General features: G+C 39.8%; 5 protein-coding genes across 6 annotated transcripts; 3 read left to right on the top strand and 2 right to left on the bottom strand.

Annotated features, from left to right (window-relative positions):
• Window positions 1–5,045: 5,045 nt before the first annotated feature.
• LOC127366919 (nucleolar protein 9) lies at window positions 5,046–13,839 on the bottom strand. The gene is made up of 12 exons (XM_051406373.1): window positions 13,763–13,839; window positions 12,828–13,129; window positions 11,003–11,239; window positions 10,677–10,877; window positions 9,435–9,542; window positions 7,924–8,065; window positions 7,634–7,826; window positions 7,391–7,531; window positions 7,091–7,210; window positions 6,724–6,936; window positions 5,391–5,496; window positions 5,046–5,284 (listed from the first exon to the last, which is right to left on the bottom strand). The coding sequence occupies exons 2-12, from the start codon at window positions 13,054–13,056 to the stop codon at window positions 5,130–5,132; spliced, it is 1,845 nt and encodes a 614-aa protein (XP_051262333.1). The 5' UTR covers window positions 13,057–13,129; window positions 13,763–13,839; the 3' UTR covers window positions 5,046–5,129.
• Window positions 13,840–21,192: 7,353 nt separating this feature from the next.
• Window positions 21,193–41,351, top strand: tgm1l1 (transglutaminase 1 like 1). Its single transcript, XM_051400102.1, has 14 exons — window positions 21,193–21,429; window positions 25,296–25,588; window positions 25,707–25,898; window positions 28,099–28,350; window positions 31,344–31,462; window positions 32,350–32,457; window positions 32,865–33,042; window positions 33,627–33,765; window positions 34,716–34,908; window positions 35,077–35,230; window positions 35,525–35,809; window positions 39,562–39,722; window positions 39,852–39,988; window positions 40,074–41,351. The coding sequence occupies exons 2-14, from the start codon at window positions 25,297–25,299 to the stop codon at window positions 40,216–40,218; spliced, it is 2,355 nt and encodes a 784-aa protein (XP_051256062.1). The 5' UTR covers window positions 21,193–21,429; window position 25,296; the 3' UTR covers window positions 40,219–41,351.
• Window positions 41,352–42,275: 924 nt separating this feature from the next.
• Window positions 42,276–47,298, bottom strand: abhd4 (abhydrolase domain containing 4, N-acyl phospholipase B). Its single transcript, XM_051400118.1, has 8 exons — window positions 46,845–47,298; window positions 45,673–45,758; window positions 45,337–45,441; window positions 44,946–45,234; window positions 43,664–43,851; window positions 43,466–43,577; window positions 43,155–43,341; window positions 42,276–43,009 (listed from the first exon to the last, which is right to left on the bottom strand). The coding sequence occupies exons 1-8, from the start codon at window positions 46,895–46,897 to the stop codon at window positions 42,920–42,922; spliced, it is 1,110 nt and encodes a 369-aa protein (XP_051256078.1). The 5' UTR covers window positions 46,898–47,298; the 3' UTR covers window positions 42,276–42,919.
• A 119-nt stretch (window positions 47,299–47,417) lies between these two features.
• Window positions 47,418–50,822, top strand: dad1 (defender against cell death 1). The gene is made up of 3 exons (XM_051400126.1): window positions 47,418–47,742; window positions 48,902–49,071; window positions 50,572–50,822. Exons 1-2 carry the CDS (start codon window positions 47,532–47,534, stop codon window positions 49,030–49,032), a joined length of 342 nt encoding a protein of 113 aa, XP_051256086.1. The 5' UTR covers window positions 47,418–47,531; the 3' UTR covers window positions 49,033–49,071; window positions 50,572–50,822.
• A 3,432-nt stretch (window positions 50,823–54,254) lies between these two features.
• On the top strand, window positions 54,255–61,337 carry pigr (polymeric immunoglobulin receptor). Of its 2 annotated transcripts, none has more exons than XM_051396817.1 (8): window positions 54,255–54,405; window positions 55,035–55,379; window positions 55,479–55,560; window positions 56,217–56,443; window positions 57,704–57,797; window positions 58,239–58,327; window positions 58,464–58,528; window positions 58,646–61,337. In XM_051396817.1, exons 1-8 carry the CDS (start codon window positions 54,357–54,359, stop codon window positions 58,718–58,720), a joined length of 1,026 nt encoding a protein of 341 aa, XP_051252777.1. In that variant the 5' UTR covers window positions 54,255–54,356; the 3' UTR covers window positions 58,721–61,337. The 2 variants fall into 2 exon arrangements, with proteins under 2 accessions (XP_051252777.1, XP_051252768.1); XM_051396808.1 differs by having other exon boundaries at window positions 57,701–57,797.
• Window positions 61,338–71,136: the final 9,799 nt, after the last annotated feature.

Below are 71,136 nucleotides of genomic sequence, written 5' to 3'. Positions count from 1 at the left end.
ATGTGGATAACGCTATATGATAGAAGGAACCACAAATGAAGACATTTCTAAAAGTGATATCTAAAAACTAGACTTAGACTTCTCTTTATTGATCCTTTTAGGATGACTCCCGCAAGGAAACTGAATTTCCAGCAGCTTACAAAACAGTGTAGAAAAATACAGTATATGTGTGTGCATGGTATCAAGTATCACAAGAGGTCCAGGAATTTCTGTGTTCTGACCTTATAATCTTGCACTTCTAAAGCTAAATGAAAGCGACCATAGTCTCACTGAATGTCGCAGTTTGATAAAGTTGTCATATTTGCCATGCAGTCTGGTCTAAGAACAAAACACGGTATTACTTTCCCTCCCTCCAAAGGAAGTTGGGGGGGGGGCATAGGGGACTGTCTACTGCTAAAAATAACTATGCAGTTGCTGGTTACCTGAAATAGTTCCAAAAATAAGGTTAGCTGCGTCAGTAAGATGGATGATTTATGGATCGACAGTCCTTAAAACAACACTTTTGAATGAAGTAGGATTCAAAAATACTAAAATCTAGTCCCTTTTGGATCACCTACTATTCCCCGTCACTAAACAGTAAACTTCTCTAATACTATTCCTTTTACACAACGCACTAAAAAGGGATTTTAGTTCACTGGTTGGTAGTCTCCAAAAAACAGTGACACAAATAACTATGAAAACATCTCTCAGCCCCCCACTTCGTTCTGCTCCACCCTAGTTTCAGCAGGTGTAGAGATGTGCCTCAGGCTAAAAAGCAAGAGCCCCGTTTTCTACAGCCGATCACATGAGATCACATCACATAGCTTTCAGCCTGCGATGCTGGTACAGTAACTATCTGGAGTGGTTAAATGGGAGGACTCTTGAGAGGAAGGCAAACTGGCAAAGAGGCAGAGGGGTTGAGGAGAGAGAGTCAGAGAGAGGGAGAGAGAGACGGGGTTGGAGAAATGCTTTGAGGAGTAATGGTTGCTTGGAGACTGTTGTCAAGGAGACGATGAGTCCTAGAGTCCTTTGGCATCTCAAATGTCCTATATTTATGTTGATTTTGAGAAAGAAGAGGGTTTTTTTGGTTTGTTTTGCTTTTCTTCCCCAGTAGGTGAATAAGAGACAGACGGCGATAAGCACACAAATCAGGGGAACTCTTCAGAGAGCAGGGGATTTAAACAATGTGTCTCGCAGAACGGACATATAAAGCATTTTATCACAGTTAAACAGGTCAGATAACTGTCAGATAATAGCATGCATATGACAGCTCCGCAGAAGCCTGCAGGAAATAGAGAGGAAAACGAGCACAATATGATACGATTTCTTTTTGTGACACCCTATCAGTCTCTCAAATCGTGACAGAAATACTCCCTCTCTCTGTCTTCCTGTCGCTGACTCATTCTGTGGGCATTTACTGTGATTTTCGGGCAAAAAAGAATACTTCTCGAGAGCAGGGAAGACAGAGGGAGCTTAAAAGACCAAAAACCACCTACTGTGTGCCAGAGAAAGCCTGTCGAACTTACTCCTCACTTTGCACCAAAGAAAGACTATTTTCAGTGAGCACAGTGCATAACTAATGAGATGCATATTTTCCTGAAGTGTGGGTGTAGTCATGTAAGCTAGAAGGTACGATTGGAAATGGTCTGTGCGGTGTATCTGGGGATAGACAAGGGCACGTTGAGGCTGCGGTGATTGCCAGACTCTGGTGTGGCCAGACACTGAGTGGCATTGAAGTAAGCATTGCTGAATCCCTTGGGAATCCATGTGATTTGTTTTCAAGAAGCAATGGTTCATTGTACCCCAAAGGTCATTGTTCCTCTGCTTTGTCTCCCGACTGCACAGAGCTGATTATACATGCACAGAGCTATAATAACCAAACAGCAAAAGGGAGCCAGTAGGAGCCAGACCAGTCTGGCTTCAATATCACACACGTGTAATTAAAAACTGGTTTGGTGAAAGCAAGAAGCTCACAGTGAAACATCAGGCCAAGTGATTGTAATAGTGGGTTGAAGGCACCAATCAACCTCATTATGGGCTGAATGCCTTATGCAGTGCTCCCATCGTTTCCAGCAGTGTGGGTTAATCACAGGTCATAAGGGTGAGAGCAAACCATGTGCTCTGCAAAATACGGTAAACTATAACGAGATGCCGTTATTAGATTAGCTTCGATCTCGATGTTGGTTCGCATGGATGTAATAGGAAATGTGTGCAATGCATCAAGTAAAACTAGTGTCTTAGAGCAGTGATTCCCATGCTGGGGGTCGGGACCCACACTAGGGGCTGCCAAAGTCTTATAGGGGGTCGCGAGGCCTTCTTGAAATTAAGTGTAAATGTAAGGAAATGTAAAGTATATACACAGTAGGCCTATATGTCAGCATATTGTTTATTTCTGTGAAAAAAACTGAAATATATTTTTAAAGTTTAGATTATTTAAAATATAAACTTTGAAGATTTGAACACAAGCTATATTCACAGAGCCTTTACTCTCTGATAAACAGCCTCGTCCTGCATCAGAAAAGTTCAATCAACCAAAGAGCAGAGAGAACAATGGGCGAGCATCAGAGAGAGTATGAAACTGAATTTGTCAGAGGCCTATTAAGTAGTCACAATTGTTGAAAATAAAAAAGACATAAAACAGACTGAATTGTATGAAAAGTTCAAACTCTTCTCTGGTGTAATACTCGCAGGAAATAATCTGCTCAGAATTCATCTCAATTGCTCATTTTACATAAACATCCTGCAGTTATTGTGTTCACTATTTGGGTTCATTGTACAGCTTATCGGTTGTTTTGTACTGTTTTTGTTATGCATTGAATATAATATGAAATCTCGATTAAACAGAGAAACAGTCAGGGGTTGTCAGTTTACTCAATGACAAAAAAAAGAGTCCCTTGAGGAAAAAGGTTGGTAACCACTGTAAAAATATGCCTGCACCTCACAAACACTTAAGTTAAAGGTCCAGTTTGTAACATCTTGGAGGATCTATTGGCAGAAATAGAATATTCATAGGTATGTTTCCATCAGCGTATAATCACCTGAACATAAGAATATTTTTGTTACCTTAGAATAAGATAAGATGTTGCTTCTTTGATCCCTGTGGGAGAAATTCAAGACAATAAATGAGACGTTTATATATACAGATGGCACATGTCGCCTTCTGTGGAGGCGCCATGTTTAACCTCTCATGTTTCTACAGTAGCCCAGAATGGACAAACCAAACAATGGCTCTAGAGGGCGCCATTTGTGTTTTTTGTGCATTTTGCGGTCACCCTAGTTTCTACCTTGTGCTTGGAAAGGAAGGGTGAAGCAAGTGAGTTGCAATCTGCTACTACTAAACCCTACACACTGGACCGTTAAGGAACAGTAACTAATATCTACTAATATCACACTGTAAAACTACTACTACATATTGCACCACATTGACTGACACACCATTTTATCTGAATGCACTGAATTTAGAGCATGAAAGCTGTGTAATATATAGTGTCCTCAAAAATCCCCACAACGCAACAAAAAGGTGTCCGTGGCAGGCTTTATATTCTGCAAGAGTTGTCCTTCGGTAGATACCCATGGTCTACCATCTGTCAGTCATCCTGAGTAACCAGTACAGTGCTCAGAACAGACACTTTGATGTTGAGTTTTCAAAAGTAATAAGGTTTACTGGCTTTGATCACTGCAAACTAAATCCTATTCAGATTAATTGTATTGGGGTGTTCAAAGCCTTACTACAAAAACCCAAACTATCTTCATAGTTCAATACTACTTAGGCTAAGAGAGAAAACCTTTTTTGCCCCTGATTTTAATAAATGAATGACACATGCTGTTTCAATCTGCTCTCTAGTTTCTGCCATGCTTTGTGGTGTGCAGACATATTCCTAAACACTCTCTGGCCAGAAAAATGGAAACGCTTTTAGGATGTAATCCATCTTTCATCAATCTTACTTTTTACACATAATTCACATATATGGAAGGGAAATATTTAGAAACATCCTACAATAAATAAAACATGGCAACACCACACAACCCAGACCCTCAAAATGACCATACAGTTGAATCAGCACCTCTCTGTTGAATGAACATAATGACAAGTTTTTACAAAGGTATTTATTACTACTGAGTTCAATAGAATTACAGTGTTAAATGTTTTTTTTTCTGTTACATGTGTTAGCCCTTAATATTTTGCCTTACAATCTCAGAATAAGAATGAATGTCTTTGTTATAATGGCTTAAAAGGCACTAGAATCTGAGCCCTGGAGGCTTTCTATAAGGTGGTCTATACCTGACATACAGGGAAACTGTCAATACAGTATTGTCCAGTATGGAAACCTGCATGACTGTGAGCAAATCAAACTGTGAATGAATTGCCAGTGTATTTATGGTCTAGGGGTATGGTGGCCTTTGTTGTCGTTTTCACACTAATAACACGTGCTGACTTGCAGCGTGGCTTCTTGGCCCTGTACATCTTCCAATCGATATGTAATCAATGTTTTGCTCTGTGACTAATCCAGTGCCTCTCCGACAAGACTGCGACAAAAGGAGCTCACTGCTGAGGGACAGAACGATTTCTGACAGCTTGTATTTGTTTGTGTTTCCATTACCAAATTATGAGGAAACGTGACATTCAGAGGAACACGAGAGAATCAGAGCATCAAAGGTTTTCTGATTATTATCACACCCACTTCAGACTGACATTTCTTTCCCGAATGTCTGAAATATATTAATCTGCTTTAAACATATTTAACATATGTCTGTATACATGCATACTGTATTAGTTGTGTTACGGTCAGTCTTAATCAGCAGTACTAACGGAAAAATGTATGTATTGTCAGCTTTATGTCTTTTTATCAGTTTTTTGTGACTTCTTGTTCACACATTTGAGCTATTGAGCTACAGCGGTGTTCGTTTGACAATCTGGACCACTGGGCAAACAAGACTAAAGAATTAACATTACACTAGCACCTCCCAGTGGCCATGTTGCTCCTTACATCAAATACCACAAATGTGCATTGCCATTCTTTGGGATCCCAGCTCTTGTTGAGGAGTTTAAAAAAATCCAACACAAATGAAGAATATTTTCTTCTTTATTATTATTTTTTTATTCAATTACAAAGTAAAAAATACTAACAGATAATTCAAGTAAGTATTTTTCACTCAAGAATGTCACTGAAGAGCTTCCGTTTCTTAGACTCGCCAGTCTGTATTTCCTGCCAGTGGGCTTTTCTTCGGATGAAGTGGGAGAGGGCAAATTTGGCCCATACATGACGAGCAAACTGATCTGACCTCAGCTGGCTTTCACTCCCCACTGGAAGGGAAGGAGAGATGGGGAAGGAAGTCATTAGTGGGGATGTGAACTACAGGCAATGTGTAAAACAAACAAACCAAAAAGGATTTGTGCAATGATATATTACCTAGGTCCTGTGCGATGCTCTGCCTGTGACTGACTGAAGCGCTGTTCCAAATGGCTTCCAACACCCGGCTGCCAGACCTGGAGCAGGCCATGTGCACATACTGACCCTGGGAGGGAAAAAAGATGGAGAAAGAGCGATGATACATGCAAAAATATGATCTGTCTAACATGAGACTTAACAAGTACACAGCCACAAATAGTGAGATTTTCATAATTTTCGAACAGAAATATAACAGAAATCTTCATTTCCTTGCATACTATCACACATAGAGGACTTAAGTACAGGGGAACACAATTACAATGCCATGAGAGTAATTTCATTTTTACACTTTAAACCTTGACAACAAGAGGTCAGAATCAAGATTTTGAAATTTAGAAAAATCTTGTAAACTAAAAATAAAACAGCTTCTGCAGTTTCTTGTTGATAGCTGTCCATAGTGTTGACAAGAACAAAAATGTGTGCTGATGTATGTGAACGAAAAGAAGAAAGAGATCATGTAAACGAGTGGAGACTTCCTGGTGAAATATGCTTTTAATAATTTTTGTTATATACAATATTGCAATGTTTCCTTTTATGTGACTTCCAACTACCAGGTGAGCTATCCAGGTATTTGGGATATTTTTGATACATCTGATGCATTACTGTCTCTCTTCTTCTATTTATTTCTATATTATATTTATGCATGAGTTTTCATTGTGTACTGGTGTTAAGTGTTGTGAGATGTTTATCACTCTGGGTGAAAATTCATAAATATTGAATAAATATCAAATACTGATATTAGATCGTTTTTCAAAAACCTACTGTCCTTATGTAAACATTTAAAGAGAGCCACAGGACATACTGTTGAGAAATATTATGTTTGAAGGCTGTATATTATTTATTAGCAGTGTTACAAATGTCAGAGGGATTTTGAAGGGGGCTTTTCTTACTCTTGGATCAGAAGCCCAAGACTTGGGCTCTCTTTTAACTGAAATTTCACGTTTACCATCTCCTCCGGGGACTACAATCTACATACACAAGAGCAGCAGCTACATTATGTCCCTTGACAGTGCAGTTACTGGTAGTGCTCGACATTCCCTGATGAAATGAAGCAATGGCATGGCCTAACATGTCTTAATGGATAAGGCTGTTGATATTTTATATTTTTGTTGCAGTCAACAAAGCCCATTAAAAGACCAAAACCAACTATATCCTAGTTTGTCTCTCAGTACTTTCCAACCTCCCCAGCCTGTCTGCCTGTCTCCAGGCCAATTTGTTCCCACTGAGGATATAAAAAAAAAAAACACTCACAAAAGTCCATTTCATTTAAAAAAAAAACAACAACAACTCGTACCTCCAGTCTCTTGAGGATCTTGCCTCTTCCCTTGTCGCTGGATGTGGTGATGAGGGCCTGGAGGACGTGGCTGCCTGCAGGGTCAGATGCCAGCGTCAGGAGGTCAGCGGGGGTCAGAGTACGCAGGCTGCTGAGAAGGAGTGAGCGTTCCTTGAACCTGGCCAGCGCCTGGACCAGCCGGGAGCCGTGGTAACAGATGGAGGACAGCGGGACCTACAAATGATCAGGAAGACCACAGCTGTACCTCATTGAGTCTGCAAATCAATGTTCAGTTCTCAACGGGCTGCTTGTAATTAAAACTGAAATGTAAAGACTACAATTAAATCCAGCTACAAATGATTTGATTGGACTTCTCTCAGTTGTTTACCTCCGTCTGTGTGTTGCCCTCTGCTGTGTCAGAGTGGTAATACACCTCATAGGTGATCAGGGACATGAAGAGAGGGAGGCAGTTAACGTGTCGAGAGCCAGGCTCAGCACAGTGGAACGCCTGGGAGGCAACACATCAACAGGGTTTCCATTAGCCACAAATCAAACAGTAAGTAGTTTCATCGTGGTGTTATGTACTTTTGATTTCAGTCATAAAGAAGGAGAAATAAATAGAAACAAGGGTGTTGTTCTGTTGATTTATGACCCATGTGGACTGTTCTCAACACTCTTTGGCGCTTACATGGAGGAGGCACTTCATCAGCTCTTCTTGTCTTTCCTCGCCTTCTGCACAGCTCTCCGCCAGCTGGACAATCACACCCATGTGACCTGCGGCCAAGATGGCCTCCACGCCTTGGATCAGCTCATCAAACAACCTCAGGAACTGCAGAGAAATAAAGAGAGAGAGAATGGAGTCATCCTTGCGATGACAAACAATTCTGACTTTTATCCTGCACCGTGTGCACACGCTGACATTATGACCAACCATTTTGTATTTGGCTGAGGCTGCAGTCAGCCTCTGTACGGGGAAATTGGCGATGGGGTGGAGGGCCAAGTCCACCAGCTGGCCCATGAGGTGGTTCTTGTAGAGGTCACGGAGAAGGGACTTGTGGGACAGCTGTATGATGGTTTCAATGAGGCGGCTGGAAGCCTGGTCCTTGAGAAAGACCAGAAGTGGACTAAAAGGAATGCAAAAAACAAAAGCAGCAGTTACATAACATTTCATGGCGACTCAATCCTGGACAAAAAGAAAACAACACGAGAGTCGTATCTGACCTAACTCCTGGAGCGGCACTGCGACTTGTCAGGTACTCCATGATGCGTTTGAGGAGCTGTTTGCAGAGCTTTGGTCGTTTTCTGTGACACACAGTCAACATGGTTTGGAAGACTGCACTGGCAGCAGCATCTGTCACACTTACTATAAAGGAAAGAGACACAATGGGAGATTAAATGCTCTTCAAACTTTCGGCCAATATAAAGGTGTCCTGTGGCAAACAAATGATATGACATTCAGCGTTTCTCACCATCTGTAAGGCCTAATAAACATGTTGAATGAATGTATTTCCTTCTAGAGCTTCTAAAACCAATAAATCTACCATGCATATATTACCGTATTGCAGGAATCAGAGTGTATATGTTGGTAGATAAGTATCAAGAATGTGCAGTACAGAAATGTCACTTAACTACTGTATGTGAATTGTCCCACTCAGTATGTATCAAACCAATGAAAGGGATCTGTAGCAAGCGTGTTTATGTTATGTGTTTACATTACAAATAATAGTATTAGATTATATAGAATAGACAGATGATTTATTTCAGACTAGTAATTTCTGATAATTACTAACCAAAAGCAGAAAGCACCAACGGCCCTAGTTTACCTCCATACTCAGAATGCATTTAGTGTCACATTTGAACAGAATTTACTTGATGGTGGTTGTATAACTTTATTGGTCTATTTAGTTGCTCCGGCTGTGCCAGCCTCCATCACTTCTAAGGCAGACTGGAGGAGCTGCATCTCAGACGCACAGGTTCTCCCTCTCTAGTTATTCAGACACTTCTGTTGACTAGACACTGTTCTGTTCAGTGTGTTCAAAAATGAGTTTGTGACTGTGCGCAGCAGAGCTCTGTTATAAGCCACTTAGGTTTCCATGCAGTGTGTGCACTTGTCCCTAGGTTATTCATTGACTATTTAACTTTGTTTTGATCTTAAACCCACAAGGTTGGAGAGATCATATAAATTCTAAACACAATCTCGACAGCGTTCTATTCAGAAAAGCTGCCCTTGAGCACCTCCACTTTGACACTCCTGAGAGTCCTCACTTGCATTTAACGGGCTTTAATGTTTTTCTGATTACAAGAAAAATGTCAGAGCAGTCAGTAGACTACAAGAGGAGGGAGACAGCACTGCTGACAGCGTTTGTCTGGCACATTATTTGAAATACTCTTACAAAAAGATCATGGGGCATGCATTTCAAACCACAGCTAAAACTAAACAAAAAAGGGTTTCTGAAACTGGTAACAATTATTTAAATAAATATGGAAAAACTAAACCAAAAATGAAAGCCTGATACAGTCAATTTAAGACAGAAAATGTGATATTTTAGGATATTTACTGTTTACACCCCAGAACAAATTAGATGTATATACAGGTATTAAAGTTAAAAAAATAAAATAAAGACAATACCCTTTGCTTTGCAATATTAGCATTTTCCCTCTGTGATAAAATGTATTTTAGCAACAACTATAACAAAAATACGTGTGCTTGTGAATGAAGAGAGATGTCTCACAATTCACGTTGTCCATCAAGGTCTCCGTAAGGTTTTTCAGCTCGTACCAAAAAGACGTGGGAATCTCAAAATCTGTCAGCTGGGGGACAACGTTGCGTTCTTTTGCACCTAGAAACAAACAAGAATAACAAAAGATGACATAAATACAAGCTAAAAGCAACAAAATTCAGTGTGTAGAAGTCCTGACACACTGGCCCGGCCTCAAAGAACTCACAGTGACGGGAAGAAAAATAAAGCTTTTGATCTGCTGGCTTTCATGTGGTGAAGAAGCACACAGAGTGGGTGAAATCACTTATTTTCTAGCAGCTCAGACAGCTCTCTCTCGGTCTGCTAAGGGCTGACTAGTGCCAACGTTGCCAGACACTGGGCAATGTAGGGTCACAGACATTCAACAACAACAACAACAGCTTGACGTGTGATATTGCGGGGAGGTCGTGGAGGGAGAGACGTGAGGCAAAGAAGCTGCATTAGGTGGAAGTAAAAGGTGCATGTCAGTGTTCTGAAAACAAAAGGAAGTTATTAAAAAGGTATATAAAAGGTTTTGTAGCTTGGCTGCTGGGTTTGGCCACTTATCAACACAGGCAGCAGTTGGAGCTGCAGCAACAACTGTGAGTCAGAACTCTGAAAACTGAACACACAGATATGATGCAAATATTTATAGATTCAGTGTGACTTATACTTTCCAAGAATATATTATCTCCGATGTCCATCAAAAATAATTGCCCATAAATCTGCACAGATATCAGAGAAAAAATACGCTCCGTATAACTCCGGAACTTGCCTGAGAATCAGCACATTTTTATGTTTTCTTCAGTATCAGTGATCCAGTGACAGTCCACATGTACACTGCAAACAGGACGTGCTAATAACTAATTCAGCATACTTTCTATGATGCCAATTTGTTGATGCCAAATATAAACAACAAAAAACAGAGCTCAAGTTGTAGCCCAAAGCTAACCGACTAAACCCATTTTCTGGTTACATCCCCCAAAGCCATCAAATTATTGGAACCGTAGGATTATCTACCAAATAGAAGTGAGACAAACAACAAGAACGAGTGACTAAATCTGTTCATATTTTAACTGAAGCTCAGAAGTTACAAGTTCCCATAAACATAGGGGGCTTTGGCTGGAGGCGCAGTTGTCCAACTTTGAAAATCCCTGTGTGTGTGTGTGTGTGTGTGTGTGTGTGTGTGTGTGTGTGTGTGTGTGTGTGTGTGTGTGTGTGTGTGTGTGTGTGTACCTGGACGGGTTTCAGTGCGGGGCGGTCCAACACAGCCTGCCAGCACATGCAAGAGTGTGCGGACTACGTGTGAGCCATGAACATGTTGGATGAACTCTGCGCTGTTGTCTCTCACCACATGACTTAAAGACAACACCTGGGCCTCCAACACCCCACAACTCTCTTCCTCTTCTTCTGCGGGCGCCTCCTTCTGTGACGACTCTAAACATGAATGGATACAGAAGAGTTATTACTGTTGTTATTGTGTGATTTTATCCATTCACAACAAGGCACATTCATACACTGATGAGCAGTCTACCACTCAGAAATGAAACATGCAGTCTTACCCATCAACTTGGACATCTGTCTGACGGCGCTTTCCACCACATGGCCGCCGCACCGGTCGCAAGAAACCGTCTTAAACTCGGCCCCCGATTCTCCTCCCAGTTCAGCCAGCACCTCGCCCACCTGGTCAGGACTGGACAGTGGGAGCAGCCGCTGCAGAGTAATGCTTCCAGTCCGGTCCATCGCAACCAGGGTCGCTTTACCTTTAACTTCTGTGAGGACATTCTCCACAAACATCTCTACATGAGAGGGAACACAGTAAGAAGAGATTATGCACAGTTAGAAATGGTGCATTTGATATTTAATGACAAATATTAATTAGAAAAAATAGAGATGAGAAAGTTTGACAGTGGTTAGAGTGAACAAAACTCTAACAATAATGGATTTGGACAGATGGAGGCAGCATAGCTGGCTTGTTATATTTGAGGTAAAATGATGCAATGAAGCTGCAATAGCAGGATAATGTTAAACCAATTAGAATCCTCTAGCTCAAGCTCAAGCTCAGAAACTTCAATAACAGATTATCTGGCCAAACAATGGATCAACTCAATATGCTGTGCAAGTTCAGACAGAAGTAGGGCACTGTTTAAGGTGGAGCTGAAACAATTAGTCAGTTAAAGGAAAATCAACCGTCAACTACTTTGGAAAATCGATTAGTCAGTAATTTTTCAAGCAAATATGGCTTCCTCATTCTCTGGTTCTTGCTTCACAAATGTGAGGATTTAAAGTTCTGCTTTGTCGCATTTGATAGTAAACTGAAACCCCATTTTGGAAAAATGTATTGATTATATTTGAAAATAATCAGCTAATTAATATATAATGAAAGTAATTGTTAGCTGTTTAGTGTTGTTGTAGTGTTGATTACAGTGTAGGTACCTGAGTTTTGAGACTGACAGAAAACCTACTGATGCTCACTGATAACTTACTTTGAGGAATTTCAGCATGTTTTTCTGTTAAGCCATTCGTTCACTGAACAAAAGAAGCCAAGCTTCTCAAAGGTTAAATGTCTAAACACAGGCAGCTGTGCCAAAATAAAACACAGTCCAAAGTCACTCAAAGAATGCGGATGTCTGATTAAAGTAAAGACTGTGAATGTGACTGGACGTTTCAGAACTTGACAGTATTTAATTCACATTTCAGCCTGTAACAAAAGAATTTTCAGCATGTTTAATTCCCAGCTCTAGTAGTAAGGGTAAGAAGACGCCGCTACATCATGCAATTCATGCACCGTGCGCCTGGATAATATATTCTTACTTATTGCTTCTGCCTTGTAATAAAATCAGATTTTTTAAGTATGAAAGAATCCTGCTTTACTGTTATATTAAACAATGATTCAATTATGAAATTACAATGTCTGATTTCATTTAATTTTGGATTTAAATGAGAGCACGATTGTTTTTTATCATAGGTTTTTTTTTTTTGTCCAACCAGTTCCCCAGAGATCTTTAATGAACTGTTCTGTGAGACAAAGAAAAGCAAGAAATCCCTTTTATGAAACTGAACCCATAAATATTACGAATTTTACTTGAAATATAACTAAAACGATCAGTCAGTCATGAAAATGGTTGCCCATTAATTATTGGTTTAAACTTCGCCCAGACGAACTGGCAGGGGATTTTCCATACCCCAACAGACATCACAATGCTAATATCAGAAGATGGCTTTATCATTTTCTTTTCCCCATATAATGCAGTTTAAAAGCACAGATTTTATTCTAATATGATGGTGTACTAGTGTAATGCGCCTTTTCACGGCTGCACATTCCCAACTTTAATCATCTTCCATTCCTCTGCTTGCTCAGATCTCCAGAAAAATAATCCCTCTCACCTCTCTCCTCATTATCTTCAAAGCCTTCGCTGAGTCGCTCCCCGACTCTGCGGAAATAGCCCACACTCAAGGCGTCCAGACGCTGCCTTCCGCCGCCTGCCTGACCCTTTTCTCCTTCTTCTTCTCCTCCCCTCCTCTTCCTCTCTCCTCCTTCTCCATCTTCACCAGGGTGTCTCCTCTTATTTCCTCCCCCTTTCAGTGGCTTCCTCTCCTCTGCTTTTGCCAGCATAGCTCAGACCTTCCAGCATGCAGGTTACAAGCAGAATGACTTCTTAAAGAGGAGGCTCAGTTTGATCTTCAGGCTGAAATAGGGAACAGGTTAGAGAGATTAGTAGTGTTAGGTGTTAATAAAATACTGGGATGTGATGCAAATACAAGTCTTTTATTTATAATTGTATTCATAATTATGAATTGGTATTTGATAAAAAAAAATCACACAAAACAAACTTTGAAATGAAAGTACACTAACTAAAACTGCCAAATGTGGAAAAACTGGCATTACATTAGAGGAAGCCCTTCTAAATAATACATTTTAGGTCAAAATGAATAAATAAATTGTGTTTTCTGTTGCTGTTGGGTATGGCAGTACTAACTGATCTAGCAATCCTTCGGTGTGGAGAAATCCTATGTAAACAAATGGATATATATATTTGCTAGGTAACAGCAATGTGTGCCGAATTCAACTCTGGCTACTAATGATTCAGAAAATGTCAAAAGTCATCTTATACGAGGCCACTGTAGAGGCCGATCAGCTGTGACGCGTTAAATTGACATATAGTGGAAATGGACTTTGGCTAAAAGACCGTGTCCATGCTAACTCCCTGCACGAGAGCTGTAACACAAACTATAGCTCGACACATTCAGCTCAATGTGTACAAAATATTAACTGAAACAAAAATCATTTATTGACGGTAAGAAAATGCAGTTTAACTCACGTGTGAGCAGAGGCGGTGTGTTGTGGACGCGGACTGATGACGTGGTAGTGGGCGGCGCCTACTGACTACCGGGCAAGTTTTTCTGGAGGCCTGAAACTTAACGTTACCTTTGTTATTTTGGAAATACTTTTCATGTAGTTCTTTATTTTTAATAAAAAAATACATATATACTGAATCACTTATTACTTTACCCCCATTCCCCACAAACAAAGAAATACCACCCTAATGTTCCCTTAACCAGATTACATTATCATGCCCTTAGAAATGACACACTAGTTATAGTTCTAAACTTACCCATAAAAAACTAAACTAGGATTTTAGATGTGCGACTATAGCAGCTATAGGGTCCTTTTTCTTGGACATATTAAGGCTGCAGCAGTGGCTGTGTTCCTTCTCTTGTGACTGTAGTATAAAATTTAGTGTAGGTTGGTGCATATTATAAGTTATTAATCAATTAATCACACACTAATCACAGAAAAGTTTTCTTATGCACTATGGTTTGTTCACACAGATAACTGGAAATCAAGTAGAGAGCACTATGTTTTAAGTAATGATGATTTTGAGTGTTAAGTAGAATAGATTTATATAAGCTCACAAGGATGTTAATGAAGGCATTATGTTTTAAGTTTATATGATTTCATGATAAGCACAAATACAAATACTGTTGATGAAGTAGTAAGCACCATGGTTATTTAGTAAAAGTTTGATTTAATGTGTGGAACATATAGAATGTGTGGTTGTAACACAAGTTTTCTTATCATATTATAAACTTTATAAAGTTTTTTAAAAATACAGTAAAAGACATCTGTGACATAATGGTGTAAGGAAAAGGTAATAAATGTTTTTTATAAAAAATAGAAGTACAGTAAACTAGATTCTAATGGTGTAATCCTGATGAAAGGAGAGCAAAAAGAAAATGTCATGGCCTACTGCTGTAGGCCATGAAGCCTGTGGGTTCTGTGATAAGAACATAGGCCTGACGGTGCAGGATAATTAGGCGAGTAAGACACCAGTAGGATGGAGCATGGGCAAAACAAAGGCAGGATAATTGGACTGATAAGACAATCAGTAGGATGGCGCGTGGGCAAAACAAGGGCAAAATAATTGGGACCCACATACTGGTGAAGATTTAGGGTCTTTCCAGAGTAGAATTTACACCATTATGTCGTGGACGGAAAAGGTAGAAGGTGGGCAGGACTTGTGACAGAGGGCAAAAGTATATAAGGAGAAGCTTTGTGAGGATGAATTCAGTCTTTCCATGGATGGCTCGGGCTTTGTTTGTCTGTCAAGATAATAAAGCTCTATTCTACTGCCAACTTTGATGAATCCTGGTTGTTATTTTTCCACCTGAAGGAGAATAACTTTAGACCTAATTTGGACTTAGAAAATCGTATGTTGGACACAATCTTCTGATCAAAAAGAGAACTCATTCTGACCAAGACCCAACATGACCTACACACACATATCTGCAATGTACCTCTTGAAAAAAATGACTGTTGCCTATTACTTCTGAATTATTTACATCTCTGCTGCTGTAGTGGACAGTCTGCAGAATTACACCAAATACACTGAACTCTAATTACACTGCACACTGCTTAAACATGCATGTGATTATGTAATAAACAGAAAATAGTACAAATAAATGTGTTTGTTGTTTTATGCTAATTATTTGGTGGTAATTAAGGTATATATAAAATATGACGTGTTTTTCTGCCTAAGATAATAGGGCTTTTTTTTAAGGGCTTTTACCAATACAAAGTAGTGATATCAGTATTGATTTTGCTTATGCTGACCCTGGTATTATTTTGTGATATCACCTCTATTGATCATTGCTGTGCTGTTATAAAGTGCACTGAGCTTTGGTTGTAACCACCGGAGGGCAGCATGGTTACTTCAGGAAAATAACCATGCTGCCCTGCCCTTCGGAAGGAAGGAAGCAATAACCACCTCACCTCCTTCAAAGAAAATCAGTGTATGTGTTAACAATCAGAGGTGTGGACTTGAGCCCAAGGCATGTAACTCAATCAAAAAAAGTACTGAAAGTAATAGTACTAGTGATTCGTGACTTTCTCAGGGCCTTTCAGGTGAAAGACCTTCCCCAAGCACAAAGCAGAAAACCTTGGTGTGCCAGCTGTATATTCCTTGGGAAATAAACAGCCATTTTTCAGTTTATATGCATACTCGAATGCCACCAGCATGTGTTTTTTATGAACTTTTTAATGAATGATTATACAATTGTGGTAGGATTTAATTTAAGTGACAGAAAAAAGAGAGGTAACAGAATGAGAGTCTGTGCTGGTACCCTCACTGAATGAAGACATTTCATTTCATGGTTAATAGAATTGCCAGCAAGTGCAAGAAGAATTTGGTCCAAAAATCAATTAGAGTGCTCTATTGATTCTGTTCATTCAGTTAGAATAGTTACATGCTCCCCATCTCCTTCTCTTCATCTTTGGTTTAGCTCTGTTGTTATTTTTGCCTGTACAATCATTTTACAAGGCAGTACTCCCCCTCATGTTATCACAACCTGATGGCTTTATTGTTAAAGTCAGTGGCACACACTTTGTTTAATTCTAAAAACAGACTACATTTTCTTTCATGTAGAGTTTTAGACACCAGACCAACACATTTCTCTCATTTTATTTACGACTAAATAATGGTATGTATCTGCTCTGTTGCTATTTACATCTGAAAACCTATTTAAAATTAGGTTGAAGACACACAATCTTAAGTGCAGGATTTTGCACCTGTGATTTGCTTTTGACTTGCGAAATAACGTCCCCTCTGTAACAATAATGACAGCATTATATGAGATGTGACATACCCCTGGTTACAGTCAATGCTTGGGTGTGTAGTTAAATGAATCATTGGTGAGGTAAGTTGAGATGTTATCATTTCTGATCAGAGTGGAAACAGGGGACATGTAATACTTTCCACAAGCTGCAAGAGGAGAAGAAAGTGGAATATCTTATATACTGAATATGCAACACTTTTTAAACACTCTCTCCAATGTACACTAAGGCTATAGGGATTCATTAGATCTACACTGATTACAAAGAAGGAGATAAATAGGAGTAGGGGATTTTAGTTGGTCTGTTGGTCCACACTGAAGTATCTCAACAACTATTGAACGGATTCCCACTGAATTTGATACAGATATGCATGTTCCCTTCAGGGTGACTTGTAAAAACTTTGGTGATTATAGATGAAATTTTCAACAATAATCTGGTCAAAGTTTACTTTGTCCATTACTGTGTTTTATGACTAAATATGTGTGCTAATTAGCACATGTTAGCATGCTAAAATCCTGAATTAAGATCGTAAACGTTGTGTAACATCAGCATGTTAGCATTGTCATTATGAGCATGTTAGGCTGCTGACATTAGCGTATGGGTTATGGTTGGGGAATATCCTTTAGACAACATAAGTGTCATGATCCGTTCCTGGCTTTCCGTCCTACTGCCAGTTCTGCCAGTACTTTTCCTGTTCACCTGCCTGCCACTCTCACCTCATCAGTGCAACCACCTTCACCTGTGTTCCCTCACCTGGTTTAAACCCACTCTGTTCACTCAGTCTCTGCCAGATTGTCTTAGCATAATGCAATGCTGTGGCTAAATACAACCTAATAAAGCTGCAAGCATGATTGTAGACTCTTAGTCTGGTTAAACACCGCTGGAATGCAGTATAAGAAAACTCTAATGCTTTGCACAGACAATATGGAGAGAGAACAAAGCTGGGAATAAAATGTACAGTATTAAAAAAAATGCCTATAATAAATGAATAAATCTTTTAGTAAATACTTTTCAGGAAAGAACATATTATCCTACCTAAATGTGTTCAGAAAACCCATTGCTTTGTCTTTCATACACAGAGGAGAAACTCAATCTTACATGCTCAAGATTTTTTTGAATAGTGAGGATGGGGGGGTTCAGTGAGCAGAGGCAGAGCAACAGATAAATCATTTGTTCAGCAGCAGAGCTCCCGTTGGCTTTGTCTGTTGTTGTTCATCTCCAGAGCAACTGCAGCGCATGAATCAGCCCCTGCAGCAAACTGTGAGTGAACACTGCAATTGATTAAGACTTTAAGAGTCACATAGGCGTACGCAGACACATTTCATCACACCGTTGCTCTTGATGTCACAGACTGAACCTTGTTATGAATCACACAAATCTGAGCATCAGCAGTGGCAAAATAATTACACTGAAAGAATTCCTCAGAATAGTAATCCATGACATTCTCTAATCGGTCTCTGGTTTGGCTGCCTGTAAAGATATAATCTTTTGTTGGGTCATAACAGTCATGGAAACATTATCGCAAATGCTTTGATCTTTTGACATTTCATTTACTGCCCTTAATAACAAAAAGTTTACATCAGATCAGAAATTGAAAAGCTGGTGTTAAATAAACACATTGGGAAATAATTAGCTGTTTTGAGAGTTAGAGGAAGAAGATTGGAACCACGTTCACGTCTGTCTAATACATATAAAGCTACAGCAAGGAGAGCATTAGCTTTAGGTCAGGCTTATTAACATGTTGTATCGTGTGTTTAATTTGTATAAAAAAAAAACAAAGTATTTTGGTTTTACGGGAGGTTATGTGCTGGACTATTTTAGGTTATTTCTAGTTGTTTCCCCTTGTTCCCAGTCTTTACGTTAAGCTTGGCTATTTCAATTGTTCACTAAGAGTTAGCCTGACTGTCTGTTAAATATGAAGCTACAGCCCAGGAGGCTGTTAGCTCACCTTATAGACTGCAGACAGCTAGAAATAGCCACAAGTTTTTTTATTTTTCATTGTTTTCGTACCAATTAAACAAACAAAATACGTGTTAATTAGTGCGCTTTAAAGGTGCTGATAGGCAGAGCGCATTGAATGGTTACACCACAATGTCACATCGCCTTTGTTGCATGCGATACCCCTCTCTCTTCCCCGTCAATAAGGGCAAAAAAGCCCCGAAAATAGTAAAAAAAAAAAAAGAAGTGCTGATGTGAGATGTGTGTTTATCTTCAGACTGAGGAACACAAACTGTTTCCTCCTGCAACCAGTCTTTATGTTAAGCTATGATAACCGGTTAATGGCTGGTACTTCATATTAAACATACAGACATTAAAATTGTATGCATTTTCTCATCTAACTCCCATCAAGAAAGCAAATAATTAATAATTAAATTATTGATCATATTAATAATAATAAAAAAAATTTGCAAACTTTTCCTTTACACTGCATGGACATTTAGTTTGTGCTGTTTCCATCCATTGCATTCCAAACAGATCATTTCATTGTGTGTGTTGTGCCTCTGTGTGCCTTTTTGATCGTTATTAGTGACAGTAAAGGTCAGAGGAACTTGGTTATTATTTAACAGAGACGTGTCAATACAACACATACCAGAAATATTCTCACTGACACTCCTTGACACAGGGGCAAAGATTGGTGCTCCTATTTCGACCACATACAACGAACAGCAGCAATTAATCCCTTTATTGTATTCTCCACTTATTCTCAGTGAAATTTTATACAACACAAAGGGCACATTTCTTTTCCCCACACCTAATCTCTATCCCAAAGTCAGGAAGTTTCCTTTGGCCGCTGGCTGTGTGGTTTCCCACGTACAGTGTGAGCTCGAGGACCCAGTCCCATCTGTTATGCTCAGATACTCAGCGAACCAGAGTCACCTTTATGTTTCCTCTCACGGCCACTGGTCTGCAGGAGCTGCGAATGTTGTCCATGTCATTTATCACACCAGTGTCAAACCAGGAGGATGAGCAATAAGACCGGTAAATGGTCTTCTTTTTTTCAAAACACAAATAGTTATGACAAAAATGTAATGTGTGGCTCTAAGCTACAATTCTCATAGAAAAATCATTTTTACAAATAATGCGGTGGCAAATTGACCAATATATTCCTTAAGGTTACAGTATTGAAGGGGTTTCATTTCATGAAGGTGTTATGTTCCATTTAAACGCCCCAGTAAGCCATAGTGAGCACCATACACAACACATAAACCCCGGGAACTGGCACACCTGAAAGGAATCATTATTATTATTAATTACACCTGTGCTTTTCCTGTTAACTGACATGAAAAAGGGGATCATTATCATTTACCACCACAACTACTCTTAGACAATGACTGATTACATCAGTTTTAAATGAATATACTGTAATAATAGTTACATACATTTGCATCTGACTAAATTTTTTTTCTAAAAGTCCTTTTTATATTCAGCATATATTTAATAAATGTACATTAGTGGTGTCCTTGTTGTTGGTGCTCTGTTTATTCTGTTGCATTTTGTTTAATACCACCTTTCCTATGTTGTCTAAAGGATATTCCCCAACCATAACCCACACTGTTTAAATCCATCAACAAAGTGAACCAAAGTTTCTTCCCTCAGGTTGCCAGACTGGCTGAATAATCCACCACCCGGCACTCAAAACACATACAGTACAAATACAGTCAACTCCAACCATTATATTGCTATTTAGTATGTATATGCATGTTATATACTACCGGGCTTGTAGCCACACTAGCAGCATGGCTCCATGGACTCCCCTTGAAGCCTTGGCGACCACCTTGGAAACCACTGCTCTAGCTAATGCCACTAGTTATATATTTTTACACAATTTGATATGTATCAATAGCTATATAGCTATATACTACATCAATAGCTATATACAAAGTTTTAACCAAACATACATGTATTTACATCTTATGTAAATTCATGTAAAATGTAATGTAAAACTGAAATACAAACAAAAAAGGATTTGCAATTGGATATATTTCCAAGATATTGCTGTTGATACTGCAATGATGTAACCATTTAATGCTGACTGGCAGGAGAAGGCAGGTTTAGACAGTATCAAGGCATCAGTTTTCTTAAGTAATCATAACCAGTGATCAGAGATTACCTCATTATGATCTCCTGCCAAACCACAAAGTTTCTGATGCACTCATTCACACTGTCTGCTTGCAGAGAACGTTTTGTTTTTGCTTGGGCTTGTGGTCACATGGTTTAAATTTAGGATGGGAGTTTATCTGATCTGGTCAGATTGGGTTTATCCTCTGAGGTTTTATGTAAATTTACCAACAGAGGAGAACTGAAAGTGAAGAGGAAGTTGAACGTTTTCTACAGTGAGAATATTTAAGGGGCGATTCCTATATAAGAGGTTCAACCTTAAATCCCCCCCTTTTAATTTAATTAGATTGAATTTTCCTTCCCTCCACTGACGGATATCTGCTCCCACTCCCTTCCTGTATTGGAAAAGTAGCACTGAACATTGCGTAGTGCGTAAAAAACTTTATCTCCTTATTATTCCCTCTGTGTGTGTGTGTGCGTGTGTGTGTGCTTCTCGTCGTGTAGTCGCAGTACCGTACGTGCGCTCGGATCGCACAGATCGCGCTCGAAGCAACCTCCTGGTGGGAGTGGGAAAACTCCAGCCCATACAGGGTGGTGCAGGGGTGGGCTGAGCTGCGAGGAAGAGGGGTGTGTATGTGTGTGTGTGTGTCAGCTTAAAGTACCGTGCACTACATTCCAGGGCAGGCATATAAGTATTCAGATCCAAGAACGAAGAACGAAGAAGAAAACTTTCCAAAAGTTTGACGCTGAGGGATAATTACTCAGAACGAAGCAGAGGGTTCATCGCTGATCCAGAGGAGAATCCACACAAATAAAGTAAGACTTTTATCACGCCTACTCTGTTTCTTTTCTTATGGGGGTGATGTTGAGTGAAGGGTAAGGAAGCGGTACGCACATGACCTAACGGTTTCTTCTTATAGACAAGAGAAAGTCTCTGGTACACTTAGTTAAAGGTTTATTGAATGATCCTCCGCAGAGAGCGAGGCTCACATCTCATAAAGAAGAAGATACATTGTAACAAAGTGGCTTTTGTTCAAGGACAGACTATATCTAAATATATCTCAATGTGACATCTGGATTTACTCCATACATAAAGTGTTTTATGCCTTTATCTATCTCATGGCCTTGCAGTCCTGAGTTTAGGTTTGAACTTGCTGAACCTTTGTTGGATCAAAACTCCACTTATCAGCTCCCCAGATTGCTTCCAGCAGTTGACAATAAGGAGCCCCCCTTCCTAACTTTAAGAAGCTGGTTTGCTGTTATACTGGCTTTTTTTGTAGCATTTTCCATGTTCAATAAGAACACAGTCCATTAGTTAAGGTATTTTCATGCCCTGCCCCTCAGCTTTGTTGGTTGGTGGCCAACCAGCTGCAGCCCTGCTGCCCCCCTTTTCTTTCTTCAGAGATCTTAAAGGATGTGCAGTGCATACAATTTACTTTTCTTCCGTATGTGATGGCATTCTAGGCTTTTACTTTGCTGTGACATTTAATGTTTTTTTTCTATTTTTTATTTAAGAAATTAATTCATCTTAAATGGGACCAATCTCACCAGACAAACAAGCCCAGCCATTTAAATCTGGTGTTGTTGTTCAGGAACAGTGACTTGAATTTGAAGAGCTTTATCTGAGGGGCCAGTGGGCGTACCAGGGGTGCCGGCATGCCAACACAAACTGACTGAAGAGAAGTGCTGAGATGCAGGGAGAGGGTACAGCATAATGGAAGAAGTGATACGTTTGCTAGTGATAGGCAAAGGGGAAGGAAAGATGAAGTGACACTTGTTTTCAAGCTCGGCTGATGGTTGTATTAGAAAGCCATTAAAGTTTGTGCATTAAAGTGTGAGAGAAGAGCAGCGCTGCCAAAAAAATTAGTCTTGTGGAATTGCTTTTCAAGGTTTTAGAGGGTTGAGTGGGTGACTCTAATTGGGCAATTTTAGGCCACCTAAGGTGCAATAGTGAGATAACATGGCCTTTTTAAAGCCTGTGAAGACACAAATTACTAACAAAACTTGGCTGAAAAACTTTTGTACAGTTTTTTGTGTACAGTTACGTTTCAAAATAATCAATTTTTAGCCAATTATAATTGTATCTTGCTTTTTATCACCTCAGATATCTAGTCACTCATTGTCTGTGAGTGAGTAGAAAGAGAGATGGAAGCTTCCTTCTACATAACTGACATAAATTCATTGCCTTTTAAGCAAAATGTGTGAACCCTGGCATGCTTTTCTCTTCTTGTCAATCTACATGTTGGTTCCTTTTTTTTTTACTAAAATTAAAGGTGGTGTGGCAATAGTGTGACTTTTGGGTGGAGATCATGTTTCAATAAACACAGCTGACTTGATCTGTTGTGCCTGTCACAATGATTATGAATGTCTTTGCCAAATATTTAGAGGATTTGGCAACAGTTGAAGGAAGGGCAACACCATCTGACCGGCAGACGAACTCAGGAAGTTAAGGAGTTGAAAAATCAGAACTGAACAATAATGTCATTCACACACGGAGATAGCTCACACACACAGACACGCACACTCTCTACTGTGAAAGGTGCCCCTCCCTACCACCTCTTCCTCAGCTGTTGTTTGCCCTTTGAACTGGACCACATACCTTCACTACCACTGCCTTTTCCCCCAAACCAGAGTGCTCAGCCTGTCTGATACAAATACTCAACAAGGAAATCAATAGAATAGCAGCAGCCCTTTATCAATGCTCTCACTGCTGCTTATCTGAAATAAGTGTAGTAACTTTCCTTATGGCCCCTCACATCACTAGATAAATCATTACATTTTAGCTGCTGAAATTTAACAAAGACAACATAAGGAGACACCTTGATATGCACACAGCTGAAAACATGTGCACAGATACTATCCGACCATTTTCTGAACCTCTCGCCCAAACAGTGATTGTCACCACCAACTACCAATGGCAGCTATAGTAGTAACCTAGCTTTACCTCCAAGGTCAAGTAGCACTTTGGTCAACTCTGGTTGTGTTAAATGTGCTATATAAATAAACTTCATTTGATTTGATATTAGCTAACTACAGTTTACGTAGAACATCCTATGAGTTCACACTCCAGCAACTCAAACCTTGTTACCCAAGATAGTTATACATGTGCCAAACTCATTGGTTAATCATCCTCTAATTCTAATTTCTGTTTATCCAGGTAGGCTTTTCTATGGCAACACACAAACAGGGTTATTTTAGCAGAAAATAACATTTGTATACATACATTTATAAACTATTGACTGTGGATTTTGAGTGGTAAATCTGCCGCCATTATCATCGTAAACTTGTATAGGTATCACGTTAGAGCATGAAGAATGAGAATGTCAGCCTATAAACCAAACATCTCCTATATAGGTTTACACAACACCACAGTTCTCTTGAATATGTGCATTACTTCAGCTCATTACAGTTTATTGGCATTTTACAAGAGCTAACAAAACTCTAAAATAACCACATAATATGACGTTAGGATGGAGACGTTGCAGATGGTGAGAAAATGGAGGGAAAGAAGGGGAGGAGAGGGAAAGTCCTTTTTGTTTCAACTTTCCTAATGTTGACATTCTGTGTATGACATTTGACCCTGATTTTAGGATTTAAGATGGGAAGGAAAGACAGGCTTATCTTCAGTGTGACAAATGATCTAATTCCGTTGTGATTATTAGTGCACTGTATGAGGGTGGGGATCTGACAGTGTGATAAATGTTTATATGATCTACAGTACTGGACACCTACACCCTCAGTGTATGGGAACGCACAGACACATACACACAAACTGCATTATTTCGCAACAGCTGGGGTGAGGCAGATGGAATCCAGCTGCTTGTAGGAGATTGCTCAGGGAGTGCGGCAGACAAGGACGAAAGGCTAAATACCCCAGAATGCTTTGGGAAAGCCTGGTGGCCGAGGAGAGTGCATTGGCTGTTGCATAATGGACAGATGGCTGAAAAGGGAGAAGAATGAAAGAAGAATGTTTGTTAATCAAGTTGTTATGAATACAAAGTCTCAGTGGAATGAAATGTACTGCAGCACACTGTCAGATGCCATTTGGTATATCATATGCATCTCCTTTCTAGGTGTCGCTGAAAGGTTTGGTTTCATTTGTCCCTCTTTTCTGCCCTCACCCCAAAACAATAGAAATGAAAGGATTTTGGTTTGTGGTGCTCACAACCTTAAAAAAGTCAATTAGAAGTTCTACAGAAACAATGTATCCATAACTGTAGATAAACCATAATCCAGTCACCAGTTTTCATATGAGGACTTTCTTTTGTAGAGAGCAGTTCCAATAAAAACTGTTTACATCAAGGTCTGGGGATTGTTCAGAGGGAAATATTTCAGTGTAGTGGGTGAAAGAGATAAAAGTGTAGTGTACTTAATGGCTTAGGATAGCATACAGTAGCAAACAGTAGCAAGAAATAAAAGCTGATTAGACAAGAGCTCCAAATTCCAGCAACACTTGTATAAAGAACAATTTATTGTCAAACCAACATGTTCTGGCTTGTGGCCTTCATCGGGATCATCATATAACACGTTATAAAGAACATTTAACCTGCATCTTAATTTTGGGATTAGTGTTTTTTTGTGTAACATAACCAAATAATGACTTTACAAATGAATAAAAATTAAGATTTGTATCTACAATTTTATTCCTGAAAGTGAAATAGTAATTTTCTAATGTTTCCTAGAATGCCAGGTGAGCGGTTGACAGTAAGAGGAACATCAGAGGTGGGGCGTTTCCCTGGAGGAGCCCCACCCACCAGGGTGGAGCTGACCATTCAGAAAGAGGGCGATAAGAAACAGGAGGAGGGAGGCTGTCGCCGCTGGTTCAGGAAGATGTGTCCGTGCTGCTGTAAGCGCCAGAACAGCACCTCCTATGATGTTACAGACAAGGTGGAATTGGTCAAACCACCGGCTCCAGTCCCTGCACCGGAGCCCGCCAAGCCCAAGCCTGAGAATGGAGAAGCAAAGGAAATGGAAGGTAATGTCACAGACTTTGTTAGGTTTAGTTCAACTCTCTCTACAGAATATATAAAATATCCATAGCAGCAGTGATATAGAGACATATACTTAAATTGTGTTAAACCTCACTCTCTCAGAAATAAAGTTGTCGGTGCGTTCTGTGGACCTGCTGAGCTCCAAGACAGGTCAGAACAGACAGGAACACCACACCGAATTGTATCACGGGGAGGAGCTGATCATCCGCAGAGGACAGACCTTCCAGATAGAGCTGGAGCTCAACAGGCCCTTCAACGCTGACACTGATAAGCTGCATCTGGACCTGAAAACAGGTACGGAACAGATGGACAGTGTCTGCCTGTGTGTCATCATACCTGCCAACAAAATCTATGATGATAAAGAAATATCTAGTATGATCTTTAGCAGCTGAAGTGTTAGGTACACCATTTAGGTGAGTAGCAGCCGGGGGGTGCATATCTTAGCATATCATACTGGGTTGCATCAAATTGCCTAATGCACAAAAATGAACTCAGATTGCCCAAAGACACATCCTGCACCTGCAGACCTAAGAAAACCGGTGCGGTGCCCTACTGAGGGTTAAACCTTTGGACTGCAGTGGCATGAAAACAAAGATAATAAGAAAAGCAAAACAATAAAGCTATAGTTAAGACTGTCTCTGCCTCGAAAGTGCCAACTTTCTGTCAGAAATTTGAAGGCCCAAGCCCAATGCAGATATTATTATTTCAGAATTGTGAAAGCTCATCTAGATCAGTGATTCCCAGCCAGGGTACTTGGTGCCCAGGGTGTACTTCAGCAGTCGCCAGGGGTACAGAGAAAGACTGTAGAGTACCTCAGCTAGTTTGAAAAAAAAACTGGATGTTTTGATTAGAAATATATCCACATATTGAGTCGGCAAGTGAGCACACAGGTATAAACCATGGTAAAAGTAACAGGTAAATAGTTAAATTAGTTGAATGTATCGGGTGAATGGTTGCAATAGAACACATTTGGTGTCGATGAAGGGGTGCGACTACTCTGACAGGGTTGTGGAGGTACCTCATACAAAACAATATTCGGAACCACTGCTGTAGAGCCACAGAAGACCTGACGCAACTGTTTCCACAGGTTGAATATCTGTGATCTTAATGTGTAGTGCACTTTTAACCAGTATTTGCTGCAAGCCCGTGTGAAACGCAGAGGAACACCTAAATCAGAACAAGCATGGGAAATGTGGTCAAACATGCCACGCATAGCTAGCACATTTAAATCGAGCAGCAGTTCAACCATAGCTACGCCACAAGTTCTGGATTCCATTCACCATCCCAAACAGTTTCCAGACCTCAGGACACCGGACACCTCGCTCTGGTATTTACAGGCCTCATACTACAACAATCCACTACTCACTTAGGAATAAATGGCCATTACATCACTGCAGAGAAGTCATTTGCTGTCACCTGCTGTTAAGATAGTTACATGGGAAGAGAAAAAGAATTGACACAGACAACTAGCTGAGCCACCCACATTGGACAGGCTCTCTCATTAGCTTCGCTTTCACAATATCATTTGCTGTGAAAAGGTTTGAAGTGTTGCACTAAAATCACTGCTTTGTGTCATTGTAGCTGCCCAAGCTGTTATTTTGTTCAACTAGGAAGCCGAATGAAGATTCCAAGTCAATTTTGTGTGTGTGTTCAAGCAGAAAAAACTGTGTTTTACATTGATTTCCTTTTGAACGAGTACTCAGACGTGAGAGAGGAAGTAGCTGCAGTCAGGTGGAGAACAATGGTTGTTTGATAATGTCCATATTCGCTTCAGTAAATGGCAGCTAAAGCCTAGCAGCGTGCCACAGAGCAAATAGTTTAGAAGAAAGCATCCAATAAGTCTTAATCCAGCTAATAGGTTAAAAATAAAGTTTGTAAAAAGTTGTTTTTAGTTTTTCGTAGTTTGTTAGCCTTTAGTTAAGTTAAAGGGAACATCCAAGTTGAATGTGCTTGGCTTTCTGCAGGGATGTGTGTGTATGTGCAGTGTGGGAGGTTTTGCAGCCCCAAAATTTTGTTTACTCAGACAAACCATGCACAGCCGGGGAAGGGCAGTGATGCATATGTGGTTTATAGTTTGCTATGGCTGTGTCATCAATTGTGGGAACACACTAACAATTACTGTGATGTGATAATCGAGTTTACTCCGTTCTCAACTTCAATGTTCTCAACGGGCGCTTGTGCAGGTATATAACTTTATTTGTTATGTATATGTTTACACAAAGTGTAGTTTATGTGCATATACACACATATATTCACTTCCTTTGAGTTTCACTAATGAGTGTTTTTCATCTTGTTCTTGTACTCTTTTAATTGGTAGACATTTGCACATAAATTCAGAGATCATATTATGTAGTATATTCTAAAAGCACAACATGAAATGCATTGTACATCAGGCTTTTGTTGATGAAAATTCTATTACAGCTTTTCCTTTCTATTTCTTCTTTATTGGAGCATTCTGGTACAACATGACTCAAATATAACCTGTGTGCTGTAGGTCCCCTGCCCATGGTGTCCAAAGGCACCCATGTCATCATTCCACTGGTGGATCACCTGGAGGATGAGCGCTGGGAAGCCAAGATTGTAGAGCAGAATGGCAACAAGATCAAGCTGTCCGTCAACTCACCAGCCAGTGCTGTGTGTGGCCTGTATGGGCTCACGGTGGCATGTAACTCCTCAAAGGGCGAGGCAGCGACTACTCACAGCTCCAGCAAGAACATTGTCATGCTCTTCAACCCTTGGTGTGAAGGTAAGATTGGCAGTGGGTGTGAACGTGGCAGAGCGTTTACATAGATCGAGGACAGGAATGTGGAACAGAGGAAGGGGAGAAGACGAGTCTTAGGTGATAAGAAGAGAAAAATGAAGGAAAAATAGACAGACAGCGTTGCATAACATGTCTGGAATGAATTACATACTATCTGGCTTGCTGTTAAATTTGAGGCAGAATATCTTCAAAAAGTCTGTATTTTTCTTGCAGAACTGTCAGATACAGCCAAATTGCCAGGGAGAAGTGTTCCCAGAACATAGCTGCTGTATTACAAATAGCATCATCATTCTGATAGCAAATACTGGTACAAAGCCATTTAATCTCTGAGAGGAATCCTGATATAATGTTACACATGGGTGAGAAAGTCCAGCCCAATCCATGAGTGTGTTGCTGTCCATCAAATAGCTACAACGTGACCCTGTGTGAAACTATGGGAGTTATGGGAGTAACTATACTGGGTATGATTCAAGACTGCTGGCACACTTATGTATGCCACTTATGCAACACGCTGAACTATATTTGTGACCCAAACAGTTTGTGTGTAAGATCAAATAGACCTCCAGTGGCCTCATTTGTAATGTCTATGCATACAGATGTGATTTTTAACCTTTGCTTATGCATAAATCACTTTGTGGGGTTTATCGCTAGTTACTTTCAAAATATTCATAGATAAATAAAAGAGGTCTGTCTTGTTTTTTTAATCAAGCATACTTTTTTCCTCTTGGTTAGTTAACCCTACACTAACAACGCTGGTGGAAACAAGCTGTAAACACAACTGACATAGTATCAGCTTTAAAGTTAATATGGCTAATGTGTTAGCAGATGGTTGCCTACTTACACATGCAGAGCGACATTAACATTTATTTAGTGGAGGTTCTGGTGACCCTTTCATTGACACCACCCACCATGTCCCACACCCCTCCTCCAGGCCTGCTTGGTTTTGCTCAACTCCTGATTGCTATGGGATCATGATTATGTTATATGATCCCATAGACCCTCAACAAATGAGCCAAAACACCCTTATATTGCTGTTTGACATAACTTCAGTCTACACCAAATACATAATAATGGCCTGTCTTATGGCAGTTATTAGTTTCTGACTCTGGGAAAGTGACAGAAACAGTGAAATGTATCTCTGAACTATCTCGTCACACACATTTAGGTTAATTTGTGTGATCTCGTAATATTTTTTCACCCCCCCCTGGGGAGGCCCGCCTCCCACTCAGACAACCTCTGGTCTAGTTCTGGGCCATCTTAAGAAGGAGTAATTTCCCAGATGACCAAGCAACTGCGAGTTACAAGGATATTTTACCATGAAAATTCAGCAAAGAGTATAGAGTACAATTTTAATATTGTACAGTAAGAGTACAATGAAGCGGATGAAAACGATGATGATGTCCTCACTACTGTATATTCCCATAACTGTGTATGATAACTCTTGAAATGAAGCTGTTGAGAGCCATGAAACTGAACAAGCACAGTAAAGGTTTGGGCTGTATGTTTGTACAGTCAGTTTGTACTTCAATCAGTATTTTCTTATTTCCAAAATGTCTGCATTTAAAGAAAAAAAAGGTCAGTCTTGTTTGTTTTTATTTTATTGGGCATACTTATTATTCTCTTATTCAGTTGATAAAACATTAGGAAATGAGGTCCATTGTTTATTCTGCTGAGTTTCTGTCAGTTTGCTGAGCATTGCAAACTATCTGCACAGGATATTTGACAGAAAGACGTGTATTTGCAACACAGCAAAATAAAAAACTGTGGACCTGGATTTGATAAAAAGAAATTCTGTCTTTCATTATGGGGTTGCTGCTTTTGGCAGCAAGCCCAATCTCCTCTTCCCTCTTTCAATCTCTTCTTCCCGAGACCAATCTCTCCCTCACGCTCATAAAAGTCAAAATCCTACAATTACTGTATAAAAACGCCATGGGGCGAGCTCAGAGTAATCCTGCAGCTGGTGACAACCTGTCCTCTCCCTCGCTTTTACTGCCTCCATGTGCATTTCCTGCCTTTATATGCCTCTCCCACCCAGCCTTGCTCCCTTCTTGCTATCTGTTGACCTGATCCTCACTCCATCTCCCCATTGCTCTGTTTTCTGGCCTCCTCCTCCTTCATATCTTCCAGTGTGTGTCTGCTTCTCCCTAAATTGCAGAAATATTCTGTAAGAAGTGAAAACCACAATTATCACAGCTGACAGATTCTGTCAGCCTCACCTCCCTCTACTTTCTCCTGTAAAATCACAAGACACTCTGTTATGCTCCACTCTCCCTCCACCCATTCCCTCCCAAGCATAACTTCCCCTCTTTCTCTCATTCGTCCCACAGGACTTTGTTGAACCTCTTCCTTCCACTTGCTTTTTCTCATGTCCATCTTGAATACTCTGATACTTTTACTGCTTTCCCTTTCTTTCTTTTTGTCACGTTCCTTTTCTCCCCACCCACCAGTAATCACGGTGGTAACAGCGAGAGATAAAAGAGATGGAAAAACACAGAGACACAGATTTGTGTCAGGGGGTGCACGCCCAAGTCTGTAGTGCTGATGTCACTCAAAACAGACTGTTTCCCATAAAAGAACGTGGGCCCCACCACAAGGTCTATGGACTCATTGTGTTCCTTAACCATTTCCTGGCCTTGGGGACTCTTTCACATAATTTGTGAAAAGAAATCACATTCTTAAGTCATTTGTTAAGAGTTGAAAAAAGCAGCGATTCTGGCTCACTTTCACAGAAAAGGAGGAAGCCACAAGTTTGACTAATGAGTGTATATCATTAAAATAAATCCTACAGTTCAACAGAACATGTATTTCCTGTCAATGTTGGTTTAATAGCATCAACATTGAAGATAACTGCATGTATTTGAACGTAGGGAAAACAGAAGTGGGTACAATGTAGGATGAAAAACTGCAATCTCAATGCTATATTGTCAGTATTATAACAGATTACGGTATATAGATATAAAGTTGTCATATCTTTCCAGAGGACACGGTGTTCCTGGATGATGAAGACGAGAGGAAGGAGTATGTTCTGAACGACATCGGGAGGATTTACTATGGCACAGAGAAGCAAATAGGCGCCCGCACATGGAACTTTGGGCAGGTACGGACTATTGAGACAAGATGTGACACGAAAATGGTTACTGAATTATCAGTACAATAGTGTGGCACACCACCCTTTCCTACTGAAGCGCTAAATCTTTAAAACAGGATCACAAATATATATATTTTTTACTGCTAAGTAGTTTTCTGAAATGTCTGAGCACTGTTGTTGTTGTTAAATGTTACTCAGAGAGGATTAAACAGCGTATTTGTTGGGACTATTTTCAGTCGTAGATTAATACACATTTGGTGCACTAGTGAGTATTTCCTGCAGCAGGACTGTGAATGTGACACAAATAAACAACAGTGCCAATGCAACATCTATGTGTTTTTAATAGTTTTTGGACAATGGAATTCGTATTGTATGGCACAGAAGTATACGATTTATCAGGTGTCAGCTACACACACAATACTTGTTAGTAGAATCAATTCATTGCTGGTTTTGGTCTTTCCCTGGGATTTGTTGACAATAAGAAAAATATAGGAAATCACCAGAAACACATTTTGTTGTCTGGCTGTCATATGGCTGGAGGTACCAGTCCATTCCCACAGAAAAGCCTAGCTTCTTCAAGTTTTTTCTTTGGCTTTATAAATAATCGTGACACATGCTTTGAGTTACGTTTCAGTAGCCTTCCACCACCTGCCATTGTGAACTTTAGCCCCATTTGTGCTGAAAGAGCAGCGTCATGTTTCTGTTTTGTGCCATAAAGCACAAATACTGTAAATCAAACAGGCTAAACCTGCAAATCTCTTAGTTTATTTACAATACGTTTAGATATTTCTCAGTTATTGCCATTGTTTATTAATGTTTCAATAGTAAGACGTGTCTTTAAATTTTACAGTATTCTGTAACCCCAAGATATGAAAAAAAAAAATGTTTTGTTGTAGTTTCATGAGGGAATCCTGGAAGCGTGTCTGTTTATCCTGGAGAAGAGCGATATGCCTGCATCTGGTCGAGCGGATCCTGTCAATGTGGTTAGAGTCATATCTGCCATGGTGAGTTTAAATTCATATTACATCCCACTATCTCCTTGGGGTTAGCCAGGATTTTAGAAAATACTGCTCATATGCTTTTATTTCATTTGGTCAGTGAGCCTTTCAGTTATATTTTTGTAAAGTTTGTTTCCCCACATGAAATGCTGTTTCAAAGCCACACATCCAGGAGTAACATTCTGGTGAGAAAATACTGTAGACAATATCTATATATTCAGGAAAGCCTAACAAATACCCTCCATGTCTTTTTAATGGTAAATTGTACCCTAAATTGACAGCAAACCTGACATGACCTCAGTGTCTTTGTTAGAGGCTACGGCCCTGATCATCTCTCAGGTTCTGCTTGATGAATGATCATTTTCATTTGTCAGTGAGACCAGTTGTAATTGACAGTGTCGCCATCTTTTCAGATAAACGCTCAGGATGACTTTGGGGTTCTGGTAGGGAACTGGTCTGGGGATTACTCTGATGGAGTCTCTCCTGCGGCGTGGAGCGGCAGTGTGGAGATCCTAAGGAAATACCACTCCTCCAACGGAACGCCTGTGTCATATGGGCAGTGCTGGGTCTTCTCTGGGGTCACTACAACAGGTGGATATAAGAAAAATGCAACAGAGCATGGGATGATGTGTGTGAGAGAAAGTTGGAGATGAGTGGAAGCTGGAAAGCTGTATTGTATGTGTTTGTTGTGCATGTGCAAATGCAACAAAGGATACCTAGCATTTGCTAGAATTCACGTCAATTTGATTAACAGTCGCAAATGATTTTGATCATGGCTTCCTGTCTATCAGGCCCTTTTCATCAGCCCTCCCTGCTCTGTAACAGAACACTTCATTCATTGTGTGTGCATGCAGCGTCCCTCACATGATAGTGAGCTGATCTTGGCACATATAGCACTGCCCTGATAGCAAGCCGTAGCTCATATACTACACCCTACTGTAAATACCTTGCATAGGCATTCCTGTCATACCTCCTACTTTTGTCACCGATAGAGCCACATGTGTTGCTTTCATTCAGCCAGGATAATAAAGTCCCATGCAACCATGCAAATTTCATCTTAGTAGAAATGTCTGAATCATTATGCCCAAGTCTTAGCAACTGGGAGCATAATAATTACTCAGTGACCTTGTGAATTCAGTTTTAATGAATCTATCTCTGTTTGTCTTTGTTTACAGTGCTGCGGTGTCTTGGTATACCTGCCCGCAGTGTGACCAACTTCCAGTCTGCTCATGATACTGATGTATCCCTGACTACAGATGTCTATTTTGATGAGGAGCTGGAGCCGATCGACTACCTCAATAGTGACTCTGTCTGGTAAGATGTGTATCTTTATATGGGTAGGACATCATGCTCGGAAAACTGACTGCTGTTAAATCCATACCTTAGGAATGCACCGTATATTAAGATCTGCTTGGAAAGCAATTCCCTCTAACTTGAAACCCCTGAGACGTCATGCTCTTTCAATTATCTGCAACTCCTCTCAGACTGCAGAGGCTAATCTGCTCGTAACGTATATATATCTGATGGTTCTGTGAAATGCCCTTAGTATTATCTGTGCCATTTCTTGTTCCTACTGGCTAATTCTTAAACCTTTAAACACTAACTACAAAGGAAAAGTACACCAGACACTTATTGCAATGTAGCTATATGTAGCAATTGTGGCTGGATTCATTTGCATCAATAATTTCAGTTAAAAGTCCAGTGTGTAGAATTTAGTGGCTTCTAGCAGTGTAGTTGCAGATCGCAACTCTGTAGCTTCAACCTCCCCTACCAAGCAAGGAGAAACTACAGTGGCCGCGAAACGTGTAAAAATTGCAAACACCCCTATCTACAGCCAGAGTTTAGTTAATCCTTTCTGGGTTACTGTAGAAACATGGTGGACTCCATGGAAGGTGACAGCAGCATCTGTTTAGTTTCGTTAATCCAGTGGCCACTTACGGTATTGCAGCGAAAATTCCCCTGAGGCCCAAAAAGCACTTTCCCCACAGACTGCCATTATAAAAGAGACTTCTGTAAAACTGCAAACAATGCGAATGAGTCTTTCTATTATGAAAATGCTATAAAGGTTTTTAGCCGTATGTGCCAAGTGTACCATTGGGTCTGATATCCAGATCTAAATAACACATCCATGTGAAGAGGCAAGCTAGCTTTTTTCCAGTCTTTATGATAAACTAAACTACTCCTGGCATAGGACTGTATTTCCAGAAATGTCAAACTATTCCTTTCAATTTGACCTCAAATTAATACATTTTAATCCCATCTAGGAACTTCCACGTTTGGAATGACTGCTGGATGGCAAGACCAGACCTGCCCCCTGGTCATGGAGGCTGGCAGGCTGTTGATGCTACTCCCCAGGAAACAAGCCAGGGCACCTTCCGCTGCGGCCCCGCCTCTGTCAACGCCATCCGCTCTGGCCAAGTCTACCTCAAACATGACACACCATTTGTCTTCGCTGAGGTGAGTGCTAGATTAAAAACCAAACCCACACTTGTACAAAGAAATATGAATGGGTAATAGATAAGAGTGACGCATTCATTGGTTCTATTTCATCATCAGTATGAAAGGTAAACGCCTAACCTTCTCTGATGACTGAGCTCATCATATTTGTTGGTTCTTTTCTCTCAGGTCAACAGTGATAAGATCTACTGGCAGAGGAACCTGGATGGTACGTTCAGCCAGTTCCACAGTGAGAAGAAAGCTGTTGGCCACTGCATCAGCACTAAAGCAGTTAGCTCTGATGAGCGGGCAGACATCACACACCTGTACAAACAACAAGAAGGTATTGGCAAGCATATTGTACTCTGCTAATTGCATTTCTATGCATTGATGTTTCAGAATCAGACACTTCCTGGAACTCTTAAAATGTGACGATTTAAGGTTTTCTTGTTGCATAGATCATTTAGCTGTACATAGATTCCATTGTCTGACCCCTCGACTGTTCACCTGCTCTTAAAATACGTGTCTCTGTTGGCTTTGTTTGGAGGACTGTGTGCCATATCTCTTGTATCTGTCAAGAAATCCTGAAACATCAGACAGGATGAGGTGCCCTCACCTTCTCCTCCCTCTTTACTAGGTTCGGAAGAGGAACGCATCGCTGTGGAGACTGCCAGTCGCTATGGCAGCAAGCCAGATACCTACTCTTCACCCATGGCAGAGGATGTGTCCGTGGAGGTGAAGATGGAGGGTGAGGGGCCCAGGATGGGTGCTGACGCCAAGCTGAGCATCCTGGTGAAGAACCTGAGCTCGCAGCCTCGTCGGACAACTCTGCACAGCCAGGTGGCCGTCATGTACTACACTGGTGTGCTGAAGGGCACCATCAAGAAGGACCAGATGCCTGTGGAGCTTCTGCCCAATGAAGGTTGGCTGAGCTTTAAAGCCGATATAACAACTATTTTTATACTAACAATGGATTAAAGGGCAACCCACAGCTAAAAGAGACAGCTCATAGTGGGAAAATCACAGAGATAATCACCTGACTTTACAGTTCCCCTCAGCTTTACAGAGAGTTAACTCTAGAAATGGCATATTCTGGTTTTGGTCTGAAGGCCCACACCTATACTATTTTGATTCATTCTCTCTGCTCTTGTCAGCATTATTTCCAGCCACAGCAAGTAGTTCTAAAAACCCACTACCTGGGATGAATCAAACAGCATTATGTTAACAATTAGCTGGTGATCATCAGTGGTGGAGCATTTTCTACTTTAATTTATTTTTTTTTTTTTTGGGGGGGGGGGGAGACAAAAATTAAAGGAAAGGGATAAATTTTAATTTTTTTTTTTTAACTTAAAAAAGGGTTATAGGTTGGGGGTTTTTCCCCTGACCCCAAAGGGACAAAACCCAGTTAATTTAGATTTAAAAAGCTTATGTATCTCATTCAGCGTCACACAAGTGACAATCACAGGATAATGGTAAATGCTAGCCAGTGAACTCTGTGTTAGCTTTAGATACACACTGATAGTGTATCTAAAGTTTGTAATAACATCAGTCACCATAAGCTACTGGTCATACAAGAAAAAAAAAGGCTGCAAAAGCAAAACCCCTGAGAATATTGAATTGATCGAGGTTGTATTTTATTGCTTATGACTTCATTTGTAAGGGGAAGAACTTGTTCTCATCTTCTTGTTTCATGAGTGAATACAGTAGTTTTGCTTTGAGGCAATGAAATGAAGTGGAACAGCCAGGGGAGCTTTGCTAATAAGCAACTGTGAAACTCAACGCCACTGAAAGTGAGGTTTGACAGAGGTCCAGGCTATAAATAGGAGTTACAGTCCAGTTTTTTTTTTGCATGGTGGCATTAGTACAGGTCAAAGTGCTAAACTATGTTATGGTGTACGCAATGGATAAAATATTTTTTTAAATTCTTAACTAGTGCAGTGCCCGTAGGAAATATGTATTGCTATAGAAAAGTGTGAGGTTAAGTAGCTTTTTCATTGATGGCCAAATGAGGTTGTGTTTGAAGGTGGGACGTCAGGGACATTTAGGACATATTATTTAGTCCTGTAATATAGGCCAGCATACATCAGAGAGAGAGAGAGAGAGAGAGAGAGAGAGAGAGAGAGAGAGAGAGATTCGGGGATCCAGCACCAATTCTCCGCACCCTCCTCTGTGTGAAAGACTCAGATGCGGCGAGGGGGGAAATGTCGCTCCGATTTTTTAACCGCCTACAGTGTGAACGGATAAGCCGACGGCGTGGAGCGAGGGCGTGTCGTTCAGAAAGTCTGATAACTGCACAGGTCTCTCAACTTAATAAAGAGAAATGTCCCACAAAGCAACGTTACAGGACCAAACAACAGTAACGTAGTAACTGTAACTGTCTTTGGAAACTTATATGAGGAAAAAAAATACCACAGCTGTACGTGGAGAAGCGTCTGTCTTCCTGTCTGTCCTTCCGCCTGTCCTACCGACTCTTCGTCACATTTCTGCCCAAAAAACAGCGTCTGTCACCGGCGAAATACTTGCGGAGTGTTCAAACATTCTCCGTCTTGCGAGTGAGGGAGTCAGTTTACTGCTGGTGATTATTATGTAATAATTGTGTAATTTAGAGTGAAAAACGTAACTTCGTCACTTTCCAGGATGTTTGGTGGGTCAGGATCTCAATCACTACACGTTATAACAGCATCCACATGATTATAAAGTGTCCGCGGGTTTAGATTGACGGGGGGAGACAACTGGGAAACACCTTCAACACGGGCTCTGCAGTGATTGGCTTTGGTTGCGCACGTGGCTATGGTGGCTATGGTGGCTATGGTAATGCTAGCGGAATTCGGAAAATAATTTATGAAACAATTTATTAACGGTATATTTGTAGTCCAAACAAAGCCGACGATGCACACTCTCAAACCACACAGCAGCCATGTGGAAACTCTCAGGTCAGTCTGATCCTGATCTGCAGAGATATTTGAGCCACACACACACACACACACACACACACACAGACAGACAGAGATTTCTTGCTTTATAGATAGAAGATTAATCAGAATCTCACACATATCTGGGCTCTTGAGAGTTAGGCGAAATAATATGTCTGTACAGTAAATATGAAGCTTATCCTGTCTGTACATAGACCAAACTGTACAAACAAGTTTCAGTTTTTATGGAGGGTTGTGGGACTATGTCTTGGTGCAGTGACAAGTCATATGTCTCTTCTGGTTGTAATGAGCCTTCTGTCATCTGCTGCTATCTGGTCTACTAAGAATACTGCACAGCTATATCTAAGAAATTCAAAGCATTTACTGTATTATTATCACTCCTTTATCTATTTGCATACAGTATCAGTACTGATTAGTTGTTTGTTATATGATCACTTTAAACAGGCTATTGCAATGCAATATGAAGAAAACACACAATGAATGCGTTCCTTTAAAGGAAACTGTATTCTTCCAACATGAACATATAGTTACAGTATATCTTGCCCCCTATTGTGCAGGCTCAGTGGGACCATAATAAGAACAAATCTAGAAAATGTTACACCTCACCCAGTCAAAGAAATTGTAATTAACATCATTCTAATTAGTGCAAAACATCAAACTTTAGCTAAATGCAAACAACTTGTAAGCAAAACACATGCAAAATGTGTTATTTGCAATTAAAAAAATTTCACAAAAAAAGCAAAACTGTTGCTCCCATATTATCTGAAATATACTGTAAGTCTATAAACTGGTGATATTAAAACATGACCAGTTTTGTTCCAAAAGGCACCTTGTATGACAAAAATGATTCCTTGCATAAAAGTAAAACTCAAAATGGAATATCACTGGAGTTATTGGCTATCTTGACTTCTTTACTAACAAAAGAGTAACCCCAGTGTAATGGTAACCTGGTAAACCTGTAACATTAACGTTCCATGGTCAAGAATGAACCTGTAACCTGCCTGTAAGCCGGCAGTATAACTAGGCCTATGTATTTTTCTACGGTTAACGTTAGCCAGTTGATGGGGGCAACGTAGATGTTTAACTTTACCCAACCTTTTTCTTTTCTTTTTTTTTTTTTTTACGTCATGTCAATGCCACTCAATGCAAACAGTGCGACAAGCAAACTAACATTCACTCATCTATTCAAATATTCAGATACAAAGTAGCAAGCTAATAAACGTTACATAGCTGATGCTGAGCTCAGCGCTCCTTTTGTTGGTGCCGTCCTGTTTGAAGTGTTTATAACCAAATGTAGTCACAAATGGTACAGCAGCAGCTGCAGGTGTGCCGCCATCCATAGTCGTCATCCGAGGTACTAGTGTCAATATGGTTACCATGGTTACCATGAAAAAGGAAGGAATCACATTAAGCCCGTCAGACGTTTCAGAGTTTCCTCAATATTAATACGCCAAAAAAGAAAACATAATGATTGTTCACGAGTCCAAAAACACGAGTCCGAGTCGAGTCCGAAGTCTTTTGAGCACGAGTCCAAATCCAGTCTGAAGTCTCTGTGTGTGCGACTTAAAACTTGAGTCCCTACAGTAACACCCCATAAATCTAAACTCACTAATGCTTTAGTTTTAGCTTGGATTTAACAACAAGCGAGACACAATATCAATTGTTATTGAGCTAATTATTCTAAAGAAAGTAAAAATTCTAAACACTGAGCCGAGTCCCTTTTCTGTTTTTCTCCACGCAGAAAAGACCATTGAGTGGGTGCTGCCCTACGAACAGTACCAAAACCAGTTGGTGGATCAGGCAGCTCTGATGCTGACCCTGTCTGGAAGAGTCAGTGAGACCCAGCAAGTATTAGCCAACCAGACCACCTTCAGGCTCCGTACACCTGACCTCAAAATCGAGGTAAGTTTTTAGTTTACAGTTCATTTTCAGGATAACTTCTAGTAACATTATTCAGTCTGGAACATGGGAAAATCATCTAAAAAGGTTTTGTTCAGCCCTCCTTACTCATTATGAATTTCCTTTTGGCAGCCTTTGGGAGAAGCTGTGGTTGGTAAGGAGATGGCGGCCAAGATTACCTTCACCAACCCCCTGCCACGTTTACTGAAGGGAGTGGTGTTCAGAGTGGAAGGCCTGGGTCTGCAGAAGGGCCATGAAGTGGTTGTGGGGTAAGAACACAAGAGCTCTCCCTCTCTTTTGCCTCCCTGTCTGTGTCACAGCCAGTCTAACATCCCACTCCTCTCTTCCTCTCAGTGACGTCAGCGGTCACTCCACAGTGACACTGACCGAGCATTTCATCCCCACCCAGCCCGGACCCAGGAAGCTGGTGGCGTCCCTCGACTGCAGACAGCTAACGCAAGTGCACGGAGTGGCCGATATCGTCGTTCTTGAGCAATGAGAGGGTGCTAGCGACATCCCTTCCTGTCCTGCTTCTCACCTTTTCCTCATAAAACATAAACTGAGAGCCTCTAATTATATGAAAGGTGTTCCTGTATCTTAAACTCGTCTTGTTTATTTTGTACTACAGATATTTTTAAAACTATAAATAGACAATTAACAACTGTAGCATTATCAGTATTATATTTTTTAACTTGAAATTATAACACTTCTGCCTTGCTCTTAATTGCCAAAGCTGTGGCGAAGTATGCTGCAGGGTTTAAATGCATGCACAGAGAAAGAAGTGCTTTAATTAACAAGCATTCATATATTGAGGTTATAAAACTGTCAAAAAACATTTGTGCATTTTAAGACACTGAACAAGTCATGTGAAGAAAGCCGGGTCCTGAACATTTGGTGATACTGTAAATACTGTATGTGTATTACTCATGTAGCCTGTCATAAGATGATGTGAAAAGTATTGTCAGACAAAATGAACCTCACGTGGCTTACATGAAGGAAGGCTATTGTGAGATGTTTTCAAAGGGAACGGTGATTGACATTTTGCAAGAGGCATATTACTGTATTATAATTCCCAAATGTTACATTTAACTTAAATGTGCAGTTATTGTTGAAAGATAAAATTATAATTTCCCCCCACAAATTAACAATGTAGATTCCAAAAATGTAAATCTACAAGGACATAAAAGGTTGTTGAATCATCACATGAAATGCAAATTTACAGCGCCTCCTTTACTTTGAAAACCCACGTTACCAATCATAAAACTGAAATGTCTCCATTAGCAGAATGCAAACCAAAATGTTCCCTAATTGAACCAGATGTTGTTCTGTGTGTTTTTTCTATCGTGTGTTTATAACAACACTTAATTAAAATTATATATATATTGCAACTTACCTACAAAATTGGACTTATCACTGCTGTGAATTCTAGCAAACCATATCAGGATGGAGACCACATCGTCCATAATTCACCTGTGCTTCTACCTGGTTCTAATCTGTTCAACTTCAGCACTCAAACTACAATGTGAAAAAACTATTTTAATAACATTACAGTATTTATCTGCCTTATCTACCTGTGTTTGTTTGTATTCTATGTGTTGCGTTGGTAATAAAACTTGTACGTTGATGACGTGATGACCAGAGTTGTTTTATACTACTTCCATACAACATTAGACAGGTCTGTACTGGATAAAGGGGAGAGAGGGTGAAATTATGACATTAGCCAGAGATCAGAAAAGAAGCAAGTGGCTACCTGTATTTTTCCATTTCTGCAATCTAAGCATTATTTACCTGGGGAAAAAAACGTGTTCTGCATAAAGGATGACATACTCTATAGTGACTCATTGCAAATGAGTAACTTCAGGTAGGTGATACACCTTTGCTACATATTATGATTTAAGATATAACTGACATATCCACAGGTACTGTGACTGCTATTTTATCTCAAAGGTTTTTACTTCTGTGACATTCTATGGTCAACAGTATTAGGTTAGATAGGGCTTGGCTTATCTTCACCATATTGTGATTCATCTCTTTTGCTTTCCTGTGTTTAATGTGCGTGAATATTGTAATATCATTTTGTACAGGGAAATATTGACTTTTTATTCCACTGCATTTATTTGACATATTTACCAGCTACTTTTCACATTAAAACTTTACATACAAAATGTATAACTTTGGAAAACAATGAAACATTAACACATCAGTAATACTAATCACATAATGATAATGTAACACTTTTATTGCTTAATTTTATTAAAAACACTTAACGCTTTTTTATTCATTTTTACTCGTAATGAAGTATTTTCACCTTCTAGTATGACTTATTTTACTTAAGTAAAAGATCTTTACTCCACAACATTTATCTGACATGTGACCATCTTATAAAATGAATATGTGGCTTAAGATTAAACTAATCAACAGTATGTTCCTACTGCTCACAGGCAGCATAAAGCACGCTGTAAACCTAATAAAAATGACACTTGTTACTGACCTCTACTGGTTGGGTCACAAAGTGCATCACGTGTGGATTTTTTTATGGTATCAGAAAAGGAAACATTTTGTCAAATAAGCTTTTATTGTTTTCATAGTATAAAATACAAACAGCTGTTTGATACTGTGGGAAAGATGTAAGAGAAAAGCAAGGATCAAAGAAACAAAAAAAGCTCATACAGTACTTAGTGTTCATGTCAGGCACATGTAAAAAGTGTCAATCTGTAGCCCTGTGGCTGCTCTGCAACACATAAACCCAGTGCATCCAGTGTGGTGCGCGTGTTTCACTTACTGTTAAAATGTAACAACATAATTTAGCACTGACTTAAGTGGTTTACTCATTACTCTGTATGAACACAGCGACAAACAAAATCATTATATAAATAAATCGTTTGCTAACAACACTTAAATGAAAGAAGCTTATATCAGCTGATAAATGACAAGAGAGATTTACTACAATAATATCAATAATAACAAATTACATTCAAACTCATGTTGAGCTACATCTCTAGATATGCCCCAAACGCAAACCCATCCCGCATGCTTCACATGCAAACGTTTCAATGCTAAAAACCTGCATGAATTGTCTGTATACTTCCAGTCCTTTAACACACACGCACGCACACACACACACACACACACACACACACACACACACACACACACACACACACCCACCCACAGACACACAAACACACACACTATGGCGGTCAGTCAACAGAGTCACATATACTTTCCACCACTCTGTTGAACTCCTCTGGTTGATCAGCGTACACGTGGTGAGAGGCTTCATTTATCAGCTGCACAGTGGAATATATGAGGAAATAAAGATCACAAGGAATTGAATTAAAATGACACTAATTTAAAGCTGACCTGCACATTTTAGGCTCATAATTGGATAATTTGACCCTCATGACTCTGTCTCTACTCTGCATCTCTACTCACCAGAACTTCAGTGTTGGCCTGGTCCCTGATCTGGACCACTCTGTCCCCAGACGAGCTGGCCACCCAGGATCGTGCTCCATACAGCATGGTGAGGGGCATGGTGGGGGGCAGCAGGTGAACCCGCTGCAGCATGGGCCTCTTAGCCCAGCCCAGAGACTCTGCCATGGCCCGGAAACCCACCTCACCACTGGGAAAGGGAGAGGAAATGGAGAGGAAATGGAGAGGAAATGGAGAGGGTGGTAGGTTGATAGGTCAGCTTTTTGCAGGCATTATGTTCTGTTACCAAAAATGTGACGCGTGTGTTGGCTGACCTTGGGGTTTGTGCGTTACAGTGGTAGATGTACTGCGTCATAGTGTCATCGTCAAACAGATCTTCAAATTTCCTTTTGAAATCAGGACGGAATCTGTTCACCAAGCCCGGACCTGAGTCAGAGACATACATACATAGATGAGTGCCAAGAGTATAACTTGGCACAGAGTGCTATTAGATAAACAGCAACATGTCTTACCCCACGGGCCTGCTGCTCTGATGACAGCCAGTGGGTTGAAGAGGGAAACCACTGCTGCAATAGCTTTTACCCAGCGCGGAAGGGGCGGCCTCTTCACCACCTGAGTCCCCTGACCTTCATCCTCTTGGGTCTGGGTCTGGGGTCGCTCGGGGAAACCCCAGGGGTCGACCAGGATAAGATGTGAAACTCTGCAAGAGAGCGGAATGCATTACAATATCCTATCAGCTGGCATTTATTTGTCACCAGGCATTTCTCATTTTGAATATATTGCTTGCCAGGTCTGTTAACTAGACTTTCTCCTTGGAACTCCTGTTTTTCCAACTATGTTCACCATTTAGTTGCTAACGTTGTCTGTCTTTGGTGCTTTTCGGGTAGTTTACGACGGGTTTAAAGTGGACAGAAATTATGTTTCAAGCCATAAAACCAAAACAAAAGAATGAAAAGCTCAGGAACTGCAGAGTTAGATGGTAATTCCCTGTGGGTTTGTCACTACAAGTGCCTCCTTTCACGTTACACATTTGATCCACTGGTAATATAAGATAAGTGCACCTTTAAGTTTTAATTAAAGGGATAGTTTAGCATTTTCAGACATACATTATTTGCATTCTTTCTGAGAATTAGACGAGAAGATTGATACCACTCTCATATCTGTATGGTAAAATAAGCCGGTTAGCTTAGCATCAAGAGGGGGAAAAGCTTGTCTGGCTAAGTCCAAAGTTACCAAACTCCACCAAGCAGCACCTCACTAATTAATGCTTTATATGCAAATATATGTTTTCGAGCTATGCAAGACCAATTTTACACGTTGTTGCATTCTGGAGTGTGTCAACTGAAAAATGGTAAAGTAACTTAAGCGTGACCTGGAGTCTGAGTGTTGCAGCTAAGCAGAACTGCAGCACAGAGAAAGCTAGCCCCTCTGTCCGGGTTCACTTGCGCTCAAAACCACCATGGCTGACCACTTTGATGAAGCTTTAGTTTTAACATGTTCATGTGCACCTGCTTATTCATGACACTTCACTCACCTCTTCGTTCAGGCAGGAATGTTTGTCTACTACCGTGGTCATAGAAATGCTCCGATAAGCTCTTTATTGCCCTCTTGAGGACTGATATTTGTTACATACACCGATGGGTAACAACAAGTTAGTGCTCTATGCTCTATCTCATGCTGAGGCTGAAGTCCTCCTCAAAGAAAGCACTAAATCACTGCCAGCTGCAAGTATTCTGCTCTGTAGCTGCCCCTGATTATGTGATGCTTTACATGGTATCCATTTAGTATTATTACCTTGAAGGGTACTGGATGGCGTAGGAGGCAGCCAGGTACCCCCCCAGACTGTGTCCCAGCAGAATCATGTTCTCCAGGCCTACAGACTGCCTCCACTGCTCGATCGAGTTGACAAACTGCTCCTCTGCTTTGGCAGCATCTGAGGGGAAGGGAGGCCTGGAGCTCCTGCCGAAGCCCAGGAGGTCAAACGCGTAAACAGGCCGCGATCGACTCAGCGCCTCTAAGTTCCTGATCCACAGGCCTACCCCTCCTCCAAAGCCGTGGACCATCACCAGGGGAGTCTTTGGGACTAGAGGAAAAGGAGGGTGACAGAAAAGACACAGACGAGTTATGTCACGGGTCTTACATCATGGCCTCCCAATAAACAAACAGACTGAGAGGAGGGTGGCACCTTTTTCTGCAGGTTTGCGCACCACCTTGTTGGTGAGGGTCAGAGTCCATATTCGATCCTGGTTTGGTAGGGTCACAAACCTAGCCCATAGGTCTTTCTGAATACCTGTCATGAGCAGACAAAGTGGAGTAATTATTAGTGTATCCTCAGTGAGGGTCTGTGTGAGGGTGTCTGTATTTTCTAGCTGGTTACATAACAGCTGCCAAATAAGAGTCATATTACACTTACAGAAGCTCACCATGTATGAAGGGTTAGCGGCTTAAAATTGCTTAGCTACATTTACATTAGTTTTTAGTGGTTATATAATCTGCTGGCACAAGTAAAAAATATTCTTACAAGCCAGAATCTTGGACTCTGTAGTCTTCAAAAGGGACATGGAGGTTGGACGCCAGGAAGGCCACCAACTCCAGACTGAACTTGACCTGGCGAGAGACAAAAACGAAGACATGAAAGGAAGGAGAATGAAGAGATAGTGGATAGTACAGAAAACATTAAGCGCATGCTGGAAGTACAATACTAATGCCACTGGTGCAAGTCCAAGGTTAAAGTCAGTGTTATCATTATTTGCATGGAGCACTCCTGCTACACGCCTAGGAGTGTCCCGTTTCACAGCCATGATGCTATCAATCACAGTCCGTGGAGAGACCCACAGCCATGACGCAGTGGTTAATATTTATCACATTTACCTCTGACCTCTTCAGAGTAATCGTCATCTAAACTTCAGGCAGTTAAGGGTGCAACACATACGATAGATGTACAACTATTACCAGCCTTTTGATTTTTGGGTAAGCCGAGTTGAGGTGGGTTTACTCCCCCACTTCCTCTCTCACTGGAGGTAGAAACAGGCCAGTCTCCCATTTCTACCTCCACCATCAATACAACAGGTACACCACCAGGCCCTTTCTACCTGTTCTGTAATTACAATTTGCTGAGTCATCCGGACAATGGGCTCACCCTGCAGTGTCACTCACAGCTGCTCTCCTCCCCAGTGAATGACAATTAAAAAAGACCTGTTTGTCAAGAGAGGATCAGGACAATCTCATTGAACCACTGCATAGACAGTATGCTGCTGCAGGGTCCTGGTTACTAATGATAACCCTAATACTCCTACAGTAAGCAGGAAGTGACAGTGACCCAGTGAAAGATAGCTTTGTGTCCAATTTACACTGAATTTAAATGATGACGTAAAGCTTACTGTTGTTTGCATTATGTTATATATATATATATTCATAGACTTACACAATATCTGAAAATTGGTTTCAGTTATTCTAAGTGTAATGTCCCATTGGTGTAACTCACCAAATAAGCCTGATTTAAAAAATATGTATTATTTTACATATCAACAGGCTGGGTGTGATTTAGGTTCAATGACACAGCGCCCCAGTCAAGTACAATATTACATAGATATATGAAAGAGTGGCGACCCATGACATTCAGCTTTTAAAAGTTTAGCCAGCATATGATGGAAGCTGGCTGTATCCGGCTGTATGTTTATCTAACTTACTTACTCTGTCTCACAGTCGTTCTGCAGCTGCGCAGCTGTGGTCGTAGCAGGATCCATTGGTTGACATATTCCAGTCACTACATTCAGGTAAACCAAGTTATGAGGCTGGCGACACGCTCCTCTGTCTCTGCTTTCTAATGACACCACTACAGGCTACTTTCTAATGTTTTGTAACATGTACATTCCGAGGTCAGCTGACCGAGCACGGAGATCGTCTATTACGTCGATGCGTCAACAGTGCGCTGAAAGCGTCACTCGTCTTCCGTCTAATGCAAAGTCTGAAGAGGCGTTCAAAGTAGAGCTAGAGCTAAAGCTGGCTAATAGTCGTTAATATCCTGCGTTAATTTAACAACGACACAAACAGAGAGAAGTTATTTCTTATTTTGGCGTATTGCTGTTGTTATACACAGCGTTAGGGGCCTTTCGGGTCCCGGGGAAATTGGCGAGAGTACAGTTGACACGACTTCATCTTTCAAAACTGTCAGAGTGAGCCATCTTCATACGTTTTTACACCTCTCTGTTGCGCCAAGGAGCCCTTTCAACCACGGCTTCTCTCCGTGCGACCGGGAAGTTATTCTCAGTAACACCAAGGCCGCTTCCGGTTAATGAGGACACGTCACTCATTGGACTGGGGAAGAGGACCTGTGCAAAACTAGCTCATTGACCCATTTAGTACAAATTAGACACAATCATGTCGAATTCAGTCGTATCGGTGATTTCTCGCTTTCTGGAGGAGTACAGCACCACGACCCCCAACAAGCTGAAAGTGGTGGATGCATATTTGCTGTACATCTTATTGACAGGAGCGCTGCAGTTCCTGTACTGTCTGCTCGTCGGCACCTTTCCCTTCAACAGCTTTCTGTCGGGCTTCATCTCGTGTGTGGGCGCCTTCATTCTCGCAGGTAAACACTCGTTCAGTTCAATGTTCCTCTGAGTTGTCAATGAATTGTACAATGCGTCAGTTCGACGGTTTCCGTACTTCTGGTCCGGGAGTGACCGTGTGTGTGTGTGTGTGGAGACGCATGCTAGCTAACCAAGCTAAACACCTCAAGGGTTGAGTTGGAATTATACGAAAATATACCAAATAAACGTACTGAAGTGTGGAAATGTTCACACCTACACACTGCTAGAGTTAAAAAGTACACTCAGTTTCCTCTTTAGGCATACCTAGCTAAAAAAAGACACCAACCCCTGGCTTAATGAAGGGTAGGACAGTCCATAATCGTAGTAACAGTAACAGTAGTTTCTGTAGAGCGGCGTTGATTCACAGTTTCAGGTAGTGTTATTGAGTTGTTACACGTTGTACCCCAAGTGTGTGTGTTAAATATCTTAATATCATACAATTTATAATATCTGATGCAATACGGTTCAACAGCAGCACAAGCTGCAGAATCACCGTGCAGATTCAATGCCTCTCCAACAGTTTCAGTAAACCCTGCACACTGGAAGAATGCAGGTAGGCTCGGATCTATTGCAGGCCTCTTGCATCAGGTTTAGCTAGGTGTGCTTAAAAAAAAAAGTGGCAACAAGGTATGGCATTAGTGGAGGGCAGTTCAAACCCAGTTACTCACAGCTCATATTGGCACAACTAGATTACTTGCAAACTTCTCCATGAATGATAAAGCGGGTGAGATTGAGCAGTTGGGTTGAAATGATGGTCACTGCATTGAACTGCATGACTCGTTTGGCTATTAAATGTCAGAAAATAATGATGCTGGCAGCATTTTAGCATTTAGGTAGCAAACTTAGCTTTTATCTTTTAACCATCTTCAAAATGTGGATGTTTGGTTGTCCGAAGCCACCTGTCTGTAACAATGTGAGCAGAGCAACAACGGCACAGCCTTAGTTTCACTTCAAAAGGCTGACTTTGTCTACATTAGTGCCGAAGTAGAAACATTTAAAAGCCATGCAACTTGGGCTGTTTTATGTGCTAAACTAGCAAATATGGGGGCAAAAATGTAAGTTGAGGATAAAAATCTATTTCAGTAACATACCTTTTTAATGGGTATAAAGAGTACAAAAATAATACTAACCCCTCCATGTCTTGTGCTTTTTTCATAGTGTGTCTTCGCATCCAGATCAACCCACAGAACAAAGGAGATTTCCTGTCGATCTCCCCAGAGAGAGCTTTCGCTGACTTCCTATTCGCTCAAACCGTCCTTCATCTGGTTGTGATGAACTTCATTGGCTGAAACAGACGTGCCTCTGACTCTGTGTCCTCCTCTCAGAAGGTGTATATTTCATCTCATTTTTAGGAATTTTTAAAGTTGGATTATTTTTACATTACATGGCATTTTTGCTTATAGTTCGAACCACAGTGCAGATGTTCCAAGTTTTTCTTTTTTATTACTGACATTTGACACTTATTGTGTTGTTAGTTTATCTTCCAGCTGTGTGCTTCTCAGAGTATGGCCTTTCTGCAGCTGTTGGTTAAGAATACATCCTTGTTTGAGTAATTTCTCCCATAGGAAGTTGCAGCTAACGCTTTTTGGAGCCACTAATCAATTAGGCTTGAACATTCTTCAGTACTGACTGAAATACTTTGAAATAGTTGAAAACCAGACCAGTCAAGGATGAATGCCAAATACTTTAAAGTTCCAGTTCTTACGTTTTCACTCCTGGTTGATTTGGCGACACCTGCAGTTACTGGTGGCAACAGCAAGTGCAGTTCAATACTACCAGGCACAGAATTCTGGGGGCAGCAAAACAAGCTATTGTTGTTTTAATAAAGATGTCAGGGTATAACTGGCCTTTTCCATCAGTCTGTGAGGAACCGTGATCGGATTTTATGCTGCACACAGAATGAGTCTGTGAGCAGTGAAAGTGGCTGCTCCTTCTTGTTCTATTACTCCCTGCAGTATTTCAAACTGATCCACTGTCAAAAAATGCCAAAAATGACGGTTTTCTTGTTTTGTAGACACATTCTTGATGAACGTTAGCAGTCAGTGTTAAGATAACTGACAACACATTACATTTCCTGTGACTACTTCATAATAAAAGTCAAACTGTCTTTCACAAGTTAAATGCTTGCAGTAGGAAATGTTCAGTTTGCATTAGCAGTAACTTAATGTTGCATTTTCTCTGGGAACGTCGCCACAGGCACCCAGTTTATAGTCCTGCAAATATATAAATATTGCAATACTTTCAGCACTGGGCCATAGGCTCAGTCACGATTGTGTTACCTCATTTGGCAAGGACATAACATTTATTTAAATGAAAATCTTTGAGATTATTACTTAAAAGAATGTCTTTTTTACGAGCGTCATTATCCCTAAATATGACAAAATCTCTCTGGAAGGTGATGTGTGTGTGTGTGAGAGAGATATGTATCAGCATTATAGTTTAGAGTCTCTCAATAGACAATAAATGGGACATTTTAAGTGGGCTTTTATACAGATATATGCTTTATTGGTTTATGCCTTTAAAAGAAGAAATATACCTTTGTCCTTTGGGTGCCCTCAGTCACATTAACCATTCTTGCCAGTTCATCACTTAATCTCAGTGGAATGGCTCCAGATATTACATGTGATAAGACAGACATCACTCTTACTTCTCTGGGGAGATCCACATGATACCACATATTGCCTTGCTGGAAAGCAGTGTTATTGAATTTTCAGACTTGCAGGCTGGTGGAAAGGCCATACTGCATCCTCTTGTTTCCCTCCAAACAATGACTCCTATAAACTCTAATGTCACTAACCCCACCACCTCTTCTTTTTTTTTCTTCATAGATCACAACAAGAGAAGATATCAAAACTCCCCTTCAAGACATGATGCTACATCTACTTTTGTGCCACTGATTCGGACAGTCCCACCCCACCACCATCACTGAATTAGTTGCATCTTGTCATATATGATGCAGTACAATTTTCTTACTAATAATGGTTGATTTTGTTCATTTTTTTATGTTAAAATTTGTAAAGCATTCCCTTTTGCACTGGAAGAAGAAATAAAAAACAACTAAAATGGTGACCTTGAATAATGAAGTGGTTCTTGATTGAAAGGTGCTCCATTTCGTTTAGTTCATAACAGTAGACTTCAGTAACACACTGTGTGAAACAATGCCACAAAACATCATGCAGTGGTGTACTACAGTACCCCCCTCACCTGTCTTTATTAGGCTGACCTCTACATATTGCTTCAAATAGGACATTTTACATCAGGTTTGGGGGAGCTGGTTACAGAAAGAGAAACATCTGTTTAAAGGTTGAAAAGACAAAATACATTAATTTAGCTAAAATTGCCAGAAAAAGGGCTCCATCCCATCCATCAGGTCTGCTGCCTATCATGCTAAGAGAGTGGAAAGCAAGAACATTACACCCCAGAGCAATGAGAGGCTTTGCTTCTATTACTTGTTCTGGAATAACCGATAGAGTCGACATTGCAGCTCAATTGCTTTAAACTGTGCAGAGCTGTGGGGTGTGAATGTGTGGGCCAGTTTGAACTGGACATGAAACTGCCTGGCATTCACAGATGAAAAACGGACTGAATCCCACTCGTATTCCAGGTGTCTCCTGTAAAGGTCAGATCTAAATCTCTTTCTATGCTGATTTAATGGCAGACAAAGCCTCCTCCACATATTAAACAGATAACATTAGCATCGGTCCTTTTAAAAAGGGTTAGCATAAAGTAGTAAGAGTGATTCTGGGAACAGAGAGACTAGATTTTGGACACATTTAACCTGAAACAATCTAAACAAGGCAGGAGATACCACATTTCCAGGAGGGGGGGATGAGCCTTAATTCAGTGTGACTATGCCATTCAATAGACGTCTTGTCCTGCAGATAGGGTGGGAAGCTACTGTCAGTGTTAGAATTAAATTTAAATGCATTACACAAGTAAAAGCAGCAGCAGCACCACCACAATTCATTCAAAACAATACAATGCAATGCAAAAAAATATATAATATATTAATAATAATATAATTATTACTGATGCAGTTACATGTACGCTACATTTTAATGTTGGGATTTGTCGAGGTAAAGCTGATTCTAGCTATTCATATACTGTTTGACTGTTTAATTCAAAGTATAACAATAGAGTGCACTTTATATGCTTATCATGTTTTTAAAATCCTACTCTACAAAGTAACTTAAGCTAAATGTGGAGCAAAAGATAAAATATCTCCAATATATGTTCCCTATGGTACTTCTAGTGGAGGAGAAGTAGCAAAAAAGGATTAAAAGTAAGGTCTATAAGTTCAGTACTGGTTCAGTAAATGTCCCTGGGGACCCCACAAATAAACTGCTGTAAGAAACAACCATCAGAGCAAAATGTTAACACATTTCTTCCTAATACATGATGAAAAAACAAAACAGATTATTATTATTTTATGAAGGTTACAGTTCATTTGCAAATTGTGTAAAACTATGAAAGACAGAGCAAATGAGGAAATCTGTCCCTTAAAAATTACGACACAAATGAACTCAAACATGAACTCAAACATGAACTCCATAAATAGTTTCATCTTCCAAAACTAGATAAGCAGAAGTGGGTGCTTTCGACTGGGGTCCACCAGGACTCCAAAACATGAAAACAGGAACAGAAAACAATGATATGAAGGACACACTGATTGACAGAGTCCTGACAAAATGGAACGATGAAGCTCCTGTGAAAAGTACACAAAAAGTACACCTCTGGGGTAGCCTATTGTTATCACATTCAAACCAATAAAAAATATATATTAGAACCACAATAATAAAAGCATTATTTTTTCTTAAGCAGAACTGTATGCAAGGTTTACAAACATGAAGACATTTCAGAGTCAGAGCTTCCAAAAAAGTGTGGGAATGATGGCACAGAAATGGATAGAAAATCTCTCTTTTACTGACATTTTAATCCGGTTTACATATGAGACAGGAAGGAAAATTGTGATTATCTACTTAATCTTGCTTAGTTTGATGCAGCAATTCGGCAAAATAAAATCTATTTCAAGTCTCTTGTAACAGAGACAGATACTGTGTCTGAACCAGTCTTTCACAAAGTTGAAAGAACTGCCAGGATGATATGTCATGGGACATGACCGGCTGGAAATGATTAGTTTTGTGAAAGTTAAGTTTCGATTCTCAAATCTGCCTGACCGGACAGTTTCAATTCTGAGTTCTGTCTTTCCAGGAAATGGATGACCATAAAAGGCTCTGTAGTCAAAGCATAAAGCATGGGACTTAAAGGGACATCCTTGACACCCTTCACAGAGCAAATTGAGAGGCTTGGAATAATTGTTTGTTAATTCAGTGGCTGAGGGGGCTGTGTGTGGAAGCTTAATCCAACAAATGAAGACTGGACCAAATCCAAAGTTTTCAGGCATCGAAATCAAATTAGTTCATTGTAGCCTGCCAAATGAATTTTCTGCATTCATGGAGGAAAGAGTCTCAGCATCTGGTCGTTTGGGACAATAGGTTATTAACAGATGCGTAACACTGAAATAATAAAAGCAGGAGATAGGTAAAGATAACATACGTTTGTTAAAAGAATAGTTATATATTTTCCAAAGTAAGCGTATTCACTTTTTTAAAGATAAAGTTATGGTTTTACGAGTTATTTTCCACCGTAAACTTGATTATTTGTGAACTTCAGTGGTGCTACCGAGTTATCTTTAGAATAGATTTTGAAGCATAGGCCTACAACAGAAATACAATTTCGAAAACAAACAATTTTTATTGATTTTTAAAATTGTTCACACATTTTGCATTAGTGGTAGTAAATTCAACCATACTAGTCACTACCTTTGTTTGCCATTTGGTGCTAGGCAGCTAGCGTACAGAAGCTTTATCCAAGCTCACTGAAAACAGCTGCCTGCTGGTTTAAAATGAGGTTACGTTAAATATACCAAAGACTCGACAACCACGCTAACATTACACTAACTAACAACACAACAACAATGCTAACATGCTGATTTTTAGAAATTATAATGTTTACCATGTTCACCATCATAGTTTAGCATGTTAGCATTCTATTTTTGCCAATTGACACTACAAAGACGAATGTACAAATGTATGATGAAGAAATAATGTCAATATTTGGTCATAAACCAAAGTATTGGACAGAATATGATTTTAACCTGAGGATGGCGCTACATGAAAGTCAGGTGATCAGGAAGTGATTACAAGCTCAAGCTGAGGAGGAACATTATAATGTTCACTCTACACCCAACAGACTGATACACAGCTAAAAACATTCAGATGTGCACCTTTAAGAATACAGGTTTTTCCCATCCTTAAATGTTTTCAATCATCAGTTTGTTCCCCCCTTTTAAAACATTTTATGATCTGAGCAAAAATGAAAAGCAGGAGCCACATCATGGTATTTTACATCAGTGCTCCAGTAAGTGGATGCAGCTTTTGGGTATTTGCTAAAAGTATTTCTTACAACTGGCACTTACATGGTTAAAATCTGAAACATCTGGATCCAACTTATGGTCACATGACATTGGGGAAATGGGCTTTGCGGAACCTGGACACTGTTTACACAAGGCAGAGAAGAATTCACTTGGTCAACCGCAAACTGTCTGTGAAACATGACGAAGACCTTCATACTCGCCCTCAGCCTGTTACCATGGATCCCAGGTAAGAACTGTGACTACTGAGGTTATATGCTTACAAAGGTTGTACAATAATGGATGAAAGAAAGAGTTCTCAGAATGATTAATGTCTATTCTGCAAACCCTTCACTTTATTATTGTGCTTTTGGCAAATACTGGCGCTACATTTTAAGATGTTTCTTACCCTTTACTTCTCTTTAACATTGTATTACTTGTCTGTATTAATCATTTGTTGAAGACAAACTAGAAATGTTACCATTTTCTGTGGGAGCTGGACATAGAAAAGTGTTTGTTTTGTCTTTTAATCTTCCAAGCTTCTGTATACTGTTTGCCCCTTGGCAAGAGTATTGATGTTTATTTTGTCAGGTCTCCAAAGGCCTGTTATAGGCCTGTTATATTTGTCTCCCCAAATCTCTATTATAGAGGGATAATCCACTTTTGGAATAGGACGTATGAAGAGGGAAGTTAAAGTAGTGTGTTTTGTTACAATGGAAACTGCAACCGTAAATGTGGCACAAGTATTGCTCAAGGCCTCTTTCCCCCAGTTCTTCAATTGTATGAATGTCCACTGTGGTTTAATGTTCTGTTCTGACTGCAGCCTGACTGAAAGTTCAAGCTAGTGTTCAACATTCAGTAATCTCCTCTTTCCGTTAGCCTTCCTCTGCAAGGTAACCACCGTGGGAGAATATTCAGTCCTGGAGGGAGAATCCCTCTTAGTCCCCTGTCATTATGAGCCTCAGTATGCCAGCTATGTGAAATACTGGTGCCAGGGGAGCATGAGGGAGTTCTGCACCAGCTTAGCCCGTACAGATGACCCCCGTTCGGCCAATCCAGTTGAGGACAAAGTGAGCATTTTTGACGACCCGGTCCAGCTGGTGTTCACTGTGACCATGAACAACATGAAGGAGGGGGAGTCTGGGTGGTACATGTGTGGCGTGGAGGTAGGCGGTGTGTGGAGCGCTGATGTTGTCACTTTCACTAACGTCAAGGTCATTCATGGTGAGTAATGGAGTGATTTTGAATTGATGAACCGTAATGGATGCCTGAATGCTTATTACAAATGCAAGCTCTTAGCTGAAATTGATTCCCTTCCTGCAGGTATGTCAGTGGTGAACAGCCAAGTGAGTGGGGAGGAAGGGAGCAGTGTCACAGTCGAATGCCTCTACAGTGAGAGATACAGGTATTTGATTGTGCTTTTCATCATATTGCAATTGTGTCAGTTTTATTTACCATACACCGATCAGCCATAACATTGTGAGCACCGGGGCACCTTGACTGGTCTGCAGTCCCATACCAACAAACTGTGATGCGCTGTGTGTTCTGACACCTTTCTATCAGAACCAGCATTAACTGTTTCAGCAGTTTGAGCTACAGTAGCTCGTCTGTTGGATCCTGACTCCGGTTCACAACTTTTCCTTCCTTGGACCACTTGATGATGACCACTGCAGACCCCACAAGAGCTGCAGTTTTAGAGATGCTCTGACCCAGTCGTCTAGCCATCACAATGTGGCCCTTGTCAAAGTCACTCAAATCCTCATGCTGCCCATCTTTCCTGCTTCTAACACATCACCTTGAAGACAGAATGTTCACAAGCTGCCTGATATATCCCACCCACTGACAGGTGCCATGATAACCAGATAATCAGTGTTATTCACTACACCTGTCAGTGCTCATAATGTTATGGTTAATTGGTAGAGAATCCTCACTTGTATAATCCAACATTTATGAAGCAGTAAACCCGGTGAAACATGGTTATTTGTTTGGGATTTTCAATTCAAGCCACACTGTGATGGACAGTCAACCTTCACTGACTCCCCTGTGACTGCTTGTCAACAGAGAAATTGAGAAGAAGTGGTGTCGGAGTGGAGACTGGAGCTCCTGTGTGCTGACAGGTTCTGACGGGAGCTACGAAGACACTTCAGTGGCCATCAGCGATGACAGAACTAGGACTTTCACTATAACCTTAAAGGACCTGCAGTTGAGAGATACCGCCTGGTACTGGTGTTCTGCAGGACAGGAGAAGATAGCCGTGCATGTGGTGGTCACACCTCGACCCTCGACAAGTAGGTTGACCTTAAAACAAATTAGATCATAATTATTAGAATCTTTCTTTGCATTCAGTGGGTATCTAGACACTGTTAGTTAGTGAACCATTCCTATTTGATTCATTGCTCAAGCTGCACAAGATTTTTATTTAAAGCAGCATTATTTTTTTTGGCACTTGGTGGCCCCGGAACATGCAAACACAACCTTATTTACATACACATATTATTACTTTATAAAGTGAAAATGTAAGTTTTAGCAAACAGCCTATTTACATATCCCAGAGCAACATTAGCATTCATGTAGAATTGTAAATCTGTCCCTTTGGTGAATGTTGACCTTAGTCCAAAACTCTTTGTAACTTTTTTTGGTTTCCACACAAGCTAGTCAGTACCTTTGCTTGCCACATTGTGCAAGGCAGCAACCATACAGTAGGTACAGCAAGCTTTTAAACTGAAAGCAGCTGCCTGCTGTGGTTTGAAATTAGGTTCATGAGAGTGGACAGAATGAACCAAAACATACGTTAAAATGACTAAGAAACGACAACCATGTTAGCGGCTCTGGGAGGCTGTAACACAGTGGTGCTTTAAAATACATCCACATAAATAATTTATTTTTAAGACCAATTCATTTTTCATTAATTAATTTAGGCTAGTTTTTGTTTGGTGAGTAACATAAAGTGACTACAACTTGCATTTCCATGTACAACCCTGTGTTATAGAATGCTAAATAAATGAACACTGTATCTTGTCATTTGAATATTGCTCACTCTGGACCTGTTTTTGGACCCAACAGACTGACTGATGCTGCCATCCCTAGAGTCTACCGCTAGCATAGCTAAAAATACTGAGACATGCACCTTTCAAAATACAGGTTTTTATGACCCCAAAACATTTTTAGTCTGAAAAAACATCAGCTGAAATCTATTGATACTAGCAGGTGGACCAATCTCCCAATTCAAACTCCTGAATGTTATTGAAAACTATTTAAACCTGGTATTGTAGGTATGAAAAGAGGCACACTTTCCTGGACTATGTGGCCTTTTCCCCATGTCAGTTTGCGACTACTGAAATGAAAAGTGCAGCTTTAGAGATCAATATGTGTTTGTGACAGATGGCAGGGGCTCTTAGGTCTCCAGCTGTACAAGGTATTGATTATTATGAGTCACTTATCAAGAATATTGATGTTATGAACTGTGCAGGTGCTGTTACAAACACACACTTTGCTTATAGGAGTACATCATTTTTTAGCTTTGTGTGTAACATCTTCATCTACAGCAGCGGTGCCTACGACATCCCCACCAACACCAACTCAATCTGTTGCACACCTGCCCCCACCCATATCCATCACCATGGAGTCCTGGAACACTCACAGGTAAGAGTGAAGCACCTCTTTATGATTGTGGTTTAAACAGCCTTTTTTTTCTTACAGTATTTAATGTAAATCTATTCTTAAAACATTGGTCAGCAGTGGCAGTTACGCCATATGCACCTTATGGCTACTGCTTTTAAGATAAAACTCCTTCTGGGGCACACTGTCCATATTTGAATCTAAATTTACACATTAAACATAAAGCGTCAGTCCTTTACAACACCTTCCATGTTTGGTGTGATGCCTCTCACGCTATAAACCATTACTGATGCTTTTCTATACTGTCACGAAGGAGTTCATTCAAGGCCAAGCGCAGATAATGATCATATCATTCTTTCCCAGGAGTATGTATCTGTCATCATCTTGGCCGTCGTGTTATGTAAGAACAGATGCAACATAAGCCTGAGCTGCTCTTGAAGCTGTGTCTATGTGTCTGTGTTTTAGTCACATCTTGGAGACCTTGGTGGTGTGTTCTTGTTTAATGCTCCTCGTGGGCATGGCCATACTGGTGAGAAAGTTGTGGAAACTGCACAGTAAGGCAACTTCTCATTCCTGTGAATATTAAATAGTCAATCTGGGCAGAATAATTTGATTAACATCCTCTGAAATATTTTACATGCTTTAAATATATTTGGGTGAGATGTTTGCATTATTATCTGTGGCTTACAGATCATCCATATCTGGAGCAGGATCCAGTGCTGGGAGGAGTTAAGTTAGAGAAAGGAAGGATCAATGTAAGCCCCATAAAAATATCTGTCACTATTCTATTACACACTATTTAAAAATAAACACCATTTTCGAGGATATGCTTTAGCGATTATCATACTAATTTTTCTTTCTGTCTCCAACAGAATTACTCGGGGGATATAGGTAATTCTGCTGTCATCTTCCCGAACAGGCAATCCCAGGATGTACATATCGCCTGAGCCTAGTCAGAGCAGTGTATTGTTTCTTTTTGAAACCAAATGTAATTTTTGTGTTAGTTTACTGCACATGCACATGCTTTATTTCCACTGTCTTCATAACACCACATTTAAAGACATTAATGATGATTTCTGCTTGCTACTTTCTATATGCAACTGGTATAGGTTGAAGATCTTAGAAGTGTATAGTCTCCTGTAATTCAAATTTACAGAAATATAATCATGCGTACTTTGGTTAGAAGCAGTGCCGTAACTACCACTAAAGACACTGAGGTCATGTCAGAGTTTTACGCTTAAAACCACCGTACACATGGCATTTTTTAGGCCAGTTCCACAATTTCTTGTTCGGGTATATTTAAATTTAAATAAAAAATTTAAAATATATGAAAATAAAGGGAAAATAAAGTAGTAGTGCTGGATTATATAGGTCCATTATCTAATGGATCTATGGGGAAAAAAACGTATAGGGAAAAGAGACTATGTTTGTTATTGTCATTTGAGTTTAACTTGGAATAACTCATTTTTCGCCACGAATAAGCACACACAAGTGACCTTTTCAGTCAGTATGGCAAACTTTTTAGCTAATCACACATTCACAGCAGATGTGAAGAAACATTATCTTTCATTAGGAGTCGTGTCCCTCTGATGAATGTTAATACCTACTGTCGACTCTCCTTTTAAACGTGGTCTGATCTCCGCTAACTCCTGTGGGAAATATGTGGCTCTTTAGCTGCTGAATGCTCCACTATGTTTACTAACTTAGCAAAGTAGCTAACCATGTCTGTCTGCCATTTGGTACGAGAGTGAAAAGCTGCAGGCCATAAAACCAAAACACAGTAAAAATACGCTACAAAGCTAGAAGTAGAGCTGAGGGGAAAAGTAGAGTGTGATATGTACATTTTGTTTTCCAGAGGAATTTTGATTTGATGAGAAGTTATCAATGTGCACAGACCAAAATACCTCTGGACACAAATGGATGGACCTACAACCAAACAGCAACCAAACATGTGATGTAGCGCATTTGGTACATTAAACTTACCAATGGTCGGAGGTATGGCAAGCACACCTTTCTTATTAATAAAAGTTTAAAGTGCTGTTGTTTGTTCTAACTTTAGAGAAATATAACATCCAGCTTGCAAAAGAAACAGACACAACAGCGGCAGCCAATTGGTTGTGTACGAAAATGCCTCAATGGCCAATAAAGTTGCAGTTCAGCTACTGGATAAACCAAAAAATAAAAGAAAATAATAGAATAACTAAAATATGCAGAATACAAAATATTAAAACATTTTAGAAACTTTCTTTGTGTCTCTGGGGGTGCTGGGAGGGACATCAACTCATGACCTCAGTATCTAAAACCGTGGTTACAGCCCTGCTCGGAAGTCTACATATTCACAGTATGTAATGAATTGTATTTTAATTGTATAAACAGTTAAAGGGGAACTTTGCAACTATTTCAGCTTAATAAACCCGATAGAAATCATTTGGATGGTTAAATGGCCTGTTCCAATGAAAATGGTGACTTTCCCCGCTCCCCCTAGAGTCCCCAGGTGGAAAACCAACCTTGCAACTTTGGGATTACCGTCCCGTTAAGTTGGAAATAGGAAGTATCGTGAGAAGCGAGAACGAGCGAGAAACACAAACTGCTTTACGGCAATTCCACATAAACACACACGCCCCCCTCAATACCGGTTAGCCACGCCAGCTATAAGAACAAGCAACGACGAATGTATTACCCACCTCGGTAGACATTGCTCCACACGAAAAAGTTGCCCGGCAACAAATGCACATCAGCAGCGGTAGAAAGGGGGAGGAGGGTGCCGCAAGTGAGTTTTTTTACGACAGTGTTTTGAAATATACGTCCCAGAGCTGTAGGGGGAGCTCGCTGAGAAAACATGCGACGACAAAAGTGAAAACCAACGAAGAAATGGCTAGAGTTGCCAAGTTCCCCTTTAACACCAATCATGTTACTCAAGAAACAACATACCCTTCAGGTGTAGTGACTACAATGACCATGCACACTGACTACAGCTGGTTTAAAGTTGGTGAAAATTGTTCTCAGATCCAAACTGCTGTTTGTTGCCTCTGAGTGTTGCAAAGAAATTCCAATGTGAATTAATAATACGTGCAAGATGGTAAATCTGTCTGCATGAAAAGCCCGAGGGACTGACAGAAGAACATTTTCAGCTTTGGTTGATATTTTAGTAGAACTAGACTGCTAGGTTTATTTCATAACAAGATAACAATGATGGCTAATTATTACATTTAGGCATGAATACACTCTACAAATTGTAGAAGCAAATTCAGATACACAAACACTGTTGCGAGACGTACTTATTTTAAGAAAGAAGTGAGCAAACGAAGACAGGAACCATTAGGAGGAGTTCACAAATGAGAACAGCTCTACATTTCATGCTTGAACTGTCTGTTCTCGTACTGAATCTCAATTGACGTGTTAGAATTGTAAATTGAACAAGCTAATAAGACCACCAATACAGCAGTGGAACCAACTAGAGCTTGGAACTCTTAGTAATAACTTTGTCTCACCTTCATATGAGGAAAGGCCATCGTCTTGTTTGTGAATGTTTAGGAAAAATAAAATATCAAAGCTTCAGCGTTCCTTTGTGGTGTCATCTAGTGCTTTTTTGGTGGCTGTAAGTTCTGGTCTTTCATGAGCATAAAGCTGACATTGTATGATTTTAGTGTTATATCTCTCTTTATAATAGCCATATTACATGATATGTAAGGAAAAAAATGACTGCATAATATTGCCACAGAGGTCAGGACAAGAGACAACAACAACAATGGGTGGCTGCTGCAATTCCTTCTTTGTGCTCTGTGACTAAGGTAACAGAACAGCTTTTGTTTGATGATGGGTTTGAATTACAAGAAATGGAATTCTTTTAACCCTCCATTATGACCACAGTAAATTACTATTCTGCATTCAGTTACTTATTATGAAGTCGACAGAGTCATCTGTACATTTATTTATAATGCTATTCTTCCAGCATCTCTCTACCTGCGTGATAGAGCTCATTTGCTTTTGCAATCGTTACCTCAGGACACAGGACATATCTGTATCCTGTTCCCAATGTATGGATAGAAATGGGAAAGAAATGCCACGGTAAATGACTCCTTTGTTAATCACGTTTGTAGCTTACTTTAGCCTTGTTTTCATATGGTCAAATGCTTTTAGTATTATTTAATCTGGTTTTGAATGGTTTTGTCTGCAACTTAATGCTGCAGTCTTGGCCAGGTCTCCCTTACGGAAGTGGTTTCCAACCTCAATGGAGCTCAACTGGTTAAATAAATGTTAAATTAAAGGCTCCATAGAGCAAACAGCAGGGTAAAACGATTCTTTAAGATACCACGACATCATTAGTCATGCTATGTGAATAGGGATTTTTCTTTCATTTCATCCAATTATAATGAAACTTCTTTGTGTGAAATAACTTTTATGTCTGTAATTACTATTTACACTGTCCACTTATAAATACTTTCTTTTTAAAATGTCATGGCAAGTAGGCAATATGAAAGCCATCCCCTCATTAGCAAAATGACCAAAATACATCCCCTTTGTTAAGATGTGTTGAGGTGGTTTGTTATAAAATTGGTTGATACAACTACCAGGCTACTTCAGTATATATGGCATTGAATCATAATGCAAGTTAGACATTAGGATGTTCCGGACCTTTGCCTGAGGAAATTTTCTCTAAGTGGACATATTTGAACTTGCATTTAATGTCACTGCCCTTGTAGCAGAGAGAGTGTGGGGGCAGAAGGGTTGGCTGAGGTTTGAGTCCCAGAGTCCCATTCATGGCTCTGAAATATCAGTGGCCTAACTGTGTATTGATAAATCAATGGAGCTGTCCATGGTATTGAAGTAGCAGACAGATTTGTGCCTTTTCCTCTCAGATCTGCCCTTCTGTCAGTGTTGTCTTGAATCTATAATATTCTCCAAACCGAGCTTATAGTGCAGTACTTAAAACTGGTCTTTTAAGTAGGGTGCTCCAATTGGCCCATCTCCCCTGTTAGAAATGAACAAATTGCCTACTGGTCATAGTAGTTATTAATGGTAGTCCTCATTAATATAATAAATATTAAAATATTTGGTCATTTACAGGGGGATTTGTCATTTTTTATTCAAAGATTTGCAGTAAGACGTATGTTAATACTGATTAAATCATGTAAAGGGTTAGATAAAGGCAGAATGAACAAAATATTTTTTAGAAAGTCTATAAATTACCGACTATTTAGGGTGAAGCTGGTGTATATCTGCACTATCACCAAGATTTTTAAACATATTACGATCTCTAGGTGTGTTTTTAAAAAAAGAATGTTTGAATATACACTATATATTATATTTTATTTTACTATTTTCTTTTCTACTCTATTATTTTTCAATTATATTCTGTTCTATTCTGCTCTTTATAGGCCACTCTAGTCTAGCTGGGTTTCACCACTGTCTCGTTACAGGGACTCAGTCATTAATCTAAATGTGTTTCAAGCGGTATCATGTCTGCCACTAGATGGAGGTCAACCCTGTATGAAATATGTTCTTTCTGTTATGTATTGCTGGTGTGTGAGTGTGCCTATTCATGCACAAACATGTTTTTTTTCCTTGACCAAATACCACACATATTCTGTAGCACAATCTGAAGAAAAGCAAGAGGCTGTTGCTTGTCGCCACAGAGCTCTATACATAATACAGAATTTATACTTAACATTTTTGGTACTGTGTATGTATGTGGTGTTTTTCTATTCAATATGAAACCATTTCAATTCATGCCAGCGTCTACGTGCATTAGAAGTGGCATTTCTTTCACTGTTCCCTTGAGTCAACAATCAATACATTTGTGTTCACCTTGTGTGCAGCTGCTGCAGATAATAAGGCATCAGTGGGAAACATGGACGGCCAGGACGAAGGACAAGCGACTATTCTAGCCGTGTAACAGTTTTTATGAAGGCCAAGTGTTGCACAAGCATGCATAGCCTTCATTAAATACTGCACTGTTCTTGTTCTCCCAGACCCAATTGGACAGGAGGATTAGGATGGCTGTTAATTAGGACAAAAGTAACTTAATATTCATAAGTTACCTGAAAGCTTGAGATACTGATGCTTTGGGGATGATGGTGGCTGTTCATAAACCAATGTAATAGTAATAGCAGTATCGTTCACATGATTTATATTGTTTTTTTAATTGACTAAAATAGTAATTTATCCGCATGAATTTTTAGCATATTGGAAAGCAGGATTCATAATTTTAAACTCTGTCTTTGTTCTGTAGCTCTATCACAGGTCCATAAGCTGCGTGGAGAAAGAGGCATCATTTCCCTCAGTGTTTCTATAGTAACGGTAGATTAAAAGCAAAACACAAACAAAATGAAATGAAATGGTACCTACTTGCCAAATCCTGTTCAACCATAAGATCCACTCTGACTTACCAGAGTGCCTCCCACCCGCTGAGAGAGAATGACAAGGCTGCAAATGAAGGGCACAGATTGGTCCTGCTCTGGTGCTGCAAATCTCAAATCCCCTGTGTACATGATCTCACTGTTAAAGGTAGGAGGCATCACATGAAACATACAGTAGAAATACTGTGCTCCTACAGAATGATCTAATTTAACTGAATTCTGTTTTTTTCACGTCTGAACACACCAAGATTGGAAACAACAGCTAACAAAATGACTAAATGAATGAATTTTTGAGATGAGGATAAACATTTATTACAGTTTTATTTGCTTGATTTATCCTAGCTTTGACAAGGACCCAATGTGCAGCCTTTCATTCTGTAAGCAATAGTTTTGCATTTTTCTTAGAGCTAAGAGCATGGGAGTACTTTGAGACAGAGAGGAGCTGCTTTAAAGAGGACAATAACACCATATGCATGTACAGAGGTATTCAGTATAAGCTCATTATTTTCTGTCCGAAAAAGAAAATGCCGATCCTCTTTATGATACAGAAGAATGACAAAATAAAACCAATGGGGGATGTGGATTCCAGTGTGCTTGTGTGTAGTTTTATTAATGTCTTTAAAAGGTAAAACCAACACAGTTTTTCTTTTTCTTGGCACACATTGATTTTGTAGTCATTGAGGCCCTAAGATTAATCCCTGAGGTACAACACAATGCACCTTTCCAATGCTAATATGTTATTAGAATATAATATGTATTATTAGTGTACAGAGCCAATGAATGAGAGGAAGTCAGTGGTATTCTGCTAAAATACCAATGAGCTTTTCCTTGCATCTCAGGGGATGCTATGAGATTAGAATGCCTTTTTATTTAAAATGCTGCATGAATAAGAGCTTTTTAATGTCAGTTTGATTTGAGATATTTCAGTTTTGTGCTGCAGACTGAAGCCAGTAAGAAGAAAGGAAAATGCATATATACTGTCTGGGGTAAAGGGTAACTCTTTCTAAATCATAAGTAACTCAAAATAAGTACCAATCCAAATGTCATAAAATGTCACTATTATGATGCATCATAATGTCACTATGGTGATTATTATGTTGAGCATGAAAGTTCATTTTTGACCTTGGAAAAAATAAAATAAAATCTAAAGTTGTCCTCTCCGTGACAACAAAGCAAACTTGCTGATGAAGACAGTGAGATGAGGTTGAAGGAATAAGCAAGCAAAATGGTCCTTGAGTTGTGTTTTGTGTATTTGTGTTTTATCCCTTAAGGTTTAAGCTTTAAACATCCCAAGTATTCCAGCTAGCTCTGACAGGAAGTTTTGTAACCACAACAGCTTGTGCCACAAGAAGCACCTTGTTATATTTATTAACTTAATCTAACCAAGAAAGTTATATGAGAACATATTTTCCTTACAGTAACACTGAAAAATGGAACAGCAACAGAAATGACATAATAACTTTGGACAATGGAAACATTTAAAATTGATGTCTGGCATCACTGACATAATAAACCACTGAGTTATTGAAAGAGCACTTGAAATGATTGAATGGAAATAGCAGCTTTAAGAATGCTAAACATAAGACATGTTATCTTCATTACATAAAGTGTCACACAGACTTCTGATTATTACAAAGCAAGCACCTTTTTGCCATAATGACATTATGATGTGCTATAACTATGATTATAATGTGATACACATTCATTTTAGGTTCCTCTGACATTTAATTGAGCTTAAGCTGGATTCCTTAAATAATAGCAGAATAGCTGCTTCCAATTGAAACAGTCATGTAAAATGCCAGAGGAAAAGAGACTATTTTGACTGTTTTACTGATGGGGCTATGTCAGGATTCAGCTCCCTCAACAATGAGGATTGTGATTTTAAATGTCATTTCCAGCATGAAGCAGCATTCCTGCAATGTGGTCCAACTGGGTCAAGAAGCATTGTGCTCTCATCGTCTTCAGAAAATGCATAACGATAACAATGGGCACTGAGCGTAGACAGAAGCCTATGTCGCATATGACGTTGACTATCTCTACTTTCCTAAAAAAAGAAGGAGACAAACACTGGAACATTCACCATCTATATTCCCCAATTTGCCAGTTTCCTTGCACATCAGCCAATATGAACATCAAAAGATAGTTTCTGAAATGTTTGGGTCTATTTTTAATTTTAGCAGAGACACAATGCACAAAGTGGAACTTAATTGAATAAAACATCAACTTGAAAATGAGCTGCTTCCTCATGCAATCTTCTTGGAAAAAGGCAACGGCTGAATTACTTTCAAAAGTGAAAATCTGAACACTAGCACACAACTGCCCTCCATATTCAGAGACAGAAAAACACCAGAAGTACAATTCAGCTACAGTTAACATCTATTTTGACTGAGCAGTGCCCTTGAATAACATAAATCAATTATGTGTGAAATGCTTATTGTACTTTAAAATTATTGAGAGATTACTCTAATTTCTGTCAGCCTCAAGACTGACTTTGACAAGTTTGATGCAAGTCCTAACAGTATGCTGCCTGGTAATGTTGGATTTCAGAATCCTATTAACTATATATGAATTCCTGATATTGGTTATTTGCATATAAAAAGTTTCTGCTCCAGAAAAGAAGATCCACAGATTGTGCACTGCAGACAGATCTACAAGGTGCTATTAAACTTCCCAAATATTCTGCATCGTGGTTATAAGTAAGATTTAAATGGAGTAAATTATTCCAAACGAAAACGTATTATATTTTTGAAAATTGACCTTACGAGTCTTCAAAACACGGCTATTTATCATTTAACATGCTTTGTACATTGCTTGTACTTTGACCATAAACTGCAATTGTCATAAAATCTGAGTAAATATAAGTGAAGTCTTGTGGGAGAATTACCCTAGGCTATATTATATGCCTAACCCCTGCTAGAGAAAAGATGCTGAAGAAAATAGAAGCGTGCAATGGGATCAATATCTATTTCATGCTTCTGTAATACCATTGGTATTGTACAATTTATTAGTGCAACAACTCATTTTTTGACCTGCTCCGAGTGTAAAGTGGATTTTAAGGTGAGTTTGGTAATTTAGAGGCTGATGATGCCCATGGGTTTTTTTGTTGCTCAGAAAATAGCAGTGTAATTTTATCATGAGTACAGCTCCAGCTCAACAGGGGCCTAATGTTTTCTGGGACAATACACTTTCTGTAGTGCTCTTGTTTCACTTTTATAGTGCAGCACACTTAGTAACATTTTGTACGATTATAGAACAATGAATTATAAAACGTTATGCATATGATGATTAAATACTGGCTGCATTTATATCACTGGAACACTGCCAATTCACCACCCACTCCCTCTGCCTTCACTGCCTGAGGGATGCTAGCATTATGTGGAACTTACACACTGCTGAAAAGTTCCATGATAATGTAATCTGTGCATTAGTATATCAGACATATTTTTCAGTCATTGTGGTCATTTTTAAAAGAATGCCCTGTTGTATAATTGATCCAGCTTTAATGCATGCTAGAGTGTAAAACTGAAACCTTAAAGCTGCATGCATTGACTTTTTGGCCGCTCGTGGGCAGTGGAACAAGTTTAAATGCATCTGATATCACTTTATGGTGAAAGTGTTAGCAAACTATTTTCTCTTTACACATCCTGCAGACATAGACCAATATTAAAATTCATTTGAAGTTATTTTTCTGGACACCAAACAATGTCAGTTCAAAACCCACTCATCTTCTTTTAGTTTTGTTTTGGTGTCTGCCGTCTGATGCTTGGCAGCTATTATACAGCTGCTTGCTTCTGCTGGAAACCTGGCTAATGAAAGCATTGAAAATATAATATACCCTTTAATATCATCAAGTTGTGCGATCTGGGTGTTGTCACTATTTTATGTTACATTACATTGTGTTTTCAGGTGATTATACACTGATATGTTTTTGTTATACACTGAAAACATAGCCTACCTATAAATACTGTATTCTAATTCTGCCAATATATCCTCCTCAATGTGTAATTGTAAAAGAAAAAGTCTTGCAAACATCTCTTGGGAAATACGCTTATTCACTTCCTGTCAGAGAGTTAGATGAGAAGATTGATACCACTGTCACGTTTGTGTTTTAGGTATGCAGCTGGAGCCATGAGGTGATTAGCCTAGCAAAACATAAAGACTGGAACTGGGGGAAACAGCTGTTGTTTTTACATTTTTGTTCCAACATACAAGATAAAACGTGTTCATTATTAAGCTTTAGAGAGAGGTGGTAAGTGAATTTTTGAGAGCCAAGCTAATTGTTTTCCTCTGACTTTTGGTCTTTATGCTACACTAAGATAACTGTCTCCTGGCTCCACATGCAAAGGGCCTAATATTGATCATTTAACTCATGAACAGAAAGAGAATAAGACTTTTTCCCAAAAATGTTGAATTATTGCTTTGAATATCAATAAGTATTGATGTCTAACATTTAAATAAAACATACACACAACACATAACAACGACATTATAAGTACTCAGAGGAATTGGAATATTTATAAATGTTGTCTTATATATGTTCTTAGTAGGTAGGCCCTGAGGCATCCTCTAGAGCATACCAGAGTTTAGCTTGATAGACAGAGAGCTATATTTGACTGACATTTCTGTAAAAACTTGGCAGTGAATTTCAGATGACACTGTATGTACAGATTCAACAACAGCAGCCTCACAGCAGACAGCTGAGCTAATACCAGGGACAAAGTTAGAACATTTCCCATACACTGGAAAAAAAACAAACCTGACCGAAGCCCATCACAACAGCTCCTTATCACAGCTGAAGATGTATTATGCAGCCTATCTCACACAATGAAATGGGTAATACTCTTATTCCAGTTGTCATATGAAGAAAATGGATTTCCTTTGTGTCCACTGTGATACAATTCTCTGGCTGTGTCATTATGTCCAACAAAGCCTTGCTTACAATGCTTGTCATGGGCACAATGGCAAAGACTAAAATGTCCGGTTTTTGGCTTGATTGTGATTTTGGGGTGTGTCTGTTATTTTGTACAACCCATGTATCACTGAATACATGCTGAGTGTACTAAACAGTTGTTTCATTTTTATAAAGGGTGCACCTCCTTTAATCACCCTGTATTATTTTCAAAGATCCCCACCAGTGTACCTGCAGGCGTGTGCTGTTGATTAGAGACCTCCATAATTGATTGAACAGCCAGAAAATTATGCAGAAATAATACTAATGATAGCAGTCATGTTGAAAAATCAAGGTTTTAAGGTACTGCTGCTGCTAAGAGTGTGGCGAGGCTGAAAGAATCTAAAGTTACAATGATAAATGAGAAAATGTATTAATTGGAAAACAAACAAAAAAAAAACACAGGTTCTTAATTAAAATCAGGGTTGAGCAGAGTTAAAAACCACAAGTCAAATACAGTGTAGGGGAGACTGGGGTAAGTTGAGCCACCCCCTGTTGCTAGGAAATGGTAAAAACATTGATCATGTGACCAAATATTTAGGAGGAAGGCATCATTTCATGGAATCTGTGAAGGTAAGAACCACATGGGTAAAGTGGTTAGATATTTATTTCTAAAAACACATTTTTCACTCTTGAAAGTGAATTTAGTCTGTCATAGGTTTCATGAGAATTGTGTTTAGACCAAAATAGATAATTTTAAATTTGTTTTATACATCAATTGTGGTATCTATGAGCTACAACATGAGGTCATAAACCTAGCATAAAAGTGCACCATTTTAGCTGTGGGGACTAATAAAGTCAAAATGGTAGCTCTGGCGTAAGTTGAGCCATTTGGCCAGGGGTAGCCTATATGTCTTAATTAAATCAAGATTCTGCATTTGTATGATTACAGAGTGGACATCATGCCTCGTGTATATAAGCGCAAAACAAGCAGGGGAGCCGCCACTGATGTTCTTGAAAGAGCCACCAGTGAAGTGAGAGAAGGGAAGTCTATTCGAGGAGCAGCAAAGGATGCCAAAATAGACAGAATGACACTGAAGAGGTTCACTGACAAAAAGAAAATGTACTAAAAGACAGGCTATGATGGAGTAGCAGAGGCTTAAAGGATTCTCTCAGATGGCATGGAGTCTGAACTTGCCAAACATATTAAGAATCTCGCAGACCAGTTTCATGGGCTTACTACCCTCAAATGCAGAGAACTTGCCTACGTGTTTGCAAAGTGAAACATCCCTGTGCCAGACAGCTGGTCAAGAGAAGAATGAGCAGGTAGCCTAAGAGATATTGAACATAGAGATCTATCTAAATATGCAAGGTTCTCTCCCAGAATTACTGCCAACCAGCCAGCTAGCTAAGAAAATTTAAGCAAACTCAATTGATATGTTAGTAAAAAAAATATTATTGGCGTCATTGTTAATATAACTTTTTTCCAGGAGTGGATTGGCTTGAGTTGTTCAAATACTGACAACATCTATCATGCCGGACACCAGAGGCCACATCCTTGGCAAGGGCCACTGCCTTCAAAGAACACAATGTCACTCTGTTCTTTGATAAGCTGGCATCAATGATGGACAGGTATTTGATGCTTGATGTGAGAAATATTTTTTTGCAGTCTAATTAGAAATGAATGTGTCCTCTAAAAATGTCAAATCTGTCTCTTTTCAGATACAAGTTTCCTCAGAACATGATCTATAATATGGATGAGACAGGCGTAACAACTGTACAGAAGCCAAAGCAAATTGTGACACAGATTGAGAAAAAGCAAGTTGGCTCAGTCACATCTGGTGAAAGAGGAGAGCTTGTAACGGTAGTGTGTGCTGTCAGTGCTACAGGGAACACAATCCCCCCCATGTTCATATTCCCGCGTGTCAAATACCATGAGCATTTTATCAGAGGAGCACGGACTGGATCAATCGGGGCTGCAACAAAATCTGGTTGGATAAATTGTGTTTTGCATGTACCTGGAGCATGTTATCCAACAAACAAACTGCTCCAAGGATCATCTACTACTACTGATCCTTGACAACCATTCGGCACACGTCTCACTGAAGTCTGTGAA

This window comes from Dicentrarchus labrax, unplaced genomic scaffold (assembly GCF_905237075.1).
Source record: "Dicentrarchus labrax unplaced genomic scaffold, dlabrax2021, whole genome shotgun sequence".
Lineage (NCBI taxonomy): Eukaryota > Metazoa > Chordata > Actinopteri > Moronidae > Dicentrarchus > Dicentrarchus labrax.
The sequence above is the reverse complement of the archived record's forward strand: the minus strand, read 5'-3'. Positions and strand labels throughout refer to the sequence as shown.

Excerpts from the sequence above, each read along its gene's own strand:
- LOC127366919 (XM_051406373.1), bottom strand. The coding sequence starts at position 13,056 with ATGCTGGCAAAAGCAGAGGAGAGGAAGCCACTGAAAGGGGGAGGAAAT. Across the intron at positions 7,532-7,633 it reads CCTCAGCCAAATACAAAATG|TTCCTGAGGTTGTTTGATGA; the intron begins GTTGGTCATAAT and ends ATTTCTCTGCAG. Across the intron at positions 7,211-7,390 it reads TGATGAAGTGCCTCCTCCAT|GCGTTCCACTGTGCTGAGCC; the intron begins GTAAGCGCCAAA and ends GTTGCCTCCCAG.
- tgm1l1 (XM_051400102.1), top strand. The coding sequence starts at position 25,297 with ATGCCAGGTGAGCGGTTGACAGTAAGAGGAACATCAGAGGTGGGGCGT. Across the intron at positions 25,589-25,706 it reads AGAAGCAAAGGAAATGGAAG|AAATAAAGTTGTCGGTGCGT; the intron begins GTAATGTCACAG and ends TCACTCTCTCAG. Across the intron at positions 31,463-32,349 it reads GCACATGGAACTTTGGGCAG|TTTCATGAGGGAATCCTGGA; the intron begins GTACGGACTATT and ends GTTTTGTTGTAG.
- abhd4 (XM_051400118.1), bottom strand. The coding sequence starts at position 46,897 with ATGGATCCTGCTACGACCACAGCTGCGCAGCTGCAGAACGACTGTGAG. Across the intron at positions 45,235-45,336 it reads GCGCAAACCTGCAGAAAAAG|TCCCAAAGACTCCCCTGGTG; the intron begins GTGCCACCCTCC and ends CTTTTCCTCTAG. Across the intron at positions 43,342-43,465 it reads TGTAACGCACAAACCCCAAG|TGGTGAGGTGGGTTTCCGGG; the intron begins GTCAGCCAACAC and ends TCCCTTTCCCAG.
- dad1 (XM_051400126.1), top strand. The coding sequence starts at position 47,532 with ATGTCGAATTCAGTCGTATCGGTGATTTCTCGCTTTCTGGAGGAGTAC. Across the intron at positions 47,743-48,901 it reads GGGCGCCTTCATTCTCGCAG|TGTGTCTTCGCATCCAGATC; the intron begins GTAAACACTCGT and ends CTTTTTTCATAG.
- pigr (XM_051396808.1), top strand. The coding sequence starts at position 54,357 with ATGACGAAGACCTTCATACTCGCCCTCAGCCTGTTACCATGGATCCCA. Across the intron at positions 58,328-58,463 it reads AAAGTTGTGGAAACTGCACA|ATCATCCATATCTGGAGCAG; the intron begins GTAAGGCAACTT and ends TGTGGCTTACAG. Across the intron at positions 58,529-58,645 it reads TAGAGAAAGGAAGGATCAAT|AATTACTCGGGGGATATAGG; the intron begins GTAAGCCCCATA and ends TGTCTCCAACAG.